This window comes from Centroberyx gerrardi, chromosome 4 (assembly GCF_048128805.1).
Source record: "Centroberyx gerrardi isolate f3 chromosome 4, fCenGer3.hap1.cur.20231027, whole genome shotgun sequence".
Taxonomy (NCBI): Eukaryota; Metazoa; Chordata; class Actinopteri; order Beryciformes; family Berycidae; genus Centroberyx; species Centroberyx gerrardi.
In genome coordinates, this window is record NC_136000.1 from 25,058,610 (window position 1) to 25,130,698 (window position 72,089).

Consider the following 72,089-nt stretch of genomic DNA (forward strand, 5'->3'; position numbering starts at 1 on the left):
AGAGAGGAGGAGAGGGGGAAAGAGAAAGAGAGATGGGGCCATAAATTCACTAAACCCTAGGTATGGCAAAGTCCCTGCATCTAATATCGTTTGCCACCAAAACTTCCAAACGACAAAATGGGTTTAATTTCTGGGTACAAAGTGGCACAATTGTACTAAATTTCTGGGAAGAATGTATTATTATTTAGTCAGTGTTATTAATTATCAGACGTATCTCACCAAAGCCTTACAGCCTGAGGGAACACTGGACCTGAATGCTCCCCTGATGAGATTTTTTAAAGGTATGACTACAAAATAGATTTATGGCATTTTTGCTTGACCCTTGCACTCCACTATTATATTGATAAAAGCTGCAAGGTGCAATTTGAAGTCACTCAAGGCTAAGGGGAGGCAAGTCCCTAACTGACGCCCATGCCATAGGGGAAAGAGGGAAGAAAGAGGGGGACAGTGTCGGGCAGGGTACCGTGTACAACGCGCCCTGGCCAGGCAAAGGGAGATACAAAGAGCCGATGGTCCCCGACCAGACCACCAGACAAGAGAGGAGGATAATGATGCATGCCACCACAAACATGTTTACCTCCGGCCGTTTCCTTGCAAAATACCCCGAGTAGAAACAACAACTCGCATAAATGAGAATGTTTTCAAAGGCTCACCTTGTTCTGGTAGCTGTATTTCGCAAGCTTCTGGGTGAAAATCCCGAAACACCGTTGGTTTCAACAGCCGGTCTTATCAGTGTAGGCTGCTGCTGCTAATTTCAGGCATCTAGCGGTTCTCGTCGTTCATGCACTCACGTTGTCGGAATCTAAATGTATTTTTTTCACTCTCTCTGAATGCAAGAGATGGGAAAGACGGACTAGCGACAGAACGTAGGCGCGGGATTCAGTTAGCTAAAACCCGATACGTTACGTTTTCAATCTATGCAAAGCCGACGGATTCCAGATGTTGGGAGGCTAAAGATACCCTACAATTTTCGCTTAATAAAAACGACCGATGAGGTTGTTTTCAGTAAGACATAAAGACCGTAGCCTATCCTCCAGGACGGCCCCCAAACGACGGGTCAGGAGGCGGTGTTGGTTGGTGTCTTCCTGGGAGGACAATCCTCGTAGCCCCCGACGGCCACCAGTGTCAAGCTAAGCAGAATAAAACTGGAACTTCCGGCCGTTCCTTTCAAAATAAAACGCGTTTTGGCGACCATGTGTTGCAATGTTTTTATATTTTTTGTTTTATATTTAAGAAAGGAATCTGCACTAAACGGAAAATACCGTAATTTTATTCATCCATTGTCTTTACCCGCTTATTCCTACTCAGGGTCACCGGAGGCTGAACCCTCTGCCAGCACGCATACCTTTTGCGCTTTTATTTTGAAGGCAAAATCACCTAACTCCCGGTACTATTCAAGTTATTTCTGGCGAGCTTGATGGGAAGAGCGAATCCCTCGTAGAGGATACACGGCCAAGACTGTCCACGAGAACTGCCAGGCTCGGAGACGTTTGTAGTTCCAATTTGCAGATCGGAAGTGCACGACTGCGCATGTCATGGACCATGATTTGCAAACGTATCATTGAATATTGGTAATTTTCCCATCCACTTGATGCATAATTGTAGCATGTTTTGCTCCGACGACTGAGTTTGTTGAAAAAACAAACACAACCCACGTTGCCTAGATTAATTTAAACAACTAATCATTAATCATTTATGGTATATACATATATATACACACACACACACACACACACACACACACACACACACACACACACACACACACACACACATACATACATACTAGCAAACTAATTGAACTTAGGCTATAGGACAACAGGGTCTATCATGAAAAAAAGCAGTAAGCATAAATCAATGGTAAATAATGACTGTTTTATATTTATATTGATGGATGTTTGCCTTATGATGTTCCAGTTTACCCATCTTCTTATTTACAACTACATTACTGAATATGTATGAGAACACTGGGCCAGGGAGACTTATTATAATAATGTGCAGACCTAGCAGATGTCCCTGTCCTGAAGTCAGAAATGTTGGCCCCCACTGCATTCCTGATGCATGCAAAGCACTGTGAAATTTGTAGTCTTTACACATTATGCATCATCAGGGATTTGTTCAGAGGATTGCAACCTTTCAAAATGTGATAGAAAGACATCCTCACTCACAGCACGTCGCAACTGAAAAGGGTGGTTTGTATTAAACTTTAATGCTTTTTATTCAAACACCGCATAAAACAGAAATCAGAGCTTTTTTCATTACGTGTGACTGATAACAGGAGTATGAGAGTGACTTATGCAAGCAATTTTTGTATTTTCTCATTATATTTAGTGGCCTACTGACCTTTTATATTCAAATTCTAAAGATTTGGAACCTGAAAAAGACAGTCTCTATGTCCTTTTCCATCAAAGAGCCATTACAATCAGAAAAACTCAAAGTAACAATACAGGCAGAAGAAATTGAGCATGAGCAAAACATGTCAAAAAAGATTTCAAAGACAGTAAAAAACGATTTAAATTGTTTCAAATTCATTAGACATCACATACCAATCAAAGCAGCCCAGTTATAGATTTGTCTTGTTGTGTTACAGTGTGGAGCCAAGCCTCCCTGTTTACAATTAAGACTACATCCCCCTATAACCAAGCTTTATCTAGTTTTATTCAATTTTCATACCTCAGGCTGGTTTTTAAATGTTTACAAAATTTAGCACCAGATATTTTATGCAAATAGCAGTAGGAGCACCAGGGGCTCAGCAAGAGGCAATTGTAAAATTGCACACTGCAAGACTTCCTTTGGGCAGTCAGCTTTTTCTATAAAGGCTTCTCAAATGTGGAATACACTACCAATTGAAATAAAATGAATCCAAGACATTAAGGTTTTTAATACAAATGTTAAATGCTGGCTGGCTGAAGCAAAATCTGAGCTGTATGCATTTTTAATTATCTCTTATTTATTAATGACTTGCTGGTTTTATTTTGTTGGTCTTTCCATTTCTCCTTCTTTAAATTATGCTTCATAATTGTAACATAACCCTGATATTTTCTTCCTTTTTTCTTTTTCTTCTCTTTTTAGGAAAAGCCTGACTAGGGACAGGAGTTGGACACTAGCAATAGCTATGATCTCTGTATGCAGAACATCAGTTGCATCAACTTGTTTGTAACCAATTGAAGTGGCACTATGTTAATTTGCATTGTCCCTATCAAATAAATAAATATTCAGCTGCAGCCTTGGAGCCTAGTCTGTCACCAAAGCTCACCCCTGAGTAAAGCATAGTCTCTCCATAAAACCTTACCAACTGTGCAACCAAGCTCAACATGGAAGTGCAGCAACATGATTTCTGAGTCAGATACTAAATAAGTTAGATAGATTTATTGACCCATCCTACCTTGTATTGTTGCTCCTAATTGAATACAGTTTTCCATACGAATTTGAAGTACTCAAGAACGTATAGTGAGTAGGTTATCCAATTTGATATTTTCCAGGGAAAATAATAGGTTATTCAATAGCATTATTTCAGTAGTATATCAGGATGTTCATGTGAAATAAAGAGTAAAATCTCATTGGTCCCCTGCTCCCCTGCAGTTTGAATATAAAACAGGACTCTTTACAATGCGTGGCGGCTGTTCGATGGGAGGAAAACAGCTCCAGGACAGAGGAAGCAACATTCACTTTACTGAATAAACATGACATTGCCCTCACTGAGCTTACAATCAAATGTCCCACTGTGCAGAAACAGCGAATAAATAAATTCCCGGCTCTGAAGGCTGACCCTCCACCTCATCAAAACATCAAAGAGCCAGGAAGATGGTTCAGGATACAGACAGTATCTGTCAATTGGTAAGTAAACAAAAAGAGTAACTTTTATGGAAGATACAGCAGGAAGAGCCCACTCTTAACACATTCATATGTTTCATATTCACATGTAGGTGCACTGGAAGGGCTGACAAAAAACGTTCACTAACCCTCCTTTAGCATGAAATGGTCAGCATGGGAGGGAAACACTTACATACATACATACATACATACATACAGCAGCTTTTCAGTGAAAATAGGTTTTTAATCTGTATTCTGTTACGGAATGGAATTGCAAAGGTTTAGAAGCTCAGGAAAATATCACTGGAGTTTCAAAAGGAAACTGAAAAGCAACACTTCAAACTGCTCTGTGACAGAAAGGTATACTATATTTTCCGGGGTCACCATATACATTAGAACAGGGATTAGAGAATGTATTAATCCTGTGCTTTTATTTTGGAAAGACAACAACAGTGTGTAGTCCAAGCCAGTAGAGAAGTCAGTGTTCCCTAAAGTCAATACTACAGAAGGCTGGTATCATGATGATGTCTTAGCACTGTTTCTTGAAGCATGATGGAAGCAAAATAAAACAGTGACCGCAATGACTATGACTGCAAGTGGAGTTCAGCAGTCAGTATAACAGCAGAAAGGTTCAGTGCAGCAGTGTGCTGATCAGCTCAAAATGAATGACAATCCTTGCAGATGTGAGCCCAAGTGTCTACTGATAGGACACAACGCCATCTACAGGCTGATCCAGGAGCACACACAGGAGATAGGAACAGAATGACAACAGTGAACAGTGTGGTTGTCTAGTCCATTTCTTATTCTTATGGTCTACTTCCCTATAGAAGCTAAAACTAACCTGGCATCATGTAAGACATAGAACAAGTGAGAGATGTATGTATAAAAAAAACAGAAGGAAGCCAAAAAAGGCAAACTGACATAAAGGACTGATATTTATGAACATGACAAGGTGCAAAAGTGACAGAGTGCAACAACTGAAAAATGCACGACCGAAAACGTTTCAGTCAGTAGAAACGATTAGAAAAAGACATACTTATACTATATATGTCCAATTATTATGTCACATTATTATGGCCCTCTTCTTGGGCAATATATTTGTTTTCCATCCTCCCTTCTTCTAGCACTACGGTGTTCGATGATATATGTTTTAACTGGTCTGCAGGTTTTTCCTATGTTTTGGAGATTGCAAGGGCAAGAGATGAGACATACCTCATTTGGTGGAATTGTCTGTGGGATTTGTTCACTTAGATTTTGTCCCAACAAGCAGAGCATGAACGGCATGGAAACAAGCCAGTCGCCCCATCTAGATGTTTTCTAGTAGGAGAATATGCAGTCGTACACAAGAAAACTGTTTATGTCTTTTCTACTTAAATGGAGATCAGTCACACGTACTTTTTCAAGGCCTCATCTAGCCATTCTTTAGGAGAAGTGCTTTTAAAGAGGGGTGGGATGTGAGCTTGAAGCATGTAGAGTACTGCTTTTGTCTTAGGCTTTCTGTAATGTAGTAGACAGAGAGCCAGATGGCAGGCGCACACTAGTGTCCAAAAATGCAACGACACTCTGACTAATCTCAGCATTGAATTTGATAGATGGGACCATTTTATTTAAAGAATTAATTCCTTCAGATGAGTGTGCTATGTGAGAATTTTATTTGATCTATGTTCGGCCTTAGCTAAGACTAAGATACAAGATTCATACCCTCCTACCCTCTAGGTATGTTGTGCCCAAGAAATAGTGGCTACTCTCCAGTGTAGGAACCTATGTTGATGCTGGCTTTATGTCACCCAGATGAAATGTCTTTGTTGAGCGAGTACTGCACTGCGATGAAGCCTGTGGTGAAAGCTTTAAACCTCTTCAGCAGGAGACAAACACACGTGGGATGGCTGCTGTCGCTGATCTTCCAGCTCTAAGCAAAAGTCAGCAGACTGGAAGCATCCTGGGAGGAGTGTGCAGCCTCATCAGAGTACCCAAAGCACTTTGGTGGAAGGATGCAAAAGGCTGAAGTGATGCAGCAGCAGCAATCCTTCTGCCAGAGCTCCACAATACTTGGACCGATAAAGCCACTGTCATGGAATTTCATGACTTTAATATTAAAGCCAAATCAATCATTTATTAAGTATCCCAATGCTATTTGCTCTATTCCAACTCAACACATAATTATGGCAACAATAGTATGAATCTGTCTACACAGATGAAAAGTTGTAGTTGCTGTAATGTCAACCTATAATGAACTATGTTGCCACATAAAGCAGATGGAAATCCTCTATATGTGTGTTGTGTGTGTTTGCCACTCTATAGGCAGAGGACAAGATAAAGCAAATGGAACAACACTGATGGGATGAAGAGGATTTTGCCCCTCCATGACGTCCAGAAGGTCACGAGCTACAGAGGAGCTGGATTGTCTACCTTCTCAAAGTGAACACTGGCCTATTTGCATGCGCTATCTGTGAGCGTCTCTCTCCTCTGCTGTGCTGGACTGCTGCTGACTGCAAAGCCAGCTGGGATAGACTCCAATCAGTTTGAAAACCAACTGCTGCTCAAACTACACAGCAAGTTGACGGAAAAATAGTCCAAAGATGGAGAAAAACTCAGGACAGCACAGCTAAACTCTATATATAAATACAGCGCAGCACTCGATACATTACAGTATATCGTTGAGTAGTGTAACATCTACAGCACTTTGTATTGCTTGGGGTCCTGAGGGGTTTGTTTCCTCCTTCTACTTGCTGAGTTGTAATTTTCTCAAGTAGATTCCCTTCACATTTCACAGTGAAGGGAATCCTGCTCCGGTTTAAAAAACAGTCTTTTACAATGCAGTGTTTATATAGAGAACTAGCAGACAGTTTGTCCGTTTTCTTGTATAGACTAGCCTAAAGACAGTTTTTTCCCCTCTATTTAGAATTGTTTACTGTCTTGGCAGAAAAAGTGGTTGATGTTTGTCCTAAAACATAGTGTAAATCTAAATCTAAATCCATTTGATGTCTACTTGTCTTTTGAGGTCTTTGTTGACATCTGCTGGAGAATCTGTGCTACAGCATGTCTCAGATTTACGTCAGGCACATTGCGGGCCACCTCATATGACGACGTTGCACTGACGAAAGACCCACAAACGGCGGCTCCTCGTTTGGTTTCCGGAGTAGCATGGAAGTTATTTTGTAAATGAGTCTTTATCCATTTGAAATCAGAATCATCGTATTTCGTACACCGGTAAATATTTCCATTAAGCATCTACACACTGTGAGCAATCAAACAGTCGTTATATGCTTGTAAAATTTGCACGATATTCAACAATGTAGCAAGAAAAGTTACAGGATGCGTTGGTTAGAAGTGGCGCGTTGTATGAATGGGTCCCGGTCGGCTAGCCTTTGTATATTAGCTAACTGATGTACATTACATTCTTCTATACATTATTTGTATATTAGCTAACTAATATACAAGGTCTAGCTAACTATGTACAGAGTTTTCCCAACTAGTATTATCATCTTAAAAAATAATTCTGCCTTCTTGGCTTTCTTGTCTTGCAGCAAGAGAGCTAAGTTAGCTACAAACTAACCGACAATGTTCCGGGGCAGTCTCGCCAAGTGTAACGTCCGCTCATTTATGAAGCTAACGTTTAGTACACAACGTTAGCGGTGGTCAGCAGGCACAGCACGTAAACAATAAGTTACACTGTCTGTACCGTTTACCTGGCCAACAGGTCCCTAACCACTTTACTAGCTACTTATGTTTATATTGCAAAGATGTTTACATTTTAAGTCTGGTACCTATCTAAGGTTACAATAATGCTAGCCTACTGTCTTACTAGTGCAGCTCGACCCATCTGAATATCCCTATTAGAGAGTCACCTCATTGTTGTCTAGAATGGAATTGGCTGAAAAAGTCATGGGAGAGAACTTGTGCATGGTATTTACAGAATTATTTGTTTACCGCTCTCTTGGTGCCTTAATCTCTGTATTCATAGTATTCTGTTACATCACCACACAGCCATCTTGGCAGGAAAATAACAGCTGATTGTAATAAATTAAGATGATTATAATCCAATGACAGCCACAGCCAATGAGCTGTGTATATGGTAAAGCGCCATATTGGTAGGAAATGCATGTGACATCGTGGGTATATTATGAATAACCTATCAATTTCTGTCTCCCTCTGTTTTCCCTTCTGTCTGTCCAGTTTTGAGCTGGGCTAACGGCTCTGTTAGCAGCCCCTGAAGGACCTAGTGGACCCCATTGACAGGCAGCTATGTTTCTCTACAACATCACCCTGCAGCGTGCCACTGGCATCACCCACGCCATCCATGGAAACTTCTCTGGTGAGATCGCTGTGCACATTGCTGTCTGTCCTTCATGCCCTCTGTGCTATTTGATTTGTTCATCTGTTTTTCTTAATTGCCATCTTTCCACTTTGCTATCTTTTTGGCAATCTGTCTATTCAGATATGTGATCGTCTGTTTTTTTGTTGGCCGATCTATTTACCAGTCTGTATTTGCATTCATTGTTTTGTCTCTTTGTTGATTCATCTGTCTCCATTTATTTGTCAGTCGGTGTAATTGTCTGTCTGGCTAGCATTCTATTAATCTATTTTCTGTCTGCCTTTTACTTCTGTCTATTTGTGGGTTTGTCTGTTCTGTTTATTTTTATGTGTATTAAATACACAGGCCTACGCTATTGAAGTGATGAGTTTGTCATGTCTCTTCTCTGACTGTAAATCACTGGAGAGAACTAAAACACCTCTGATCTCAGTACCAAACAGATGTTGCATACACAAACCCCTATCTGAAACAAATGCCGCACAGCATTCCTTTCAGTTACATTAAGTAGCATCAAGTGGCTGGTTGATATCTGATTGTGCTCAATGGGATGTTTGTGTTCTCTGGTAGGAACCAAGATGCAGGAGATTGTTGTTTCCCGGGGAAAGATCTTGGAATTATTGCGACCGGATGCCAACACGGGGAAGGTTCACACTCTGCTCACCATGGAGGTTTTTGGCATCATAAGGTCCCTGATGGCCTTCAGACTCACGGGAGGAACCAAAGGTGTGTTTGCGTGTGTTTACGTGTTTGTGTATACAGAAGTGGCTTACACAGTAGCTGTGGTTCCACTGACCCTGATCGACAAAAAGAAGGTTGCACAAAAAAACACATTGCAACATGTCTATTTGTCATGCACATTTTATGTGTAATGACTTTATGTATATTGCCTATAGATTTATAAATCAGTAATACAAGTGATCTCTCTCTCTCTCTCCATGCACAGTGCCTCAACATGTTTACGTTGCTGCTAGTTTAACACCTTTGTGTGCCTGTGTGTTTCGCAGACTACATTGTGGTGGGCAGTGACAGCGGTCGTATTGTTATCCTGGAATACCACCCCTCAAAGAACATGTTTGAGAAGATCCACCAGGAGACGTTCGGGAAGAGCGGCTGCCGGCGCATCGTCCCCGGACAGTTCCTGGCTGTCGACCCGAAAGGCAGAGCTGTCATGATTGGTACGAAGTAATATCAAGGAGTTAGTAATAATATGTGTTTTAACATTATTTATACAAACCATATTCCACTGGAGCAGTTGGGGGTCTAATGACTTTGCTAGTGTTAGTAGAGTGGCAGGGTGGCTTTTGGAATATGGCTAGTGGTTAATTGAAATATAAGAGTCACATTCCCATGGTTAACTCTTTCAAGGTAATGAAAGAGGTATTTTACGAGGTGTTGTTACACACATCAAAGTGCTGTTGAAAGGATGAGTTCTTCATGTCTCTTCTCTGACTATCACTGGAGAAAGATTTAACATCTCTGATCTCAGCACTTATTTACACAATGAGTTACTCTAATCTTCTCTTGTAAATTTAAAACAACCCAAATCTTTCAAGAATTTCAATTACAGAAAAACTGCATGTTGTGAATACACTCTGGATAGAAACTGTTAAAGAATGCAGTGTCCATTTATTGCGCACTGCTTTCATGTGTTAATATTATGTTTAATCTATGTATATACAGTATGTATATTTATTGTCGATAATTTTATCATTAATATTAAAATTTCGCCACTGCAATGTTCAACTTTATGTACAGTATAATTATATTAAGTGAATGAAATAAAGCATTTCAAAAGTCTTTTTCTACTCCCTCCCCCTGTCTAGGAGCGATAGAGAAACAGAAGTTGGTGTATATTCTAAACAGAGATGCAGCTGCCAGACTCACCATCTCCTCCCCTCTGGAGGCCCATAAAGCCAACACACTGGTCTACCATGTTGTGGGAGTAGACGTAGGCTTCGAAAACCCCATGTTCGCCTGCCTCGAAATGGACTATGAGGTAAGGTCATAAACACTCAAGGATATATGCATACAGGGTGGATTAAGACACACACTGGCTAGATTATGAGGTGTTGTTACACATTAAAGTGCTGCAGAAAGGATGAGTTCTTCATGTCTCTTCTCTGACTGTCTCTGGAGAAAGATTTAACATCTCTGATCTCAGCACTTACTCTTCATTCTCACACAGACACTTCACTCATGCAAAAGTTTCTTTTGCAAGCATCAATAGTCTGCGATAAAACAAATAGGGTCCAATATCTTGATATTATAAGCAGATATTTGCCTTTTTATATTCAGTATTGGATGCAGATATCCTCCATCAGTCAGACCTAATGACAGTTTAGTCTGATTGCGCAGCATTGCCAACCTCTGATCCTGTATGTTGGTGTTTGCTCTTTCCAGGAAGCTGACAATGACCCGACGGGGGAGGCGGCAGCCAACACGCAGCAGACGCTCACCTTTTACGAGCTGGACCTTGGCTTGAACCACGTGGTCCGCAAGTACAGCGAGGCTTTGGAAGAGCATGGAAATTTCCTCATCACTGGTAAGCATTTGCACACATGTGGGTGTGCATACTAGGTCTGCAACAATAACTGCATCACCACTCTGGGCTATTTCTCCCAGATTCTAGATATTACATATTTTTAGTTTTTACACACAAATCCTGTAATCCCAGTATTGTTGTCTTAGTCATATCTATGCTTACAATAAGCACTTGCATGCTTATTGTAGGAGGCACATGCAACACTTGCATACTATACCCGACTAACAACTAGATGGAAATGGTCCCCTAAAGAAGCAGTTCAGTAGTCTTGGAGTGCTTCTCAGATTGATGGTATAAGGGGACATTTTGGTAGGCTATTGCCATTAAACTATGAAAACCTTTAGAAGTTTGTCATGGTTGGTAGAACTCGTTTGGAGTTTTACTGTGTAAGTGTCCCTTCATTAATTGTAAATCGTTTAAGAAAATCAATTTAAAGCTATGAGAGTCCATCAGAGAAAGTAGGCTAACCAGTGCCTCCAGGAACTTGCGATTTTGCAATTGCAATAATTAACGCAAATTCAAGAAATCTCCGCAATATTTGCGAGAGCTTGCAGTTTTGCAAAATTGCCGCAACTTTTCCTCATGAAATGCCCAAATCAACAGACCGCTTGTGATTTGGACCAATTGTCGCATTCGGTGTCGTGGTAACTTACGTCATCGCAGCGCGCATTCAGGTAGAAGATTAACAAAGCTCACCTGCAAAAATTACTGCCATAGACCGTGCAAAACAAAACAAAAGCAGCAAGAATCGAGGTGAGTGCAGAATTCTAGCTCTTGGAAGAGTTAATAGCTTAAACGGAGAGTGGGAGAGAATAGGGGGAGGCTGTGTGTGTGTGTGTGTGTGTGTGTGTGTGCGTGTGCGTGTGTGTCTGAGTGAGTGAGAGAGAGAGAGAGAATGAGAGAAAAAAAATGTTTTTCCTTTGCTTGCAATTTTTCCCAATTCCCGCAATTTTGCCGCAAAAAGAGCACATAAAACCTCGCAAATTGTATCGCAATTTTTGAGTAAAGCCGCAGCAAAATCAAGCATTTTTGGCCGCAATAATCACAAAAAAACTCTGCGAAATCCTGGTGGGACTGGCTAACTGGAGATTCATTAATAAAACATAGCTTCAAATCATTAAAATGTTTGGCAAGCTGCTTGTTTTGGATTTGTTCATTCTTTTGGTTCATTTAGGCTAATCATAACCTGCATGCTAGACAGTAGCGATTGAATGTCAATATAATTTAATAGATTCAACTTTAAAATACAACATTTTGGTCTTCCTTTTCCTCACTCCTTGGAGGAAGATTGAAGTTCAAGTTTTTCATCACAGTGATTTTCATTTTAGAAACAAAGCGGGAGTACCATAATCAGTCGGTGTAACGAAAAGAGAATGAAACCATGAAATTTGAACTTTAGTGTCTCTACTGTTGGCTCGCCAGTGATAACACCGAATCCTCCCCTCCCCACGCACACATATCTCTCCTCTCTGTCTAGTTCCTGGTGGATCTGATGGGCCCAGTGGAGTTCTGATCTGCTCTGAAAATTACATCACCTACAAGAACTTTGGAGACCAGCCTGACATCCGCTGTCCGATCCCACGACGCAGGGTGAGGCTTGGACGCAAAACACGCAGTGGAAAATGACAAATTTTTTTGGGAACATCACTTTGAGTGAAGTTAATTGTTACAAATTAATTTAGGTATTTAGGTTAGTCAGCTACTTAACCTTGACACATTTCCTGCACGAAACAGTGCTAGCGGTTAATAGAAATATAAGAGTCATGTTCCCATGGTTAGCTATTTCAAGGTAACGAAATGGGTATTTTGCGAGGTTTTATTACACACATCAAAGTGCTGTTGAAAGGATGAGTTCTTCATGTCTCTTCTCTGACCATCACTGGAGAAAGATTTAACATCTCTGATCACAGCACTTAGTCTCAGTTCTCACCCAATGATTTACTCTAATATTGTCTTGCAAATGTAAAACAACACATCAACCCAAATCTTTCAAGAAAGAATTACAGAAAAACTGCATGTTGTGAATCAACTCTGAATAGAAACTGTTTAGAATGCATTGTCCATTTATTGCGCCCTGCTTTCATGTGTTAATATTATGTTTAATGTATGTATATATGTATATTTATTATGAGTAGTCTTATCATTCATATTCAAATTTTGCCACTGCAATGTTCAAATTTTATGTACAGTATAACTACATTAAGTGGAATGAAAAAAAGCATTTCAAATGTCTTTTTCTACTCCCTCTCCCCATCTAGCAGCGATAGAGAAACAGAAGTTGGTGTATATTCTAAAATTGTTCATTTTCATCCTCCTTTCCTATTCCCCTCGTTTCCTTCATCTCTCCCATCCTACAGAACGACCTGGACGACCCGGAGCGCGGGATGATATTTGTCTGCTCGGCCACCCACAAGACAAAGTCCATGTTCTTCTTCTTGGCCCAGACCGAGCAGGGAGACATATTTAAGGTTACCCTGGAAACAGACGAAGAGATGGTGAGGAAAGATGAAAGGGGCAGGGCGGGGAGGATGTGCCCTAGAAATGAACATGAGATGAACAAAATGTTACCTGATGAGAAAATGTTATGGCCAGGAATGATCCTCAACATTCATCTCATCAGCATGGAGGAATTCTTGACGTCCTCATCACCAACATTGCAGGCCTCAAATTTTAACTCTTTGTTTTTAGCAACTGTTTTTTAACCAATTGATTCCCTTTTCTGACCCAAATATAACTACATAATCACAAACATTAAAATCAGACCAGTGGTAGCGTGCCTGTACATGACTTCACTACCCGATTCTTTTGCACTGTGTTCTTCTTGAAGTACAGTAAGACTGTACAGTAAGACAGTAACACCATTTATTTGTTTGACTGTTTTTTGTTACTTGTCTGGTTTATTTGAAGACAGCTGTAAACCATATCAACTGTTTGGGATTTCCTTGGTCTTCCCTGCACACTTGTATACTGTTGGTGCTTATTTATTTATTTATTTTTTAAATCTGTGAATGATGAAGTACATTTTAAAAGGTACAGTCCACTGAGCGACGGCTCCTCTTCAGTTATTACTGTCCCACACTATAATCAACCTTAAGGAGACTGCATCATTCGTGGGGAGACGACCTGTTTACTGTTGCCTTGTCGGCTTCAGTTAGATATTCTGACAACTGTTTTTAGTGTAGCTGAAGGACAATTAAAGAATAATTATTTTATCATGAAAAATAAACCTAGCCTAACCAAAAATGCCTGGCGAAGAAAATGAACAGATATTATGGCATGTTCTCAACTAATCTCAACTGTGTTGTTTCCTAGGTAACAGAAATCAGGATGAAGTACTTCGACACTATCCCTGTGGCAACAGCCATGTGTGTTCTCAAGACTGGCTTCCTGTTTGTGTCATCGGAGTTTGGAAACCAGTAAGTCTCTGTTTATACAGTAAATCTATTTGTCTATCGATTTCTCTTCTCTCTTTTCCCACGGTGCAGCGGAGGGCATCAGGAGGCGAATTCAGGTCAGGCGGTCAGACATCTGTCGCTTCTTGAGATGATGCGCTTCGTCACATGGCCTCTAGAGGGCGTCTTTGACTGCGAGATGCAGTGTTTCTCATACAGAGGCACAAAGTCAATAGAAGTCTATAGAAATTGATCTAAATCGATCTCTGATGCGCCTGATGTGCACATCACATCATGTGGAGAAGCATAGACAGCAGACCAGCAGCATTGAACTCAATCCACAGAGTCTCCGGTTTGAAAACAAAAGTGAAAGTCATTATCTTGTGGTATTTAAGTAACTTTAGTGGAATTAGGTAATTTAACCATGCTGCAGTGTTTCAGTTGAACACACGTGCTGTGGGCCTGTGCAGCATCTGTGCTTGTTGTCTTCTGTAATGCCATTGAAGGGATATAACTCTTTCTACCTTTTTGGCGTTTTGCCTTTCTCTTGTTGCCATAGTTATTACAGTTGGACATTGATAAGATTTTATCAGTGTCGACTACTTAATTTCTTCTGAACAATCCGATTCCTTTAGCCTGTCCGTTTTTAAATATTTCACCATTACAGACCTTAATAGCACCTCATTGATTCAAATTCTGCTACCAATCCAATATTAGAATGACTAAAATAGTAAACAATTCATACCATACTGTTTTATTACTTTAGCAGTTATCTGATCTGAACAATTTATTTTATCATCTATACCAGATAGCCCAGCTGGGATATAAGACTGAGTTCTTGCCTAGTCATCTCTCACCTTTTGTTCCCTCTCTCCCTCTCCCTTTCTCTCCCTCTCTCCTCTCTCATATGTTCCTCTATCTCTGTTTCCTTAGTTACCTGTACCAGATAGCCCACTTGGGTGATGATGACGATGAGCCTGAGTTCTCGTCTGCCATGCCATTGGAGGAGGGGGACACCTTCTTCTTCCAGCCCCGCCCCCTGAAGAACCTGGTGCTGGTGGATGAGCAGGAGAACCTGTCGCCCATCATGTCCTGTCAGGTAGGGTAGGGCGGGGTGGGGGTGCGTGTGTATGTGTGCGTGTTATTGTGTGCATATCACCTGTATATTTTGTCCTCTACTCTCACCATGGCTCCAGATTGTTTATGTCCCACCCCCTTGCTTCCTGTGTGATTTTGTTTTTTGCGAGAAAAATCCGTTTTTAAGAAGGTTCAAACCTGCCCAGATTATCTGTCCTGACGTGATTTGGATGATAATTAATTGAAAAGACAAATGTAACCGCAGCATGTTCTTTTGTGATGCGGTGGTTACACTCTTAATCTCTGCCAAGAGTGCTGACTAGTGGCTCAGTTGTAATTGATCAACTGGTTGGCTTCCCCAGCTGGGAGCCAGGTGGTACACAATGACGCATAGTGCCTATAAATGAATGTCTGTGCCTAAAAATGAATGTAGAGCCTAAAGTAACCTTCTTATTGTTCCAGGAGTTCAGTTTCCTGATTGGAGTCACAGACTTAAATGAGAAAATGTGATGTGACCACCATGCGTTCTCAATTTGTTCTCAATCGCAAATTACATACTTCTTTGTTTTTTTTTTTTGGCTGTATTTGTTGACTGTCCTTGGGCTGCAGGACAAGAGCAGAATATCTCACAGTTATTGCTTTTTTTTCTCCTTCCCTTTTATTGCGTATTATGTAAACTTGGCGAGGCTTCATTGTTTTGTTTTGACATGGGAAACCATGGGGACAAAGTCTGCTAATCTTGCTGTATTACTTTGCCTGATTGTATTAAAGAATGCCCCCAATAATGCTCATTTCTGTACTGGCTTATCATCTGGTCCTGGTGCATGAAGTCTCTTTCTGTTGTGTTTGACAGATAGCTGATCTGGCCAATGAGGACACTCCTCAGCTGTATGTGGCCTGTGGAAGAGGACCCAAGTCTACTCTAAGAGTCCTTAGACATGGACTGGAGGTACACACACTTTGTAACATACATGCATGCACACAGAGTGTCTCTCATACGACACATATACACTGTTGGCTAGAAAAGTGATGAGTTTTCATGTCTCTTCTCTGACTAAAAACTGAAGAGTTCATCAATTGCTCTGATCTCAGCAGTACATATTAGAAGCAAGCAGTATCATGTAATATAGCTGATGAAGCTTGATAAAATGTGCAGTAAAGCTGATGAAGCTTAAACATTTGTCTACCTTCTCCTCATCTTCTCATTCCTTTCCTTTTTTGTCTTTTCTTCTTTTTCTCTGCTTCTTCTCCCTCCCTTCTTTTCCCTCCCTCTCTCTATCAGGTGTCAGAGATGGCTGTGTCCGAGTTGCCCGGTAACCCCAACGCTGTGTGGACTGTACGCAGACATGTGGAAGGTAACAACGTTTTACACCCATGCATTTTTTTTCCAGCCTCACCTAAACCATTTTACAGTGTCAACTTTTTGGTGTGGAGCATTAACAAGTCCTACTGACTTTCTGATATAGAGAAGATTGGTAGCAGTTCACATATTACCCTTGTAACACACAACCCAAGAATATGACAGTATGCTGACCCGGGTGCATCCCATGTAAGAGGCTATTCACACTAAGCTGAGAAGAACCAATTGTCTGTCAGCTTATAATGTCATCAGAAGCAGAAGGACTCTGTTCAACATGGCACGTGACATGGCGCTCAAATCACCAACACCGGTTAAACACAAAGACAAAGTGGAGGTCAACCTGACAATAAACTCTGATCTCGACCTGGGTTGTTTTGTGGGGTTGACCCTTTTACAGTGGCGGTCCATCCGCAGACTAATATGAAAGCACTCGATGACACTAGCTGTGACATTAGTTAACACAAACTAAATGCAGGGGACACAGGTGAAAGTGCGCGCTGTCATCTCATTGCATGTATGTTGATCAAATCCAGTCCATTGAGATTGCGATTTGACTTGTGATATTCAGTAAATAGTGTACTAGTCTAATGTCCTTCTCGTAAGGAGGAGTGTTACATTCCAAAAATGAGTAAACTATGTAAGAGGTTAAATTATTTTGAATATTCTTTAATTGATTGCACATTTTTCTTAAACGGAGTAAAAATCATCCCATACCCACTAACCACACTAATTTATTTCAGTGGACACTTAACCAATGGCTAAATGTATGTAATGTCTGTGGGCAAAATAGTGGAGTCTAAACCAGCCATTGAGTTCTGTGGCCTTCATAATGTTGGTCCCATTGTCTGTGGTAATGCAGACTTGCTGCTCCTCACGCAGACTCCAGCTCTTAAACCAACTGCTTTTCTCTGCTTTCCTTAGAAGTACAAACTAGAAGTTTGTAAATGGCTTCTAATCTTCATTGATGAAGTGCACAGAGAGGCTTATATACAGCTCTGTTCCACCAGATCACAGGTCTGTCGTGCTGGCAAAATACTCCACTTGCCAAAGTTCAAACTTGACTGACCTGTTGCATTTCTCATATAACTTAACTCTGGAATAGCAACTTATGAGAAATGCATGCATGATGGAAGATGGTATCTCTTGTCCAACTTGTGTGTGAGGTTCTTGAAGCCTTCTGTACTAAATCGTGTAAAACTCTGGACAGTGGATGGCCGCTTCATTGCTGTTGGAGACGTAGTTTGAATGGCTGCTGAGTTAGACCTAATGTTTTCTTCGGTTTGTTTGGGACTTTTTTTGCTGCGTGTTGTTCCTACAACTCCCCGTGGTTGCTTTTAAGGTGGTGGTACAAGTTAGTTGTGTTGCCCCTTCTTGTCGACACTACCGCTCGACACGTTTTGCACAGCACCTGAGTTTGTGGGACGTCATCTCTTCGTTATCCAAAGTACTACCACACGACTGACTTGCCATTGCTTTTCGGTACTAAGGTCCATCTCATTGGTCAGAATCTGTTTGCAACTTGTTTGCATGCAGAGATTGGGTTGCATGACTAAAATGCCCATAACGTTATTTTTAAAAAAGCCAATATCGCAGTCCAAAAAAATCGATATATTGTGCAGCCCTACTGTCAAGTGCTGGTCAAGAGCAATTCACTCACATTCTTTTGGTCGGTTTTCCCTAAATAGGACCAAAAGTCTTTCCCTGTCAATAAAGTAGCCAATTCTCTGATTTTGCAGTTCTTTTGCACAGAGAACAAGTTCCCTCTTGAAGAAGTTGAGATGCAGGTCAAGTTTTAATACCAGCATTGGTGTTTGGTACATAAATGAAGATGTGCGTGTGTACACTGTTGGATGTTCGTGTGTTTTTGTCTACAGTTGAATTTCAGTTTGGTGTGACAGAGTATTTCCCAGAAGTCATGCGGTTTAACATTCGTGACGTGGCTCTCTTCCACCACAGCTGGTAGAGACCTGCTCCTAGAACCTTGTGTGTGTGAGTGAGAGAGAAAGGGGATGAGACAGGAGCGGGGGAGAAAGAGAGAGGGCAAGTTCAAGAAAGACATTTGTGACAGCATGTCTGTAGGTCCTTAAAATGTTTTTTAATCGAACTATATAAATCCAAGGCCTTAAAATGCCTTACATATGTCTAACTGCTGCCTTTGAGTCTTATGTGCAGTTTCAGGTCTTAAAAGTGTCACTGTTTTCCCAGTGCACTACTTTCCCAACGAGAAATCTCTGTGATTTCTCACATACCGCTAACTGTTTTTTTTTTTTTGTTGTTGTTTTTTACTCTCAAGGCTTATTTCTGGGGTGAAATTGGTCATAAATATGATTTAAACTGGCATTAAAAACATTTAAAAATGTCTTAGATTTAACTTGAAGAAACCTTTAGTCACCTTATATAAGGGGAATTTATTATTCCTTAAGTTTCATTCTGACTACGCACTTTGTGCATAGCTCTCATAAATCCCCTCTTACCAGTGAAAATCAGTGCCTCAATATGAGGAAAAACTGCTTTGCTGCCAATGCAGATTCCTCAGATCTGCAGTCTAGAAAACAGGAGAGATTCGAGCACACAGGTTTTCTTGCTTGGTATTGCTGCACAATGATGGTACACTATCAACACTATTCTGCATCAATAAGAGTTAAATAACCGTTTTAATTTACTTCTAAAATGAATGGGAAATAAATGAGGTTTTAGGGTCCAAGCCCAAATTATGCGAGTAGTCTTGCACTCTGGGCCAGTGGCCTTTCAAAATCACATAGCAACGACCATGGCAATAAACCAATTTGGAGACAGTCAGATTCAGCACTGGTTTCAGTGGCATCCATGCACTTTTTAAGGATGAACCTAAACTAATGAAGAAAGGTAAACTGGCTCACCACATGGCTCATTTTAATGCTTCCACTTTCTATGATACCAAGAGTTTTATATTTTGAAATGTAGATGATCCTACAAGTGATTAAAACTTGCAATAGGCTGTTAGTAAACGGCTTCTCATCTGGAAATCTTCATTGATGAAGTGCACAAGAGAAGCTTATGTACAGCTCTGTTCTACTAGATCTGTACTAGGTCTGTTGTGCTGGCAACAGGCATGCAAACTTGTCACCTTTCGGCGAAATTCGCCGTTTTGAATCCAAAATAGGCCACTTACGTGATTCGTGCAGATCCGATGAGAAATAATTCTTTTTTGGGGGGGTCGAGAGCCTGCCTACTCAAAGCGACTTCCATAGAAAGACAATGGAGCGCGAACATCTGATGCTGTGGATGCGCGTTTGGATGCGCGTGCATCGACTGTCAATAAAAGGCAGCAAGCGCCTATAGAAATGGAGCCAGTCAATTCGCTAGTCACAGTGAGTGTTGCCAACTGAGGACTTTGTCACTAGATTTACCGACTTTTCAGAACCCCCTGGCGACTTTATTTCTGAAAAGCGACTAGCGACAAATTTGGCGACTTTTTCTGACCATGGGGAACAATGTTGAAGTGTTGAATCCCAAAGCATTTGCCAATAAATTGGTACGGCTGATGCCGGTTTGCTCTACTTGCTTGTCATCCAGAGAGGTCTAATGATCACAGCGCTTCCCACACACAGCGTAGCCCCCCTCCCTCCGCTGCGAGCGGAGACTGTAGGTTATATATTGATATGCAAATTAGCATATGACGTCATCCAGCGACTTCTAGCGACTTTCTGAGCAGCCAGTAGCTACTTTCCTTGGAAACAAGTTGGCAACACTGGTATAATTGTAATTAGTTGTGTACCTGGTGGGGCTGCCCTTTGTTAATTTTCTTTGTAAATGTGAGCATAGCATATGTAAAGGTACATTTGCACTTAATAAATTAATACTACTTTATTTTGCTCAATCTTGTAATTCTGTTAGCTTGTGACCAGCACCAGAGTAATCCTAAAAGTCATCAGAAATTAGCATTTAGTAGCTTATTTTTCCAAAAAAAATCTTCGGGGGAGCATACCCCCGGACCCCGCTAGCGGGTCTTGTGTTTTTCTGTGCTCACGCATCCTTCTCACCTTTTTCACCCCTGCCTGTGGCAAAATACTCCACTAAGTGCCGAATAACCCCCATGTTAAAACTAAGTGGAATATTGCTTTAAAAGTTTAATCTACTGGCCCAGAGGTCTGGAAATATGCCTCCAGGCCAGGCCTCACCCTGATTTAAGGTATGAGTATATACTATGTATCCTTACCTCTCTCCTCAATGTAAAGTATTCAATGTCATGGAGGGATAGAATTTTTCTTTCCACCATTTTCTTCTGTTAGGGTGTTTTACTAGATCACACCCCAGTCATATTCTGATCATTCACCATCAGCTGTCATGTTAATGAAATGTTAACAAAGATTTGGCGCCACTTGTCATTGCTTGAAACATCCCCAATATGCTGTTAGCATCTTTGTAACTGGATTATTTAGAACTGATACAAATTTAAGCTTTTAGATCTTTGAGAAATGCTTGTATGAAATTGAAATATATCAGAATATTTAGTTCGCACACCATTTGGTAAGGTTTTCTCAATTTGTTGTCACACCATTTAGATATATTCATTCAAATATTAACACATGTATGCTGCTAATACACAGTGTGAATTACCAGATATTGACTAAATTAATATGGTCGTCTATGAATTATTGTCGCTAGTGATTTAACTTTGAAAAAGGACTTCCTTTGAAAAATATTTTCCAGCTGTTCGTAACAATGTCAAAAGAGCTTAGTGAAGCAGTTCGGGGCCATTATTCTCCTGAGAGCTGAAAAACTTGCTTTCCATGCAAAGCAAGACCAGGCAGACCTAAAGTGACCGCACCATCTGAAGACCAGTATATCAAGCTAACATCTTTATGAGAACAGCATCTGCATCCAAGATACAAAGCCAACTGAACAAAGAACGCCCCACATAGTTGGTAACAGCACAGTCAAAAGATGACTGGCAAACTGCGGCCTTAATGGGAGAGTAGCAGGTTCCAAACCACTTCTTCGATCACAAAACAAGTCTAAATGTTTAGCAGGGGCCAAACAATATCCAAATTTCACTGTTTTGACTGGAAGAAAGTCTTGTTTACAGATTAATCAAAGTTTTAACTTTATGGTTGCTTATGTGAGGAGACAGCCGCACAAGAGGTTAATGCAGCAGTGTAGACTCGATGCCAGACACAGTACAAGCTGTGATTAAGGCAAATGGTGGACAAACTAAATAGAGAAATTTAGACTTTCAGTAAATACTAACTAAACTTTTTAGCCTCGCGACAGCAGGTGTCTATGGATCGCATTGTTGGTCGGACGATCTGTTCACCTGTTTTGGTCACATGGGTGAAAGTGTGCAGCAGGGAGTTAGACTGCTGTGGAAGAGGATTAGGGCCACATATGAAAATTTTGTTCTGACTTTAATTCTGACATTAACTACCCCTAACCCTGCCAACAGTGGGTGCCCCACTCTTCACTTAGCCAAACACAACCTAGGTGGCACTGTGCCTTGTTCGTTTCCTCAACCATAGATCGAGTTCTGTTATTGCACGCCTGATCCAATTAAGGGAAACACATTTTCATGGCACCTTAATTGGATCAGGTGTGCAAGAGTAGAGCTGGAGCAAAAACTTGCGGGTGGGCCTTGAGGATTGGGTTGAGAAACACTGAACTATGGTCAAATGTGCACGTTTTTCGACGAGTTAGTGCAAGGCAGCTAAGTGTTTGAAAAAGGTGATTTCATGAATATTTAGCTGCTTAGTTAGCTATTAGCCACTATCTAGCCAACAGCTATGTTCACATTTTTGGACGAGTCAGTTTTAGTTTGATTTGTCAAGTTGATATGTTCCAAACACAATTCACTTTACATATTCTCTTTCCTCTCTTTGCCTCGTGTCTGTCTCTCTTGCTCTCTCACCCTCTCTCTCTATGTCCACCCAGATTATTTTGATGATGATTTAGTGATTCATCACTTCTAGCCGCAGCACAACATAGAAGACGTCAGCATTATTCAGTCAGCATTTTTTTGATCAGCACTGATTTTTGTCTCTTTGTCTTGCCCTCTGTCCTTTTCTCACTAGATGAGTTTGATGCCTATATCATTGTGTCCTTCGTCAACGCTACCCTGGTTTTGTCCATTGGGGAGACTGTAGAGGAAGTGACAGATTCTGGTTTCCTAGGAACCACACCCACTCTGTCCTGCTCGCTGCTCGGCGACGACGCCCTGGTGCAGGTGAGTGAAATGTACCTTGAACATGCCTTTCAGTCATACTTGTGTGCAGATTTAATAACTGGAGGACATTCAACAGCAAAGTAACACTTAGCAAATTTAACAGATTAAGGATTAACTGGCTTCTAGTATGAGAGGATGACACACTGGATGACTACATTTGATGAGCTTCTTCTTAAATCAGATACAGAGGGTTATTGGTTGGAGCCCGAGTACACCGCAGAAAAGCTGAGGGAAAGACGGGAAGCTGCAGCTCTAGCCACTGGGGAACAAGCAGACTTCCAGCACTGCTGCTGGACCGCCACGAGTAAACAGTGACTGGTGTGTTTGTGTGGCAGCTGCTCTGCAATGCAAACAGAGAGTACGAAAGCGCTTGCTACACACTCACGCATTTTTGAGCTGTTCTGTAGCGGTGTCTGACGGGGTGTTTGCTGTTCCCGATCGCTGTCAGCCATTGTTTTTGAAGTTTGATGTTTCCAAGGGAACAATGAAAAAGATATCCCCCTGTCACCTAAATTGGACTCTTGCAGTCTGGTACACAACATTGTTTTGTCATTTTGATTCTTTTTTGAGTGAAATATAATAAACAAATCAAGTTTACGAAATTGGGTTACAAATCCTAGATTTCACCCTCACTCCCTCTCTCCCCAGCCAACTACAGACACAAGCCTTGTACCGCTCTTCGTGGGGGTGGCTGGTGTGTTTGGACCTGTGTTTGGTGGAATGTTCCTTTAATGACTACTAAACTTATTGCTGGGTCACCAATCCAAATTAAAATGTAAAATTAATTTATATTTATTAAACCTGGAGGGGAGAAAATAATGACATTGTATATTGGCCTGGTTGTTCACGGTCATATTAACCATGATCCAATACCTAAGAAATTCTTGGCAAGGTTACTCTTGGTGAGGTGAACCAGTTCAAACTAGAAGGGGGTACCGGGTGTAGACCTACTTTACTTCTTTGTTTCTGTCTGGGTTAGTTTACACATATATGATTTTCCAAATCGTAACCACAAGCAGTGACAAAAGATGAGCAGTGGTAGTAAATAAATGATGGAGCATGACTTTAGTTTCAACATCTGTTTCCGCTTTTGCAGTTACTTTGAATTTACAGTCTGGTTTTTAGGTCAAACCTTTGACCCAGTAGAGGATATCTAAATCTGTCAAAGACACTGCGGCACCCTGGCGGTTCATTGAGCTACTATTCATAGTTTGTGCTCTTAACATATTGGTCTAACTCAAGCTAAAGACCCTGGCCTCTAGACAACCCCTATTCACTGTCTAGCAAAGCAGAAATGTGGTGGTATTTCCATGACAAAAGTTGCCAGAATAAGTGAAAACTTATTGTGGCAACGAACAAGAGGACTGCCCACGCAACTAAATGGTCCCGCCGCATGTGCGAGTACTTCAAGCAAGCGCAGTGACAGCTCTCGCGAGAGGAAGCTTTGTCTTGGTGAGCAATATTGCAGCTTGCAAGCAGAAATCCATATTTGGTCCCGTCTCATTAATGCAAGTTTCATTCTCCATTTGGTTTTGTTTTCAGATAAACATTTTCCGCGCTCAAAAACATGGCTTAAACCTTCATCGGCACTCTTTTTACGGACTGGAAATAAGTTAAAAGTGAGGAGAGAGGGCTTCACTCACTGCCTCTTGGATCAGTGTGTGTGAGCTGTAGGGCTCTGTGTGTGTTTCATAGTGTTCTCAATGCCTCTTATTCAGTGACATTGCTGTTCTGGCTAATGGCTACAGTGCAAAAGCAAAATGTTATTTTCAAAATATTTGGGGGGGGGGGGGGGGGAGAGTCAACATTGGCACTTGGAAAAGTCACATTGACACTGACACAGCTCATCGTCAATGTCCGACATCATACTGAGCCCCCCCCCCCGAATGTCAAAACTAAATGAAACTTTAAGCACAAAAAAGAAGCTTGGCGAGCACACAGAATAATTGTGGAATGAACTTTGCTTGCCCCTTCACACACATACACACACACACCACCTTCTTGTCCTGTTTGATGCTGGAGAACTATGATTTACTGAAGATGTGCTTAAACCTGTTCATCTGTGGCCCACCAGAACTTGTGTTGGTAACCCTGTAGAGGGCGATTCTGCTTTCAAAATAAATACGTCAAAAACATCGAAATGTGCTCGTTAATTAGTTTTATCTTGAAGTTTGTGACCAGGTGTCATATTTGTGATTTTGCCTAGTTTGACCCTGGTCCTTTCCTAGCTGTAGTTGAGAGTGCGATCGTGTTTTGGATTTTAACTATTTTAGGGATTGTAAGCACATCTGGTCGAGTATCTGATGAGGTCAGCACTTGAATGGTAGGCATGTTGTCTTTTTCTGTTTCTTCAATAGATAGATGTAGCCACGGGTCAAAAATAGCTTTGTCTGGTTAGATTTGCAAAATTGTAAACTAATGATGTAACATTTCTATTATATTCCCTTTGTTGTCTGAAAAGGTTTAGCTAATATATTAGTTGTGTTATTTGTATCCATGACTCATAGAAAACACTTAAAATTATTGGATTGCCCACAAGATGCCCACAACTGACAAGCATGTAACTAGCACTGAGCTAGTTTCACATGTTTGAAAGTGATGTACGGTCATCCCCGCCACTCACCATCCCGCAGGGAATTAGGCTAGAGTCGCACAGTTGTGTCTGTTTAAATTGGCAAGAATCTGTTTTCACTCATATTTGGCCTGTTGAGCCACAGATTAACTTCTAAAGCCTGTTTTAAAGCATTTCATTGTTTGTAAGACTGGAGGGGGCCTTTCAGGCCTGCTCTCCAAATGGCACTTAAGCCTGTTTAGAATTGCTCTTTTCTTCCCTGTTTTGTCTCGCTCGCAATGATTCTCTCTGCCAAAATAGCCATTAAAATATACAGAATTGCAACACACTTTTTGTATTAAGGATGACTGTAACATCCTGATCCCACTGAACATTCTGGCTTTTGTTTACTTGCTCTATCTGGAAGTTGGAAAAATACGTTCCATAGAGAAAACCACATAATATTTTCAAAAATAAACCCACCACTCTCTTCTCCTTCTCCACCATCTCCCGTTCTCTGTCCTCTCTCTGCTTCTCTGTGCAGGTGTACCCAGACGGTATCCGCCACATCCGTGCGGACAAGCGTGTGAATGAGTGGAAGACTCCTGGCAAAAAGACCATCGTCCGGTGTGCTGTGAACCAGCGGCAAGTGGTTATTGCCCTCACTGGAGGGGAGCTGGTCTACTTTGAGATGGACCCGGTAAGAAAGAAAGTAGACGTTCACGTGTGTGTGTGTGTGTGTCTATTTGGAGATCAACCTGGTCAGAATGGCTACGAGTATTTTTACTAATTTAGTTTGAACAAAACCTACCAGGAGAACTGACTTTAATTTACTTAGGAAGATGGATAACACAGAGAGGCAGAAAAGAAAATCTTGGTTTGAAGCTCTCCACACTGTAATCAGAAGCTCAAAGCCTGATAGAAGCCAGAGCCATTATAAATCACATAGTCAGGAAATGTCGTGGTATCCCTGTATGATCTATGGAAAGATGCTGGTGAAGTGTTCAAGGTAAACTTTATTATACCCTAAGGAAAAATGTAATATTGTCTGTATGAACCCTGGAGAGAATAGAGACGACAGAAAACCTGCATAGTAATATTGTTGCTCTCTTCTCTCTCGCTCTGCCTTCTCTGTCCCTCCCTCTAGTCCGGCCAGCTGAACGAGTACACAGAGCGGAAGGAGATGTCTGCAGATGTGGTGTGTATGAGCCTGGCCAACGTCCCGCCCGGTGAGCAACGCTCGCGCTTCCTGGCCGTGGGACTGGTCGACAACACTGTCCGCATCATCTCCCTGGACCCCTCGGTATGGAACATGCAAGTGTCTGCTCATGCACTAGGCCCTTTGCAGAAGCATTCTAAATATCATAGCAACCGTGTCCGATGCCCTGCTGGAAGACCGCTGACAAGTTGAGTCAGAATAAGTCAAACTAAGTGATTTTATGACACCAAATTCAGTTTGCCTATTCCACTTAAAGGTGTTATCTGATTAGTCTTAAGAACAAAATAACAGTTGTCGTCAAAGTTTAAGGAAGTAACAGTATAATCATGCTAATGCCTTTGACTTGGTTACTAATCTTGCTAGCTAGGCTATGCAATGTAAATGCAATGGTAAAGACAAGATCAGGAGTAGAAACCGAGGCCTCTATGGTGTCTAATTCAGTTGCCTCAGTCACAAGCGGAAAAAAGTTTGAGTGGCAACGTGTCACAGCAGCAGTTAATGCTGCCAGCTCTGAGAACCAGACCCTTTATAAAAATAAAAAAGTAATGGTCTGATTATAACGCCAAGAAGCACACTGCTGTGCAAAAACAGAGTGTCAGTGCCACTGGCGGGGAAGAGGGGACACCAGAGCTCTGTGCTCGATAATGGGGGAAAACCCTAGTTGGCATGGTGTTAGAAAAAGAGGGAGACACCGACATGGCATTAGAGTAAGATCTGATTGCTGCAACTGACCCATGTATCCTAAATGTGCCTTTTGTTTTTGGAAAGAGTGAACCATTAAACACTTCACATTGACTTGATTTGACAAAAGAAAATGCATAACACATTTAAGTATCAGACAAAGAGGTAGCTGAAGAGGGAGGCTGTTTGCCCTGCCACAGTGTCTGGTCCGAGGATCTCAGGCTGCGCGTTGGATCATGGGGATTAAAAAAACAGAGATGTACGCAGGGGCCATACTCATAAGGACTCAAACCTTTGGTGTGGGTTTACATGTGTACGTGATAATGTTCATTTATCTGTATGATTTAAAGTAGGCCAGTCTTGTTTGTTTCTGTGTGCGCATTGGTGGGAGGCCAACTAAGGATTTCTGGAGGCTGATACATATTTTGAGGAGAGAAAAAGGCAGATTATTAATAATCAGCTCATTTTTTAAATTCTACCTAGGTTTACGACACTGGCCTAAGGACAAACTATACTCATTTCTAATTTATTACTAAAAAATCTAGCTGCAGTCCTCGGCTGTCAGCCACATCCACATCCACCCTGGATCCCTCATATTTAATAACAAATAGTACAAATTAAATCAAATGGAATAAGAGATTGCCTCACAATCTCCCTGCATGAGGGAGGAACAAAGTGTGGGTATCAAATGGCTAGTGAGCGGTACCAGAGGGGATGGGGGGAAAGTAATACCGATAAAGACTGAATAGCTAGAAATACTAAAAGATTTACCAGAATCATGATAGGATTTCGTTTGATTTCTTAATGGATTGCAGGAATGTCATGTCACCAAAACTCACAGAAGGATTCAGTCATTGCTTGTAAGGTTGCTGCCTGTGGTGCAGACACTGCAAAATTACTGTACACAAATATTGAGTGGCAACTCCTGCAAACAGCTTCAGTGTACACCACTTTTTATTTTCCACACCATCGAGTTAAATCGGGTGGAATGACTGCTCACATCCACTGATTCCTGGTTGTTTACAAAAGCTCTAATCAGCCCTTATTAATCAGCCAAAGAAAGAATTTGGTTGATCTCTAGTGTGCATATCTCCTAACCCTCTGCATGAGTCTCTCATTTAAGGACCATATCCAGCATGCTAATTCAGTGGTTTCCAGTCAGTCTCTGCACTGTGTCTGTGTGTGTTTCTGTGCGATTGTGGGTCCTCTGTCAACTCTTTGTTCTAGCTCTTTGTATTCTGGGTTCCTACACAGATCTGGAAAGAATGGAAAAGAGTTGGAAATTACTGTGATAATTTCCATGTTTTTAACGGGGTAGAAAAACACAGAACATTGTGAGAAAGTTGGGGAAATGTCTGGAAAGTAACCACCGTACTAAGAGGACAGAGAGAGAGAGAACTGCATTTAACTACAAGAGTGTGTGTAGGCTGTGCCATGAGTGTTTCTGTATGTGTTTACTGTATGTTGACATTGTTCTAACGCTTTGAATCTTAATCCATATTCAGGACTGCCTTCAGCCGCTGAGTATGCAGGCCCTGCCAGCCCAGCCAGAGTCTCTGTGTATCGTAGAGATGGGGGGAGTCGAGAAACAGGACGAGCTGGGAGAGAAGGGAACCATCGGCTTCCTCTACCTCAACATAGGGCTGCAGGTATATATACTTCTCATTCAACTGTCCCATTCCATCCATAATTGTCCTTGAAGAGGAAATTTGGTTTAATTTGAAACAATAGATGATTTTTGGTGGTTTGAAACTATAGCAGTGAACACATCAAGCACACATCATAAACCAAGAATAAAAGCACACATAACACAGGCCCATGTCCATATGTTAGTGTTGGCTGGTATTGATCTTTACTTATACATAGTGATAAGTCCAGGAAGAAATGTATGAATAATAGCATAACTTGGGCACACCTCATAAAACAATAACAGAAGCACACATAACATTGGCTCATATTCACGTTAGTACTGGCTCACATCCACCTTTACTTGTAGATTGTGAAGTCCAGGAAGAGAACTATGAAGAATAATATAATGTGTGTGTGTGTGTGTGTGATCCCCTTCCTCAGAATGGTGTGCTGCTGAGGACAGTTCTGGACCCAGTGACCGGTGACCTGTCAGACACCAGGACACGCTACCTGGGGTCGCGACCCGTCAAACTCTTCAGAGTCAGGATGCAGGGGCAGGAAGCGGTATGTCGCTCAAAGTATCTCTAACTCATAACAATTTTAACTCATAAGTTCGCACTCACCTGCACCTTTTCAGATTCCAGACTACTTACTGTCAGTTCTTCGTAAGATATAGAGGATCTTGACTGTGAAATTACATTCAGTTACATTGAAATTACATACAATTAATTCCATTGCCAATAAATCAACATCTCTCAACAGCTTCAAATATAGATGTAGGACCTGTCTGGTGATTTCTTTCTCTCTCAGTAACAAAACCCATTCTCTTCTCAATATTCTTTCTCTCTTTGAACACATGCCCCCTCAGTAACACAGCATACATTCTCTCCCTCTTTCTCTTAAAGGCTGGTGTTTTTTAATGCATTTCTTACCGTCAACAAATCCTATGAAAATAACAAAATCAGCAATGATTTTGTTTTGCCAACATGTCTCGTCCATGTAGCCGGTGCCTAATGCAGCCTCATGTCCCAGCAGCCATAGAACTCCATTGTATTAAAAAAACTATTAAAAACACGTCACAGAGCCATGCCGTTGCTCTGGCAGCATATTTCATCATCACGATGCACCGGGCCAGCCGACTTTTTCCTCAAACAACTTAATAAGCCGACCGTAAACACGTTTTCCATCTCAGGAAAGTAGTTCCGTAGCACCGAAAAATAGTCCCCGGTGTAATGAAGAATTTGTTCCCATTTGAATTTAATTTGGTAATAACTACAATAACCTGACTTTTCATGGTAACAGTTAGCGATTTATAAAATTGAAACTATGTCTTTGTGAGCTGTATTTAAAGGTTTTTAGCTTACAATTGGAGCCAATGACTTCCGGTTTGAAGGTTAAAAATGGAACGTGGGAAGTCAAAAAGTAACGGGAGTAGAGCAAACGCATTGTTGATTTTGTTATTTTCATAGGATTTGTTGATGGTAAGAAATGTATTTAAAAACACCAGCGTTATCCTTTAACACACATAGACACAGACACACATGCATACACCCTCACACATGACTACACTCATTTATTTTATCTACCATAATTGTTTTCTATGCATTTTGATGATTTTGTGATGATTTTGTACCACTCCTCTCCTTGTTGAGTGTTGGTGTCAGGTGGATCATTAATTAAGTAATTTATTTTCCTTTCCCTCTATAAGTCCCTTGGGGATTTTATCTCACTTGCAATTTGTATTTCTGTGTTATTTCAGGTGTGAAAATAAACTAAACTAAAATGAACGAAAACTAAACAAATGAAACCTATATTTGGACAGATGTATCCCATTTCTCCCTTTTGAATTCCTCTAGCAGGAGGGAGGCCGGACAAACAGCCAAATTCCTGGCATTACCCTAATCCCCGGCATTACCCTAATCCCCTTTCCCTCTCCTCCTCCTCCTCCTCTTCTCTTCTCTTCTATTCTTCCCAGTGCTCCCCATACATTTTTGCCATCATTGGCTTACCATGTTCAATGAGGCACTTGCCATGTTCAATTTCCTCATTCTTGTTTTTCCTAATAGAGTATTGTCTCTGTCTCTCTCACTGTCAGGTGCTGGCAATGTCCAGTCGCTCCTGGCTCAGCTACTCGTACCAGTCTCGTTTCCATCTGACCCCTCTATCGTATGAGACTCTGGAGTACGCATCTGGCTTCGCCTCCGAGCAATGCCCAGAAGGCATAGTGGCCATCTCTACAAACACACTGAGGTACGGACGCACACTGGTCCGGTTGGACATCTATACGTATACCTGATGGCAAGGTTCTTACACGGGCCTGGAAAGTCTGGAATAGTTTGGCATATTAAGTTGATAATTTTGAGTTCTTGAAAAGTTTGGCAAGTGCACAAAAGTCTGGTTAAATATGGAAATACATTGCTGTTCAGTCCTGACACACATTTAATGTAGTTGTAGACTGACTGCCATCTCACGTATTGGGATATTTGTTATTGTAATCTGTAGATTTAGATTGCAGTGGCCTAAATCGCATTGCCCAGCCACTATCAACAAACATCTTATTGGAAAACAATAAAAGTCTAAAATTTTAGTTAAGAAATAAAATAAATTGTGTCTGGAAAAAGTGTAGAATTTTAAATAGGAAAGTAAGAGCCTGCAATGGAATCCAATTAGATTGGGTTGAATTTCTCATTTGACTTGGGTTGGGTTTGGGCACAGCACTTTTGTGTTTTGGTAAGGCTTGGGCTCACAAAAACATGTGGTTTGTGCCATCGAGCCCCACAGGTAGGTACATTTTCATTCCAACCAATCACTACTAATTGTAAGTAATTAGTAGTAGTAATTTCACTGATTTCTTCCAGCCTCTCTGGTCAAAGGTGTAAAAAAATCAGTGTTTGGTTGGAATGAGAAACTGCTCAATCTTGGGCCACAAGGGCACATGGTTGTGGACCACTTGTTCTAGTGTGACTGGTAATGAAGGGGAGGTACGGTGTAGTATGGGTCTAGGTCCCCTCAATCTGAAAGTGATTTCCTGCCATCCTTTCCTTACTCCTTTCTTCCTCCATCTCTTCTTCTCCCTCCTTCGTCTCTGTCTTGCAGGATCTTAGCGTTGGAGAAGTTAGGTGCAGTCTTCAACCAGGTGGCCTTCCCTCTACAATACACCCCCAGGAAGTTTGTAATCCACCCGGAGACCAACAACCTCATCTTGATAGAGACCGACCACAACGCCTACACCGAGGCAACTAAAGCTCAGAGAAAGCAGCAAATGGCCGAGGTATGAATAGCAGCGCGCATGAATTGAAGGTATAATGGAAATAATAATTGCATTCTGACCCTGTTAGCAAAGCTAAAATCTCTTTGGAGGGTACCAGGAAGTCTAAGGGCAATATCATGGATTTTGGGGCAGCAGGATGGCTAGTGGTTAATGAGATCACCCCTCAACCACAAGGCCATTGTTTGATCCCCTGTGGGGCAATACCCACAGGGGGGAAAGTATCCTTGAGCAATATGCAGTACTTAATCCTACATCCTCCAGGGGAATTGCACTAGCTGGCTGACCTGGGTCATGACCAGAGGGCTAAAAGAGAAATTCCGCTTTGGGAGCTGAATATTTTAACGGGGGTCATGTCTTTGAAAATAAAATGTCAAATAGCTTTTTCATTAACATTTAAATAGCCAGCACACATGTAACAGAACCAGACAGCACAAAACACAATGATACTTTATTGTGCCAGGGATGGTGCATGAATGCAGTGGGGATGTGATTGTATGATGTAGGTCAGAGCATTTATCATGCATAGACCACAGAGTTTGAGCATCAACACCAGCTGGCTCGCAGAGGTGGTCTGCAGTTAACGGGCCACATTTTTTATGTTGCCAGAAGTTCCGCATACAAGCCTCTCTTGTTCATTTGTTTGTGGAGTGGGTGGTTGGTGTCCCATGTGGCCAGCCTGCTGAGCTGATGGGAGGGGAGCTGGCCGGGGCTCTCTGTGTCACACCTGTTGGAAAACGGATTTAACTTGCCCTGTTGTTTGGCCTAGCCAGTGATCTTCCTCATCCCACACCACACCTCCCTCACACTAATATGTTATGTATTGCTCTTAATTCTCTCCCAGTAGGTCTTTTTCCCCTCCTAATTCTCCTCTTCAGCTCAGTTTAGACTTATCCTCCTCTCTGTCCCCAAGGCCTCTCATTTTGTGGAGGGATTTAATGTCCTTAGTTATGGACAGTTTGTTTTTGGGAAAATAATCTGTGATGTAGGGGGTGAGCCCCTCGATGTTCTCACCATGTACCCCAAAGAGCAGGTTCCAGTCCATGCACTCAAAACAGTTCTGCATAGCCTCCATAGTCTCTTGAGACCACATTCTATCTTGGTGGCAATAGGCTTGGCTTAATATTTCCCATTCAATAATGTGTCAAACACCTGGACAAAAGTCTAGTCGGAATACCAAGGTGCCCCTTTAACTGATATGTCTCTGGTCTGTGTTGCTGTTACCCTTGTAGGAGATGGTGGAGGCTGCAGGAGAAGATGAAAGGGAACTGGCTGCTGAGATGGCCGCTGCCTTCCTCAACGAGAATCTGCCCGAAGCCATTTTTGGAGCGCCCAAAGCCGGAGCTGGGCAGTGGGCCTCGCTGGTACGACTGGTCAACCCCATACAGGGTTCGACACTGGACCAAGTGCAGCTGGAACAGAACGAAGCTGCATTCAGGTGAGGGCATGGGTAAAGGGAGGAAAGGTACAGCAGGACGTATGGTCAACTTGCCAACCCTGCATAGACTGCATTTCTAGACTTAGTACAACTGGAAAAATATAGAATTACCTTCAGGTTAGGGTTGGATGAAGGGATAGATGGATAGCTGGAAGGAAAGGAAGGGGTGTGAATCAAACCCAAAGCAAGGCTGAATGCTGAAATGGACATAGGAGTCAACTCTAAACCTGGCACATCTGAAGTAGAGAACAGAACTGTCATTTATGAGTATAAAGGATGGGAAGGAGAAAGCGAGGAATTGGGATGTTGTAAACCCTGGATCTGACTAAACTGAGTCTGAGTAAGGCTTCTTGTTTTATGGATGGAGGGTTTTATGGATGGATGGAGGTATGGTGGCATAGAGTAAAACCGTAGGTCAATGAAATGGTTAATGAACTGGAAGGAAGGGAATTGAAAAGAGTGGAGAAATGAGGAGAACTCAGGCAGGGTTGTTATTTAAAAGTTTTTAGTTAAATTACTTAGAGTGTTATCTTTAGTGTCAGAATAAACAATGCTGTCCCTTCACCTGCTGCTTACAATAGGGACATTTCAAACACAGAATGCCAATTTCAAAATGTTTTAATTTTAGAAAAGATGGGAGGTACATATTGAGGTTGGTATGTATTCAGGTGAAATTCTGGACAATTCAAAATATGGAAAATGTGCACACACGCAAGCAATTTGATTCCTTGTGTAGGTCAATTAGAGCTTGGCGGTAACATCAGGGTCTCATTTCTAAAAGATTCTACACTAAAGATTACATGCATACAAAAGAGGAAAAATGTGCACAGCAAAACAATCTGATTTATAAAACTGCGTATGCTTTCCGTTCCGTCATGCGTTTCCCCTTGTAGATCGCAATCAATGTGTAATTTTGCGCATGTAAATGAGCCACATGTCCCACCACGTTAACTCCCACAATTTGCTGTAAATGGTTAATGAAACACCCTTCATAAATATTGATATGCATATACATGTGCTTGTTATTCAATTCTCTGTGTTAGAAAAAGAGTCACAGTGCAAGACCAAAAAGAGAAATTTCACAATGTGAAATTTATGTAGTAGTTGGACGGTCAAACCAAAGCCAGATGTATTGTTTGTGGCCTTAGTTTTTCAATTTGTTGAGTGGCAACATGTCACAGCAGCACTTAATGCTGCAAGCTCTGAGAGCCGGACCAGTAAAAAAAAAAAAAATATGAAGAAAAGGTTAGTTATAAAGGTTGAGCTCTCTTCCCTTGACGGACATGTCACCTCGAAAATGGGTGAAATCCTAATTAGTGGCATTGTGCCAGAGAAAGAGGATGACACAACACGGCATTAGAGGAAGATGAGACTGATGCAGGTGACCCAGGTATCCTAAATGTGCCTTTTGCTCTATGAAAGAGTGAACCTAATCATGCATTCAACATTCAACAGCACTCATTTGGTTTGACTCAAAAAAAAAACAACCCAAAAAACCATAACAGGCTTAGGGGGCGATGACACCGAGAAGCATCGCTACAGGCACGGCCGCTTCAAAAACGCCTAGGCAGACCACGTCGGGCAAAACAGCTTGGTGCGTCTGTGGAGCAGGGCTGCGTGTGCAACCGGGTTAAAGACCGCTAATATCAGCTTTTCCTCTGTGTTTGCCAGTGCTTCACTGTTCCCACCACATCAAACGGCATCAAAACTGGAAGTAAAGCCTGCCTTTTGCTTAATTTGATTGGCTGCCAGGCCCAAGGGTGACATTGACGAGCGGTGCGACTCTGCGCCCGGCCCCATTGTTTCCAATGCATCCCATGCACCACATAAGTCTCCATAACGCATCAATTATTGCAAGCCCTTTTATAAACTTGAAAATCAGTCTAGTTGCTTAACGAATTGGTTGCAGTTAATTGGGACACACAACTTGTGAGCCCATAATGAAAGCTCACTGGAAATATGGAAATGCTTTTTGTATTATATAGATGGCTTTTAGACTAAAGCAACAAAAAAATCATTAAGGCCTGGATGTTTCTCAGGGATATGATTAGAATTTAATATGGAGTATAAAGAATTGATTAAAAGTGTCAGAACATTTTATTTCATTGCTTTGCATTGGAGTTATCATTTCTCAGTGTGTCCAAAATGTAGTCAAAGTTTCCGTAAAGTCAAAGTTTTTTTATAAATCCCAACTTTTGCATGGAAAATGGCGTATGCATCTTTCAAGCAATGCTTGTAAATGTACGCAACACTTATAAATGAGGCCCCACTTTTCCGACTAAATTTTGAGATGTATATTGCAGACAGAGAAAGTCAGGGAATTTGATGTGTTTCTCTGGGGAAATCAGAGAAATTTAAAGGAACTTTAAAGGAATACATCAGTATGCATTTTGTAAGTTGTTTCACACATTCAATTGCATTAGATGTTTGTTTTCTGAGCTGAAAAACATTAACACTTTTCAGACCTGGGAATCGCTCTGACTTAGTTATGAGAAGTCATGAAATTTAACCTCAGGGCCATGGTGGGAACCCTGTAACACTGCCACGGTTAGGGGTGTACTTAATGGCTAAAGCACAGCACTAACATTACCAGGGTTTGGGGAGTGATTTTAACTAGGGTCACCCATACTAAAAATGTATGTGCTCGCAGTACTTCTAAGTTACTCTGGATGACAGCGTAGACCAGATGACTCTTTTTGGTCTGGTTGAGATGAATGAGCTGCTATGGACGTAATGCTGTAGAAGTGAGTTTCTCATGTCTCTGATGGAAAACCAATGGAAATAAATAAAGCCTAGAGACATGATGTAGACAGAGACGTTGCACCTTGGTTTCATAAACTGATTTTTATTTTTTTCCCGTGTATCTCATTTTGGGCTTGAGCATGGTGTGTGAACTATCTGGGAGTAGCAATACTTGCCCCCAGTAGGCTATTGCTATCCCCTGACCACCCCAGGTTAGTCCCAGCGTGTCCCTACCGTAGCTACACAGTTGTATTCCTCCAGCTAACGACCATGGCTACTGCTAAAGCCCCTAACAAGGTGGAGGAGAAAACTCAGGCGCGAGCCTGTTCCTGCAGCAATAAAATATCAAGTTGGGACACTCACTCCATCTGTTTGGTGTGCCTCGGGCTCAAGCATGCCCAAGCCGCCCTTGCCTCACTGGACCCACACCACCACGGCTATTGCAAAGTGAGTGTGTCAGTAGAATGCACAGCATCACTGCCTCACTGGAGGAACGCAGACTTCCTGACACAAGGGGTGTCTGTGGGCATCGTCTTGGCCAGGAAGGTGGTCGCGACGGACGCGTCCTTGGCAAGCTGGGGGGCACTTTCGAGGGGAGAGCAGTGCATGGGGTCTGGAGCCCTCACTGTTGTTGGTTGTTCATCTGACATTGAAACACTTCCTCCCTTTTCTGAAGGGACACCATGTGTTGGTCCCAACAGACAATACCACAGCGGTGGCATACATCAACAGACAAGGGGGTTGGGGTCCCTTCGGTTACATACACTGGAACACAGACTCATTGTCTGGGGCACCAAGCCCTTACAGCCACTGAAGGCTACTCTACTATGTGCCGGGAATAATGAATTGCAGGGCAGATCTTCTGTCCAGGAGGAATCCGCTTTATGCAGAGTGGAAACTCCACCCGGGGGTGGTGAGTCAAGTTTGGGAGTGCTACGGTCAGCCGACCGTGGACCTTTATGCAACTTCAAAGAACACTCAGTGTCCGTGGCCTTGTGTCCTCCTGTATGCATTTCCCCCAGTTGCTCCGAGTTCCCCGACCCTGGCCAGAGTACGGGAGAAGGGCCTGTCAATGATTCTCATAGCTCCCCACTGGTAGACAAAACACTGGTTGGTGTTTTTTCGGCCCAGCTGCTGTACAGCGAGCCGTGGCCCCTGCTGTTACGCAGGGATCTGCTGTCCCAGGCTAGTGGGCAGATTCATCCTCACCCGGAGAGGCTGCCTCTCTGGGCTTGGCCCGTGAGTGGTTCACTTTGAAGACGGCGGGACTTCCCCGGAATGTTATTGATACCATTCAGAGTGCTAGGGCCCCGACGACGAGCTCTCTTTATGAGCATAAGTGGAATGTCTTGGAATGTCAACAAAAATGGATGGTTTGTGTCATGGGCAAAACCTCACATAGGGAAGCCTGTCTCCAAGTAGCATCTTTCCCATTGGATTGTAGGGGCTATTGCCCTGGCCTGCAGCCGCCTGAGGGCTTGCATGCACATTCTACTAGAAGTCTCTCCACGCTCTATTCAGAGGGGCCCTAATTCAGGGCAGCGGGTTGGGCCTCGCCACATACTTTTGCAAGGTTCTATAAACTTGATGTTACAGCCCCTTCTATGGCTCATTCTGTGCAAAGTGTGGGTTAGGGTGTGCTAAGGGTGTCTCAGTGGTTCAGGGTTTCCCCGTATAATATCACATGGGACAGGTGGTCTTCAGAATAGGCCTGCCTTGCAATCCGAGAGTCTGTATTTTCCCAATGTGAGACACGAAACGAATGCTATGAAAGAGAACTTTGGGTTATTTGCATAACCGCAGTTTTCTGATTAGCATGAGTGAGTGTCTCACCAGACCACCCTTCTTGCTCAAGCGTAGCGAGGAAGTGTTGAGTTTGCTTTTGAGTAACAAGTGACGCAGTGTCAGCCCAATTTATAGGAGGGTCCAGTTCCTCCCTGACACACACATCTTTTGTAATTAGAACTTCTGATGAGGTCACGCAGGAGGCGTTCCCAATATGAGATACTCATGTTAATCAGAGAACAAATAATGCAAATAACCAAAGTTTTTTACCTTCGTAAATCATCACACAGTCACGTTATGTAAAGAGGTTGGGTATTGGGCCCTACAAAAGATTAGCATCCTGTCCTGTACATCAGGATGTACCTCACATGACAGAAACAAGACATTGTGAACCATTCTGACACAAACTGTCAGTTCAATACCTTGTGTCGTCAAAAAAAATTTCAGGAACAACTTTTCAGGATTTGAAAAAGAGCCTTATTTTCAGATTGAGAACCAAGATTTTGTTTAGTTTTTGTGACCTTATAAACTTAAGTTTAAACTTGCTGCGCACTGCTGTTCAACAATACACATGGTGTGTTGTACAATTTTCTAATATTGCGGAATTTTATTGGTATTAAACTTCTGAGCTGCGAAGTGCCTACTAAAAAGGATGCCTACTTTGCAAAATGAGCTTTCAGACACATCCTGTGTTTCCATGGTTTTCCCTTGGTATTGTTTCCATCTGCAGTTATTTTGTGGCCCATTTTGTCTTCCTCACTCCCCAGTTTGCATTTGGTTTAATTCAGTGGTTCTCAATCCTGGTCCACGAGTACCACAGCCCTGTGGTTTTCTATTTTGTCTAGTAGTTAATTACATTCACCTGGTGTAATCAGGGGCTGAATGAGACCTGTGACACCAGGTGAATGTAATCAACTACCAGGTAAAATAGAAAACTAGCATTGAAAACCACTAGTTAAATTTATTTTGGGATACAAAACGGCACAAGTGAAGCTCATGGCCACATTCAAAAAACATTCTGCATCTTCATTTGCTACCTACAAATGCCTGTCACACGGATACGCAATTGACTCTGAGAATTCTTCTAGGAGGACGCACAGAATCGCCTTCTCAGCCAGTAACAACCCATAACAAACGCTTTTCAACAGGACGTTCAATGCACTACCATTTCATTTTAAACTTCCTGTTTGCTACGTGTTGAACTCCATGTCTTATGCCTCTGCATTTTTTCCTTTCTCTTTTTCTGTCTCATCTTCCTCCTCATAGTGTGGCAGTGTGTCGTTTCACCAGCGCAGGAGATGATTGGTTTGTTCTTGTGGGCGTGGCCAGAGACATGATTCTCAATCCCAGATCGGTGGGCGGCGGCTTCATTTACACCTATCGGCTAACAGGAGGTGGGGACAAGCTGGAGTTCATGCACAAGGTGAGTTGTGATTGACACCTGACTGATGAGAAGGTGCCACTTATTGCAGTGTGACTGCAGGCATGATTTCAGTTTTGTTTTTTTCTTTGGGTATTTCGGTCCATAGATTGTTTCACACAGAACAAGGCAAGGAAGGCTGAAATAGACAAATGCAGTTCTTTGTTAATAAAGCATGACCAATCAAAAAATGTACAGTGCAAAAACGTGAAAGTGACCAGCAGACCTTTTGAATTGTGTCATACTTTTTTGTTGGGAATATGCCACATGAACAATTAATTTTGGGCAAAGGGTGTTATTTATCCAGTATAACTGCAATCCTGTATTGAAATGTGTTACCAGGTCATGGTTTGGTAGAGACAAGATGGACTCTAAGATAAGGAGTGGACTCTAGGGAGAAGCGATCTTGGAAGGGCACCATGCAGGGCAGCCATAAATAAATAAATAAAGTTTAGTATGACAGAAAACACTTGCGCCCCCAGCGCCAAGCGCTGCTCCCTGGGCAATTCCCCAGAAATTGACCTCAAGCAGGGCGGAGGCCATGGGGTGAATCAGCCCACATGCATCTGTTACCTGATGTGAATTAACATGGGAAATGAGTCATGAGTGTCATAGTCCACCATGGTTGTCAACCACCACTCTTCACATTAGAGGAATTTCCCAACCACTCAACCAGATCTGCCATTTTAGATGAGTCTATCTGGTCTGTATGGTCTACGCACACATGATGTACACACATACGCAAGTTGATAGACTCTGGTGCACACTCACACAGTATGATGCAGTGACACATTGATGAGCACAGACTTGCTCAGACCAATATCAGCCCACAAACACTTTGTCTCAGGGGCACACAGACAATCACACACACAAGTGAACACACCACAGCCCACACTGCCAGCAGGAACAAAGGTAACTTAGTCTAGAGATTGTGGTCAAAGGATTTTTCCCACTTGGTGGAATCATGGCTTACCAAAATCCAGTGTAGGTACAGCTATGTTGAAACTGTACAATAGCCATCACTACTGGAAATGAATTGGCTGTTAAAAGTTAGTCAGGAGTAACAGTGGATATTTTCCCGTGATATTTACCCTTAAAACAACTGATAACATTTCTTTCACTTCTGGTCAATTCTGACCAGAATCTAAAAAATCTAAAATCTAAAATTACTATATAATGCCACTTGTTCCTCCAAAATTGCCCTAGTTTTTTATTTCTTTATTTGATTAAAAACGTTGTTAAATTTAGCTCTTGGTAGGACAGAAAGTATGTGTGCCTGCCAGTCAACTATTAAAAAAAATACTTTTAACATATGTGTTGATTGTCAACTTTGGAAAACCGATCTATATTTTGCACCACAGTGAGATCTGAAAGACGCGGTATATATTTTTTGAGCATGTCCTACTGTAAAAATGAAGTGTGATTGAGGATTTGAGAATTCATGTATAAGATCATTGTAGGAGAAATAAACAAGACAAAGTGACATTGTGAACTCCTGCTGTAAAACTGTAGACATAGTTACAGAGCTGTAGCAGTTGTCAAAGCCTTTGAGCTAGAAGGAACACTGTGATGGAGAACCAGATGTAGATGCCAGTAGTGGTTATCAATTGAATTTCCAATCCCTGTGCGTTTTTGAGCAATTCTAAAGCTTTTTCTAGGTTTTTTATTTTTATTTTTTATTAGTGTTATTGAATGCTAATCTGTGCTATTTTTAATTTTGTCAGAGACATTCAAAACACATTTGAACTTGCTGATGTTTCTAGTCATTCTGTAGTCATGAGGTTCAGGTCTCATGACTCACAAAAGATCTAAATCTTCACTGAAGTCTCAGGTCAAAAGTCAGAAGAGGTTCTTGAACACGTCCCAAGACGAAAGACTCTGCTCCTGACCTGAAAGAATTTGCATTTAGTTTAATTTGTTTAATTGTTTAATTTTTATTTAGTTTTTTAAGCTCTGTTGTCACCAATTCTGCTACTTCAGATCCATTGCTCAGCCAAAAAAAAAGAGAAAAGAGGCTTTAATATGTTCCGTCATTATAGGAATTACATTTACTAACATGGCATCCTATCACAGGATTTGCCAGATCTTTGAGATCCTTGATAGATGCCATTTGATGGAAACAGAGTGGCTTTTATTGGCCAAGTACATTACATGTACAAGGACTTTGACTAAGTGTATCCATGATTTTCACATTACATACACTTCCCACATTACGTAAGATACATAATTGGACAGGACCTCACACACATTGCAAGAAGGGCAAGTGCACGGTTACTAGTGTAACTGTATAAGAATATAGTTCACTCAGATATACATACAGGGAGTGGACAAAAGAACAAACGCCTATTAATATATTAACATCAACTACTTCAAAAGGAGTAGGGCAACCACTAGCCTTCAGAACAGCTTCAGACTTCCTTGAATTGCTGTCATACATGTCTTCAGTTCTTTAGGGACAAAGAGGGTGCAAATCTTTGCACTCTGTGGTCCAAACTTGCAATAAAGGTTCAATGATGTTCAAAGACTTCTTCCTGGTGTTTATAAAACCACTCTTAGCAGTGTGTATAAGGGCATTTTCAATGGCAGCGCTGCTATAAATACTAGCTTTGTGAAGCTCATTCTGTGGTAATTTTTGAGGCCTTAGTTTTGTGGTGTTTAGCAGCTATTCTGTTAAAGGAAAAATCCACCCTCCGATACTCTTACACTCTTATACTGTATATCATCAATATAAGATCAGTGCATTCCAGGAATTATTTTGTGATGAATTTGTGTAATTTACTTTTTTGCTGTATCCATTTTCCCTCAACCTGCCTCACCAACTTCCACTAAAGTTGGTGATTTCCCACATTTCCCAGAATGACTTTCAACAACCCCCACAGGGTGAACTTATTATATTCAGCTGTGAGTTATACGTGTGGCTGGATATTGAAATGGCGATAGCAATAGCAGAGCAAGAGTTTTCCAGTCAAGAAAAGCAAGGGTCACGCCCCTTATTCAAAATGCAATCCTGTGGCTGTATTGCTTCATGGTGTATTGAGGCTACTGTACAGACTTTTTCATGTCTCTTCTCTGACTGAACATTAAAGGAAAGAGGTACAACACACACATAAATTAGCCTGATATTTTTGAGCTTTGTGATCTACAGATTGAGATATTTTGATTTCCTCAATTGATTCTAATGTTTTGGCCAGATTTGTCCTAAACTGTCATTTATCTGTTCAACTCAAGCTTACTCGTAATTTAAGATGCAGTAATAATTCCACAGAATTTCCACAAACCTTCACATCTTTTAAGATTACTTATAGTTTTTGGCATTTCTACTTTATTGGGTAGTTTACAGTGTAGAGAGACAGGAAAGATGGGAGAGAGAGTGAAACAAGACAAAGGTCCTTGGCTGGATTCACGGTTCATGGCATTGCACCTTAGCCAACTGAGCCACTCCCATTCCAGATGTACGCACTTCATCAGAGTGGTCAGAGTGCAGTGTCGCCTGCATTGCAGCAGGTCTGAGCAGTTAGCAGTTCAGTACACTGGCATCTGCCCTTCAGCAGTGATGATGGGCACCGTATATGTATGTATATGATATACTTTATCCTCTTGGGGCCGAGGACTGAACATACAACCTTTCCGTTATGAGTCAGCTCTCTCTAGCTCAAGGCCAACCTGCCGCCCCGCTACAAGTATCAACATGGTTTTCCACAGGAGCTTTCTTGTGACACACTGTCCAAACTTTTGCTGTGGTTGCCACTTCAATGGAAGAAGACTTCTCATCCTGAATTCTCCGTAAGGCTGCCCGAGATATTCTGATAAGCTGTTGTTAATTGATTCTTTGTGTTTTGATTGGCAGACGCCAGTGGAGGACGTGCCCTTGGCCATTGCTCCATTCCAGGGACGTATCCTCGTGGGCATCGGTAAACTACTAAGAATCTACGACCTGGGCAAAAAGAAACTGCTCCGCAAGTGTGAGAACAAGGTAAGAGGACACAAATACACACACATGTACACACTTACTCAGGTCTTTGTGTTTGTCCCGGGAACTTTCGATGTGAACCTGTTTGAAAGTCACATTGTGCACATTTTGTTTTAAGCAAAGGTGGTAGAAAGCTTGAAGTAACTGATCACTATGTATGGTCACTATAATAATGATAATTCAGACAATAGATTTTAATATCACTTTGAATTCATTATGTGTTCATTTTTTCATAAAGTTATGGATTGGTCCCTTTTTTATAATCAAATTAAATTAGAATTCTTTTCAAAAGTATTGCTAATTGGCATTAAACTTAATGTGACTCGCCTGTGTAGCTGTGGTTGTAATTGAATTAGTTGTAATTGATTTAGTTACTTGAGTTAGTTTTTTTTTTTTTCATGTGGTGTATTTTGTCCACCCCCTGTATTTTTGTTTTCAGACATATTATTTGTTTGAAAATTTTGCCCAATCCTCACGATGACAGTCAGTTCCCCGCTGACATTATCAGATCTGAGAGTGTCTGGGAAGTCAAAATCATAAATCCTGCTAAACAATCATACATGAATTTATGAAATACAGGATGAAGACCTGGAGCACCAAGGCTCTTCCTTCCTGTGAATACAAATAATCTGTTTTATTGTCTGACAATTAAATACATGGCATTGCTGGTTTAAATAAATTGAATTAATGAATTCAATAAAGATATTGTCTTGTGCCCTTCCATTTCTTCCTCTGTAGATCATGGGAACAGAAACAACAAGTACATGATATCTCATATCAAAAGTGCCTAGATTGCATGGAGAATTAGGCAATTGTTTTTCCTATGCATAGAGCCAGAATTTCTGATTTCTTGAAATCAGTAAAAACTGTACATCAGTGGCTGTGAAGTTGTGACTTGATGTAGTGAGGCTCGGGTCGCAGAGCGCTCAGTTCAGTTCTCTGCGGTACAGAAGCAGTTTCCTTCCAGTTGAAGTGCCTAGCAGCAGAGCGATAAAGAGGACTCTTTCAATCTGTTGTTTCTAACATTTGCCATGCTCACTGTGTTGCTACGCACTTAGGCTACAATGAAACTGATTGCATGCTGCGGAGAATTGAACTGAACACAGTGCTGTCTGAGCCTCAGAACGCCTCAGTCACTCACACAGCAGATGAGAGAAGAATGAAGTGAGGCTTGACGTGCAAATAAGGGAGATTTTCCAGCAGAATAAGACGTGTAACGTAACGTGTGCACATGTATCAGCGTGTCTTTGAACTTAATTTAATTACTCTCTCTGCTTCCCTCTAGCACGTTCCCAACCTGGTGACCGGCATCTACACCATCGGCCAGCGTGTGATCGTGTCTGATGTTCAGGAGAGCCTGTTCTGGGTTCGTTACCGGCGTAACGAGAACCAGCTGATCATCTTCGCCGACGACACATACCCCCGCTGGGTGACCACGGCTTGCCTGCTGGACTACGACACCATGGCCTCCGCCGACAAGTTTGGGAACATCAGCATCGTAAGTGAGGGAGGGGAGAGCGCTGGGTGTTGTGTGTGTGTCCGGATAGTGGATAGCGAAAGAGAGAGAACATACTGAAGGGAATGGAGAAACATGTTTGTCTCAACGTATGTGTTTTGTTTTTTCAATTTATTTCTCCAGGTGCGTCTTCCCCCCAACACCAGCGACGATGTGGATGAGGACCCGACAGGGAACAAAGCATTATGGGACAGAGGCCTGCTCAACGGAGCTTCACAGAAGGTAAAACCTCTCTCTTTCTGATTTATCAACCCGTCCTTCGCTCCCGCAGGCTCTTCATCTCTCTCTGCATTCATCTGTCTCTATCCTGGCTAGGAGCCGGGCTGCAACAATACACTCATTACTGCAGCCAGCTTGCTGCTGGATTGTTATTTCCACCATAAAATCTGTCTAATTTATTTGTTTTGTTTTATTGTTTGTTGTCTTCTGTGTGAGTTAATGTCATCTCTAGCACATAGCCTGTTGTGTGTATCCTGAATTAAACGCATCCTAAAAACATTAGGTACTTTTCTTGTGTTCTCTTTCTCCGTTGCTTGCCACAATCCACACGTGGCAGCACATCTCTGTTGCTCTTACCTTTTCTTTGTCCCTCCTCGTCTCCTCTTCTCTGCTGAACTCTTCCTGGTGCACTAATCTGCCTCCTCCACTACCCCAACCTCCAACCACCAACACACACACAGTACATTTCAAATTTTGGCCACACAAAACTCACACACATGCACACATAAACTACATACACAGTCAACCACAAACTGTACCTACTCGCAAGTGCATACACACACACACACATACGGAGGAGAAACGCATACTATAAACACACAGAAACACACACACATCCCAAATTTAAATCCTGGTCAAAAACTGTTTAGGTAGCAGATAGACTGGGAAAGTCCCTCCAATTTAGACGTTATCCCTCATTTCCAAATTTCTTTGAAAGAGTATTTGTCAGCCATTTCTTTGTGTGCGTGTGTGTGTGTGTGTGTGTGTGCGCGCATGCACGCATCAGCCGTTTCTGTTGTTCTTTGTCTCTGGGCAGATTGATTGAGAATTTCCTACCATCTATTTTTAGATGTGGATGTCTGGATTTGTGCTTACCCAAAGCATGTCTGTTCCCTCTCCGTCTGTATGTGTGTGTGTGTGTGTGTGGCTGGGTGAACTTAATTATCCATACATGGTTTGGCTAAATGCTGTCTTACATTAAATTAGATGCATTCCACTTTTATTTCATTAATTTGCCTCAGAAGATCAAGGTCAAGGAAACAGCCGTCTGACCAGCTAAATGAAAGGATTGACTGTCTAAGCCCAAAATGTCAACCAAAATATATATTCTGTGTGTGTGTACGGGCTTGTTTCCTGTCATGTTGTATAAGAGTTCCTTGTCAAATGGATTTTCTCAACCTTGTTACTGTGTGTGCTGAGGACTGACGAGGTCCAGTAAAAAACGGGGGCGATTGTTGAACTTGAGGCACATTTGACTGAACTGTCAAAGCAAGTCAGTCTTATTTCATCTCTCTCGCAGTGAAGAAAGAAGTGAGATGCTGTTTCTATCTGTCCATCTTTCTGTAAATTGGATTTCACTGATTTTCATTTTCACTTCGCTCAAGAATTGACAACCACAAACCTTAACCATCACCTTTCACTGTGACTTAGCTCAAGTTTCTTAGAGGTGGCAGCAAGTGTTAATGAACGGTAAACATCTCTAAACTTCACTTTCTCTCTCTCTTAGGCTGAAGTGATCATGAATATCACACAGGGGAAAGAGTTCTGTCCTTCCAGAAAGCAAATGCAAAAACACAAATTGACGTTCCCTCTTCCCCCCTCCCTCTCTCTCTCCCCCCAGGCTGAGGTGATAGTGAACTACCATGTAGGAGAGACAGTGTTGTCCCTCCAGAAAACCACCCTCATCCCCGGAGGTTCGGAGTCCCTGGTCTACACTACACTCTCTGGAGGCATCGGCATTCTTGTCCCATTCACTTCACACGAGGTAACTCACGCATACATGCTCTGTGTCTCTCACATGTGCACACGCACCATGCAGGGCCAAGGCACAGTGGCGGCCTTGACACAAGATTAAAAACACAAAGTATCCACCTTCCCCACTTTTTCTCTTTCCTTGGGTTTGTTTCTCCTTATTTCCCTGACTGTCTTTCACCTCTCCTTTCTCCCGCCCCTCTCCTTCTCTAGGACCATGATTTCTTCCAGCATTTAGAGATGCATATGCGATCAGAGTTCCCTCCCCTGTGCGGCAGAGACCATCTCAGCTTTAGATCCTACTACTTCCCTGTCAAGGTTGGTATGATGCTGTTTTTTTTAAGAAAAAAATGTGTTTACTCATCTGATCTAGTAGGCTCTGTCTCTCTCCAAAATGTGACAGATGGGGAAAAGGTCACTATACTATAAGCAGAAGAATGGTCAACACATCTCTCTTCTTTCTAGAGTGGGATAGATAGAGACTTGTGCGAACAGTTCAACTGTATGGACTCTTCCAAACCAACATGTACTAAGCCTCTCCTCTCTCTCCTCTCTATCCTCTCCAGAATGTGATTGACGGAGATCTGTGTGAGCAGTTTAACAGTATGGACCCTCACAAGCAGAAGAGTGTGGCAGAGGAGCTGGACAGAACGCCGCCCGAGGTCTCCAAGAAACTGGAGGACATCCGCACTCGCTACGCCTTCTAAACACACACACACACACACAGCTTCACCTTCACACAGCAGGGACGGATGGACACACACTCGTCAAGGCCGTTATACACATAAAATCTGCAGTGCTACGCCTTCTGAGGAGGTAGATTGATGGAAACATCCATGGATTCTCACACACTTAAAACACATACATCCCCCCTAAATTATACACACGTGAAGTCTTCCTCATCTCAAATAGCTGAATTCACAAACGTGACTGTGTGAACATCATTCACACCTCCTTTGGCCAAACTGTCAACCCCTCTCACACTCTGACACTCATTTACTGACAGTTCTGTGTGAACGTTAGTCACACCTCCTTCATGCTAATAACACTTGGACAAACACACACACTCACACACACATCTACCTACCTACCTTGAGAATCCAAAACTGATATGTTCTCTAGTATAGAGCATGGTTTCCTGTCTAGGTTTTCCGCTGACGCAAACCGTGGTTTTGGCTCACAGGAAGTCCTGTCTATTTTGGATTGCTGTTGTCTAGAACCTGTTGTGTGCTCTTCTGATCTGGGCTCAAGTTGATCACTTGAATTAAAATTTAATCCAGTTTGCAGGCAAACCATACAGCGGTTGTGCAGTACAGTAATTCAAAATTGCTCGGTGCCATAGCGTCACTGTGGGGAAATGACCTGTATCCTATTTGAAGAAATGTCGGCTTGATACCTCAATCGAAGGCTATTTCCTTGTTCAGAGTACTCTGCACGCATTCCCCTCATAATCTCCAGCTACTGAGGCGAAACGACTATTTACCACCTCGATTGATGCTGCCTGGACAGAAGAGACACATGAAGAAGAAGCCTGTAAGCCTGAAAAGCTGAGGACGTTTCCAGTCTGTGACAGTTATTTGGCAAAAATGATTTTTTCGTTTTGTGTGATTTTGATCCCACCAAAATGAAATTGACTTATGTTTTGCTTTGAATGGTTGTGATTATTTTAAAATAACTGTTTTTATCCGTTGTGATGTCTGATATACAGTAGTCCCACATGGTATTCTTTAAACCTGCTTAGCCCCAGGCCCCAACTGAGTACATTTAGTTTTGTCTTGGCACCCAGGCTCCTTCAGACATGTTGCAACTGTTGTCACTTGTGGAATCAGCAGAAATGGACCTACAACCCAGTCCAGGTCCCACAGTTTAAAAAGCGTTGCCATACACTGGCATTAGAGGATCGGTATTCTGAGACTAAATAAGTGGGTGGAAGAATACTGAAGGTTTGCAGTCACTGGGTGTTGTTCTCAGTCCTGTAAATTCCCAACCTCAGCCACAGACATAGCATTCCACAGTAGTCATTGGATTTAGGGGTTTGTGGGATGGGGGCAGTGGTCTGTTTTGTAAATAAAGTTGTTTTTTTACCTTACACCCATGTGTATTTCATTCTGTTACTGTGTGTGCAGGGCTGTCACCCAGCTGAAGTAGCCATGACCACATTTGTCTTGATCATGAACACATTAAAGGTCCCTTATTGTGCAATTTTTGTCATTTTGTTTTCAAATATACAATGGCCTAGGAGAAGAATAACGTTCTTCATGATGTTTTGCAAGTAAATGTAGTTCAAAGTTGAATTTATTGAAGTCGACACAGGTAGAACAGTCACAATACTGGACCCTGATTGGCCGACAGCATCAGCTCCTCCAAGTTAAGTGAGTTAAACCTGCTGAGTGGAGGCTTTCCAGATAAACTGCTGCAGACTTGACTGATTGGAAGGATTTCAGTACTTCTTCAGTGAGGAGAGCCAATCAGGACCAAGTCCACTTCAGTTAGTCTTGAGCTGTGTGAAAAATGTAACTAATAAAATCAATCAACAAGATCTTCATTAAACATCTTTGGTCATATATGTATATAAATGGAGGAAAATGTGAATACCTGTAGTATGGCCCCTTTAACAGGCTCAGCCAGGTGAAATAATTCCGTAGCAGCAATCTTCTCTTTCTCTCACTCACTTCAAGAGCGTGAAGTAGGATTACCAAAGTTAATGTCAGTGACTTGACCTATTTGACTTTCCCCTCAGGGCCTTTAAAGGTAGACGGTTGGGATTATTGGATCATGTTTTGAATATTAATCTGGTATGTGCCCAAAATGCACAATGTGCTGTATGTGTGAGCAAGACGGCAGTAAAGCCTGGCCATGCAGTCGCTCATGCAGTACCAACTGATTTTATAAAAGCCAGTCTTGGCAATAAAAGAGACACGATACCTTCACCTCAGGGCTGCTTTGTGGAGCCAGATTGACAGATCTATTGGCTTAATGGTGTGCTGCCCACACAGAAATAACAGGAACAAATTAGCTACACTTGCTGAACAAGTAAAGACAACTTTGCTTGTCCCTTTTAGCTTTAATGGGGGCTGTGAAACTTGTTGAAGTTTATTTGGACACCAAATATCACTGAACTTTAACACAGTTCTAAGCTGTGTCTTTAAACACATGAAACATCTTCGAACTGCCCGAATGTGTCAGTTATTGCATTTCCTTGAATCCAAAATGCATCTTTACACCAAGATCATCTTTATCCATCAAGTTTCAATAGAGCAATTACATCAGCACCAATAACTTTCTGGTAAAGATAGTCCATACTGATAGCTGTTGGGTGATTATCTGTAGGTTCTAATAAATCAAGACATGGGACGCTGGCCCATGTTGACTCCAAACCTACAGCACCCTTGTGTCAAGCTGGCTGATAGCCAAGCCTTGCTCCAAATATCTCGGTCTCATCCTACAGATGCTCAATTGGATTAAGATCTGGTGACTGCAGTAAGTTGAATTCACCATTTTGTTTTCTTGAAAGTATTTCCCCGACAATCCTCGCCTCATGGCACGGTGCATTGTCCCGCTGGAAAAATCTATCCTCGGATGAATCCACTGCTGCGGTGAGGCAGTGTACTGACGGCCAATGATCTTCATTCGATTATTGCAGAACTTTTAACGAGAGGCACAGTGTGCGCACTTATAGTAAAACACATCCCGCAGCATCATACCAGCCGCAGTGTTGATCCAGTGGCACGATGGATGTCCTGCCCCAAGAATGACACAGCGGGAACCAGGATCCATCAAGCCAGGCGATGCTTCTCCAATCCTCCAGTTTATAATGTTCTTCTGCCCTAGTCAAATAGCTTTCATACCCCAATTCTGTCAAGGTAGAACAAGATGTGCAGTCTTTTACCTTTCTTTTATGTTGTCTTTCTTACGTAATTGTAGCCCTGACTTGCCTTGCAGAGTTCAAGTCACCGGCCTCTTTCATCATTGAATTTGCCTTTAACCTCTGACTTGCCATTGGCTAGACGCTGTTTGGGTGGCAGACCACCCAACTTTATACTGCTTAGAAAGAAAGACTCAGCAGCATTGCAGCCTTTGGTACACTAAAACCGCCTCACCTATTATCATACCTGTTCAAAGACTATTGAATCTCATCTCGCCTGTTCATGATCATGATCATCATGGTCATCTCAAGGATTTAACATCCTCCTTTGTCTGGTGTTGTAGTGTTGTCTTTGTTGTAGTGTGTGAAAAATGAATACAGATCATCACTGCACAATCTCTGAAAGGTGTTTCATGATGATGGCTTGTGTCAACATGATGCATGTCAGGGTAACCTCCACAGCCAGATAGAGTATTTCATATCAGCCTGACAGCTCTCTGATAGCTCTTTCTCTTACATCTGTAGTTTCTTACATGGGTTTCTTAGCCCATGCCAGCTGGAACTCTGTTGACAGCAGTCTGCTTACTTGGGTAAAGACCGAGTACAAAGGTTTGTCACAGAAGAATAACAAGCACTCAGCTACAACAAAGTCCACACATCTGTTCCAGTGCCTCTGGACATGTGATGTGCGATGGGTTTGCCTCTGTGGCAGAAAAGCTGAGTACTTGAGCAGATCCTAAATTTGTCTACTTAGAACAATGGCATTGTAGACTTTTATAGACCTGTAACCACAGGTCAGTTTGTTGAAATACATCAAGGACGACGGAGCAGGGCCCTGCAGTGACTTTTTCCCAAGGAGGACATGTGCTCCTGATTAAAAAAATATACTCCTTTTCCATTTATTTTTGTTTATTTTCAAAATGACTTTTTTCTAGAGGGCATAATTCTCCTTAAAATGGTAGTAAATGTCAAACCTTGGGAGGTGGGGATGTAGGAGGAGAGTAAATCCTTATCTTAATTTTACCCAAAATAAGAGGAATGCGTGATAACAAGAACGACCCCTTTCATCGCCCCTCAAGTTTTCCTCTAGATTAACTAATGTCATAAATGATCTAACTCAATTCACCTCCTGCCAACTGCTGTGTGTGTGTGTGTGTGTGTGTGTGTGTGTGTGTGTGTGTGTGTGTGTGTGTGTGTGTGTGTGCTGCAGAACACTTTAACACTTAAAACAACAGCTATGGGAGATGTACCTTGCATTCCCGAATAGGCCAGAATGCAATGCAGCCACAAGACATGCTGCACTTCTCGCTCTCTTGCTACCTTGCTCTTGCTAATATTGCTTTATCGCTATCACTAATGCTCTCACCAAATACACGTAAAACCCAGCTGGATGCAACAGGTCCAGGGTTCACCGAGGGCATTCTGGACAGGCATTCTGGGAAATGTACTTGCATTGAACATCACATATTGGTGATAAATAACAGTGTAAGAGGGTGGATTGTTGTTGAGGTGTGGTCAGAAACAAGGTAGACACTTTGAACTGCTAAGCTATGAATCAAATGAATTCCTTTACTGTTGTCTTGTAGCCACCCCTTCTAGGCATACGGAGCAAGGGTTTTCCCCTTTGAAATAGCATGAACTCATCCAAAAATGATCCTACTCAATCATGACTTATGGCCCTTTGGTAGTGTGTGACAGTGTGTGTGTCTGCAGAGAGCCTGCTTTCTGCCTGGACTCGTTTGGCAGTGGGAGTGTACGCTACAACCAAAAGCACCACCGAATCGTTTTATATCTAAAAGCCACGCTGCCTACGGTAGCGGTCCGAACTCCAATACAGAGTAACTGGAGTTCTGGTCAGAGTTTGTGTGTCGTGAGCTGGCAGCTAGCTACCGTTGAAAAAGATAATACCTAGCACCTACCGGCACCTACCTGCCCAAATCTGCATCGCTCTTCATCCCCATCCTCTCCTTCAATACTCGGCAACAGTTGAAAGCCAACTCCAGATTCACTTTGGTTTTGGAGCGAGCCTTGTCTGCGTGGCATTTCGCCTCGCTGTACTTGCTTTTTGTAGGCTACTGTTCTGGCAACCAGGGGCATATCTAGGATTTGAAGACATTTGGGGCTTAGCCCAGGCCTTTGTAGGGGGGTCCAGGGGCGGAAATCACGGGGGGGACAGGGGGGTCCGGACCCCCCCTTCCTGGGACTAACAGAGAGTTGTCCCCCTCAATATATCATTGTAAACATAACTATATAATTTTAAATAATATAATAATATGCATTGAAAGCACTTGTGATAATTATAGACGCAAAACAATGCGTTTTTAAGTTTCGAAAGATTGAGTCCCCCCCCCTCATACGCCTCACAGTGGTTTGGTCCACTGCCTACCTGCCTCCCCGAACCCCCACACACACACATTAGCCCTCGGTACGAGTGTGTGTGGAGGATCTCTGGAAGTGTGTCAGTGGTGGCTGACCTCCAGTAAGTAGCTGAGGTTAACTTAAAACAAAGGATGTGTCAGACATTTTTCTTTACTTCTACCACTCAATAGAATAAAACACATTCACAATTGTAATCAGACTACATTTTGTTCCGTTACCTCGCGGTTGAATCTCGTGCGTCAGCGTGTTGGTACGGAGCCGCGTCTCCTAATGCATGTGTGTGTATGGAGGCAGGAGGTCTGTCCACAATTAAAATCCTCAGAACTCGCTGAATTTTCGACCGATTTTCAAGCGGTTTGGTTTGTTACAAATGCCAGACATGTATTTATGATACAGGATACTTGGTTAAATTAAAATGCGGGTTTTCATACCAAAATACTTTATCTTTTGTAGATGGTAACAGTAATATTTCTATAATATAATATTTAAGATTAACTTACCCTATGTAATTAGGTTCTAAGTATATTATTTTTTTCTTACTGCATGTAAAATGGCTGCCACTATGTTATTTTGTTCATAATTTTGGAAATAAATGAAGACTTAATTAATAAAAAAGACATAATTACAACAAACATTATGTTAAAATATAAGTAAGTTTCTGGCAGGCTTCATAGCGTTCTGGACTTTTACACATTGACAGCAAAACATTAGAGATCTGCTTTTTCGGGAAAACTAAATCTAATTAGGCATATATTAGCTTTAGTTCAGTTAATGGGTGTTGCATCTCACCTACTACTGTAAATAACCTGCATGCTGTGTGTGTGTGTGTGTGTGTGTGTGTGTGTGTGTGTGTGTGTGTGTGTGTGTCTATTTGTCAGCCAGCCAGGTCAGTTAAAATGGCAGAGAAAAGAAAAACAGACATCCGATCATTTTTCAGTGCACCGAAACGCCAAGTAGAAAGACCCCAGTAATATCAAAGGCAATTTGATAAAATCTTCATAAGAAAGGAATGAAGTGCTTATGGAAATGTTTCATAATGGACCTCTATATACATTTAATACAACAGTACTTTTGGCGGCACCTTTGGTGTCCCCTTCAGGAATTGCTCTTGAGAAATTTTTCTGTTTATTGTCCCCCCCAACAGTGAAATGAAATATCCGCCCTTGGGGGGGTCCGGGGGTATCCTCCCCTGGGAGATTTTTTTTTTAATTTCAACAGGTAAATACACAATTTTCGAGCAATTTGAGATGAATACTGAGAGCCTAGATCAACTAAATCTTTTGTATAAACAAACAACAAAACAACATCTGTGGGTGGTCTTAACATGCTAGTTGGTTACTGCTTTTACCCAAAACGCCTTACAGTACCATCATGACTGCATATATTTTATGTGGCTCATATGTCCCTGTGTCTTGCCTGTCTCTACCTCTGTATGTTCCTTTCTCTCTGGTCAACTCTCCTTTCTTCTTGTTGTCTCTGTTTTCTGTCCTCTCCTCAAATGTCCTGCTGGCTCCTCAGTCTGTAGCTCATCTGCTGTGTCTTTGCTACCCTCTGAAAAACCATTAAATCATCTTACATGAAGCTCAAAATAACATACCCTGCCTAATGCAAAATGTATATTTTAAACATTGATTCCCTTTAAATATACATATGTTCTGGGTTTCATTTAATCGCAATACCATTAATTTAGCCTCTTAAAAGATCAAGTAACTTTTGTTGTCAATGTCAAACAACTCATTACATTATGTTCTAATGACTTAGCATCACAGCATCAAAACAATTCATGCAACAGACTTGGACTAATGAAACCCAATCTTTATAGTTCTTTGTTTCATCATAGCCATGTTTTTATCATGCTTTTATCATGCTTCATATACATTCATGTTGCACTTTTATATTCATCCAAACTATGCATGCAGTGACCTCCTGAGTCTAAAAATAGTTTCTGAATAATTAAGGTTTGTTTTGTGTCACCTATTTGCAAACTCAAAGTCATGGGGCTACAGCAGGAAGACAAGCTCAATAAAATAAGCCAATATTTTTTGCAATATTTTTTTATAGTGGCACAGATAGGGAAATAATGCAAAGTTCAGGGGTGGTTTGTGTGTGTGTGTGTGTGTGTGTGCGTGTGCGTCTGAATGTATATGTGTGTCTGAATGAATGAGTGAGTGAGAAGCTACCGCAACAAACGGGGGGGGGGGTTGTATCCTTCGTGTACGTGAACAACCAGCTAGCTAGTTCTACTACCACACCCACGTTACTTTAGCTGTCATGGGGAAATCAGGAATCACATTCTGCATCACTGTTGCTGCTGACATTGATATTTGAACAGGCTGGTTTAACAAATGTATGTATATATGCTGTATAGGCCTATTTCTCTTACCTTGTGTCCTTCGGAAAAATTCGAGAAGATTTAATTGTTTTGTTTTGCTCTCTCGACCTGAAAATGCCATTTTGTCTGACAAGTGAAGTACCGCTGCACTTTGAGTGACTCAGCGCTGACCAATGAACACCAAGCTCTACATGCATGACACTGATTGGCTCCTACACACAGTCACCCCACCCTCTGTCTCTCTCACACACACTGGCCAAACACACAAGCACACACGGAGTTTCTATGGAGCGACAGTCGAGCGGTGTCAAGCCCTGGCAAACTTTTTTTTTTTTCCTCAAACAATATTCGGGGCTAGGCTCAGAAGTTTCGTGGCTTAAGCCCCGAAAGAATGACCCTAACGACGCCAATGCTGGCAACCGTGTTCAGGGGGCGTGCGCTTCACGTCTTTTTGAGCTAGGGAGGAGGGGTCAGCTTTGAAAGTTGTGTTTAGCCACAGCCGTCAAAATCCTACTCAGTATGCCTTTAATCTACATGGACATTGAATTAATAAATTACGCAGATACAGAGGGGAATGTCACAACCATTTTCTAAGCTGTCATGCCATTGAGTTGACCTTGACTCTAATTGCATTTTCACGGTTTGAAAATGCAAGTATAACAGATATGAGCACTATTAGATTATTTATACTGTATACCGCATCATAAGAATGGTATTGCACTGAGGTAAAAACAGGTGTGTTATGGTGTTTTGGTGGGTTTGTGTTAGGTGTGGAATGACGACGTGTGTGTGAGTGTGAGAGTTGTAATTTAAAATGAATATGCCTTTGATGCCAACGCTCCCATTTAGACTGTGTTGGGATAAGTGACCAGTCAAGCGACTGTGACTCATGCGGGTCGTGTATCATGCTGCATTCCCCTGCCTAGTTTACAGATGTGAAAAGCATTAAAAAATGCGCTGTGACTAGAAGGTACTCAAGGTTAAGAAATAATGTGTGTGCTTCAGTAGTTCCTCTACTTTCTAACAGTGGTGATTGGGAGGCAATTTTGGTTCTGGTCCTACTTCAGTCCCTGTTTTAGTGCCAGTGCCCTGTTCTTGTTTGGGTCACTTCATTATGAGAAACGCCTTCATTCTAATCTTTGGCCATAAGCTTGTTTGTGTTTTGTGAGGAACTATGGCTAAATGAATATGGTTTTTGCCATTTTTGATGTTTATTGCAGCGGTGGCCCCCGACTACTGAGTGAAAACAAGAGTGCGTGTGTACAGTCTAAGGTTTCACATAAGATATAAGACCAAAACAGCAACAGAATGTAGCAGCTGGTGTTGCTGCAGAAAAAAATGTCACAAACTAGGCTGCCACCACCCGCAGGTTAAACTGATGGGAATGATAATGTGTACGAATTTCTGATATAGAGGCGTCCAAAAGTCTAAGTTCACTAACGAATTACATTTTTTTGTCAAATGGTATTTCTCAAATCAGACTACATCATTTTTCACTAAAAAGTTTGTTAGTATTTACTGAAAGTCAGAATTTCTCAATATTTGGCCTTAATCACAGCTTGCACTCTGCCTGCCAGTGATTCTACACGTTTTCTCAGAATTCGAGAATCCAAGCTCTTCCTTGGACTTCAAAAAAAGACTTTGATTCATCTTTGATTCATCTGTAAACAAACTTTCTGCCAGTCAAAACAGTGAAATTTGGGAATTGTTTGTTGAAGAAGTGGTTTGGAACCTGCTACTCTCCCATTAAGGCCGCAGTTTGCCAATCATCTTTTGACTGTGCTGTTACCAACTGTGTGGGGCGTTCTTTGTTCAGTTGGCTTTGTATCTTGGATGCAGATGCTGTTCTCATAAAGATGTTAGCTTGATCTTCAGATGGTGCGGTCACTTTAGGTCTGCCTGGTCTTGCTTTGCTTGGAAATCACTTGGTTTGTGAAAATCTCTTTTTTCTCTTTCAATTTAGCTGCAATTTGGCGCTGTTCTCCTGAGTGTAATTGAGCGTAATAACTGCTTCACTAAATTATTTTGACATTGTTACAAACAGCTGGAAAATATTTGTCAACTGAAGTCCCTTTTCAAAGTTATATCACTAGCAATAATAATGCATAGAGGACCATATTAATTTAGTCAATACCTGGTATTAGTTGTTAAAAGATCAAAACAATTCACACTGTCTATTAGGAGGCATAAATGTGTTAATATTTACTGAAATCTGATCAATTCTAAATAATGTATTCTTGAATAAGAAGTATCAACTGAGTAAAAAATAAGTGAAACAGGTGATTTTAAAAGGTGACTAAGCTGTCTAGACTGAAGTTCAGGCAGGATGCAGCAATATCAATCTCTGCAATAGGCATTGTCTTCGTATTAAAATCTATAGCTTAAGAAATAGATTTTTCAAGTTGTCTGCCATGATTACACTCTCAAAACATCTAACAATTCACCACATATTGTGATAGAGCGTTAAATATGAGAGAGCATTAATGTTTTTCTGTGGCATGGGAAAGCTCCTCAGCCTCCTGATTGAAGTGACTTCAGGTGCAATGGATGCCAAGAGAACATCTGAAATGTCCCACGGAGACAGCCTGCAATGTCCCGGACCTCTTTGCGCAGGTTGTGGTATCATATTAAGTGTTGTTTTTATTTAACCAAGGACGGCCTGGTGTGCTTTCAGGAGGTGACCTTTGACCTTATCTTTACCCCCAACCATTAGTGTGGTGTATCTCAGCGTGGGGAGGACGTGTCCGCCTGCCTCCTTAACTGTTTTCTGAAGTGCTGACTGTTTTAATACTTCAGATGGTATCTTTATGGGCCTCACATGGGATTTACGCAAAAAGTGTACCATAATTGGTGTGACACCCCCACTCCCTTCACAGACAGCGGTCCAGGATCCTCTCCTCACACACACACACACATCCCCCAGTGACCTTACAAGTGGTTCAAAACCTGTCAGACGCTGCCTCTTTACAAGAACATCATTAGATTTCAAGGTAAAATACAACAGCTGATATTGTTGCCGTTAGGTTCCATTATGTTTCAAAACCTCATTTATTTCACACCTGCCTAACCGCTGCAAAGCATCCAGACTTCAACATCTGCTCTCGTCGGATTGGGGAGCGAGGAGGAGATAGCGCCGGGTGCAGACTGTCCTGTGGAACGCACCAGGAGGGGTGAATGCTTTCACCCAGTTGGCCGTCAACAGGTTGATGTCTGTCGGGGGGAACGTTTTCGAATCAGTTAATTTCAGATGAGCCAAGAGTGCAATAATCTGCGTGTTGGTTGTTACCAGGTGTTAACCTTTAAAGCAAGAGGTTGGCAGAAACATGACATGGGGAGAATTTCTCATTTCCAAAGCATTTCAGTGATTGAGTTCATTGGGGCAATAACTGTGCTAGTGGTAGGATGGGAGATGACTTTGGGGGAACCAAAACCACGACAATTTGTTTTTCACCATGTGCAAAACAGAACAACAACAAAATGATCCATTCAAGGCTCTGTATGGTTCTTTATGGTGCTGGAAACAGTGTTCGTTAAAGGTCCAATACAAAAAAAGCATAAAAAATGATTAGTAAGTTCTATAAAACGCTAAGCTAAGTCATTTATTCAGAGTTTAATTGACAATTTACTGGTGACCAAACCTAATCCCCTGCATCTGGAAGCACTTGGTTTTATTTTAAGAAAAGTTTGTATTATCCTATCGTCTAGCTCGTCTCCAACTTAGCATTCCAACGTAAACTCTCCCACATGGGCGACTGGATGAGATCGGATTAAGGCGTCGTGCATTAAATGATTCCACGCTGCAATATTTAACCCGCCAGAGATCCCATATTGCTAAAGCCCAGTGGGTCTGGGATCGCCGTGAAACAACAAGCCCTCTGCCGGGTTGGCAAAGCTCGCAAACTGCTGGTTGTGTGTGGGGAAACGGCTGCATTTGTACCATTTTTTGGCACAAGGCATTCACGGGGTATTCTGTCTTCCTTTGCTCTTTGGACAGGAATGGAGGAAGAGAAGGAGAAGGAGCGCCTGGAGTAAAAGCTATGTAGGGTAAAAGTGTTCAGATTTTGTGTGTTTTCCCCATGCAAGTTTCCTCTTACTGTCCAAAGACATGCAGGTCAGGTGGATTGGAGACTCTAAGTTGCCGATAGGCGTGAATGTGAGTGTTTCCCTGTGGTGAACTGGCAACCTGTCCACGATGTTTCCTTACCCTCTGCCCTGTGCATGCTGGGAAAGGCCGCAGCCCCCGTGACCTTAAGAGGGAAGAGACGAATAGGCACAACATGGAGGAATCCTGTTTAGGCTCGACTTTCCCTCTATGTATTTGCCCATAGTGTGTGCAGAGAGACCTGGCATTCACACTCTTGAGCCTGCGAAGTATGAAGTATATATTTCATATAGAACTGTGTAACTTCATAAACCTCACAGTCATAACTGGAAAAACTGACATTTTCCATCCGATCCTATAGATGCAGTCAAAATATAGTTCCATTCCCATCTTAATAACATTCAAATGTCTTTTAAATATGATCAGGATACGATCGTGTTGCATGTCAGTTACACCATGGAGCTTCTGCATCGTCTGCCAGTTTAATGTCTGTTGTTATAATTGAACACGAGTTGGCCGAGTCTGAGACTGAGCAGCAGGCGCAGCCGGTGGTTAGCGGTGTTTTTAATCCACGGATACGGCACGCGTCTCACTGAACGGGCCAAGTTTTTTTTTCACTTTCTAGAACTCTCTCCTTTTTTTCAGTTTGTGATCTTTCTCTTCTCGACTGCCATGCGCCTGATCTCTATGACGAATCAGTTTTAGTCATTGTGTGATGTTTGGTTTTTTTTTTTTATTTCCACCCACATGACACAGCTCAGGGCGAGTGAGTATGAGATGATCTCAAGCTTTTTCATGTCATTGCCAGTAGAAAAACCTTTGCCTGATAGAGTATTAGGGCCATTGTAGGTGATTTTTTATTTCTACCGTAGAGGGGTAATATTTTGAGGAAAAGCTCAGAAATTCTGAGATAAAACTCTAATCTAAAAACTTCTGGGATTTTTTTCTCACAAATTTCTGATTTTAATCTCAGAAATTTTGAGTTTTTTTCTCACAAATTTCTGACTTTAGTCTAAAAGATTTTGAGTTTTTTTTTTTCACAATTTTCTTATTATTTATCAGAAATTTCTGATTTCGGATCATCTTTGAGTGATATTTAAAAGACATTCTAAGGTGTTTTCTTTTTTTTTTTCACTATATACTTACTATATATACTTCTATACTTATACATAGCAACTGGTTTGTCTTGTGTTGTGCAGATATCAGCTAGAAAAGGTGGGTGCCAGAAGAGAGAAAGATGAATGTGAAAGTAATGGCCAGAATGAGACAGACTGAAACTGTCTTCACAGAGCAGCAGCTGAAGTCTCTGGCAACACCCAATCATCTAAATTAAATCATAATCTTTCAACGAGCCATAATGCAGTTGGGATTTTTTCCTTTCAAAGCTGCTGCTGTCGCAAATTTCCGACTTTAATCTCAGAATTTCAGAGTTTTTTCTAAGAATATTACCCCCCTTCCTCCTGGCTGCGGTAAAAAAAAAATCCCCTAGAATGGACCCTAATACTCTTCCTTACAGAATAGGTCGTCATTTGTAAACGTGATATTGAACTGTCCCCCCATTTTTGCAGCGTGGGGTGTTTGGTAGGCAACCGCTGGACATAAGAACTCTGACCTGAGACCAGTTTGCTTCTGCGGCCATAATGTTCATTCATATGGTCATGCAATCTGACCAGTGACTGCATCTCACATTCTTGGAGGCTTAATGAACCAGAAAAGAATAATGAATCTTATGAGCAACAGACCTATATGCTCAAATATACCAAGCGCTTCAAAGTTAAAAGCGATGCACAGTGTCTGACTCTTCCCCCGCGATGAAAATTAGATTTAGGTGGTAAAATTGAATTTGAGCTCAGTGTTTAAATCTAGACGGAGGTTTCTAAAGACACTGTCGGCTGACCTCTGGCTTCTTGGCGTTTCTCTAGATGACAGTGAAACTTATTGTGGTCTGCACTCTCTCTCCGTCTGTCTATCTCTGTCTCTATCTCTGGCTCTATCAGTCTGTCTGAGTACAGTGCTGCTCTATCTCGGCTCATGTTCTAGTAGATTTACAACGGGGTCAGAGCTGGCTGAGCGGTCCAGACCTCCTACACTGATCCATAAATCTCACATTATAGTGCGGCAGGGTCATGCTCATTAATATCTGAAAATATGTTGTTCTTGACATAATTATTATTATTATAGGAGGAGGGGCAGGAATGCACCTCAGCTGACTGTCAGCCTGACAGAGAGGCTCCACATAGATCGCTGAACACCACACACTCAGCAGCAGCAGCTTTGAAAGGAAAAAGTCCCAACTGCATTATGGATCGTTGAAAGATTATGATTTAATTTAGATGATTGGGTGTTGCCAGAGACTTCAGCTGCTGCTCTGTGAAGACAGTTTCAGTCTGTCTCATTCTGGCCATTACTTTCACATTCATCTTTCTCTTCTGGCACCCACCTTTTCTAGCTGATATCTGCACAACACAAGACAATAAACCAGTTAAGCTAAGTATAAGTATATAAGTATACTGTATATAGTAAGTATATACTATGAAAACACCTTAGAATGTCTTTTAAGTATCACTCAAAGATGATCCGGATGCATTTGTTTTATTTCTTGTTTGTTTGCTTGAAATCACCACAGAATAAAAAAGAATCAAACACAGGCATTTCAAACCTGCACAGTTCAACAAGATATCAGATGTAGATGCTTGCCAGAAGGGCCACTGCTGCTAGCTCGGACTGAGGAAGAACTAGGTCACGCCACAATGTACTGGTTTTGGTCTCTGACAGACCGTGAGTTACAAGACCAGGCGCCGGCAATACAAATGTAATTTGTGACATTTAGCTATCAATGCTGACGTTTCAACCAGTCATCTGAACGTCTCAGCTGAAGCTTCTTAAAACGGGACGTTGGAGCGGAGGAGGGTTGACAGCACACTGTTGACTATTCACTACTGAGCACAGGAACAGTGAGCGAGTGAGGGTGATGCTTTCTGCCCTGCGTACACATCGCTGTCTGTTGATGACATGAATACTGTTATGCTTCTGTTTTATTGTTTGCTTGGCATTTTATGAGTTGTCATTTTTAGTTTAGAATTGCTGTTGTCATTGGCATAGAGGGTCATTCCTATGCTGGACAATTTTTGAAATTTCAATGTAATTTTAATGTAATGTAATCCATTTAATCCATTTACTGTTATTGTTTTAATCAATCTATTTTATGTGAAGCACTTTGAGTCGCATTCTGGTGCCATAACTAAGCTTATTATTATTATTATTGTTGCTGTGGTGGTAGAGGAGCAACAGATTACATGGATTTGCATTACTGTTTACAAAAATGGTAATGCAGGTGGAACTGAAAAAAGGATGCAGTAATTGGGTATTGAAGAAATCATCCCTCTAGAAGTAATGTCTGATAATGGTTTCAGATGATGATTCATCACAACAATACTCTTAATGTAGCTAAACTCAATCAGGAAGACTACTTCATTCACAAATGATCCTTCCACCCTTTCATCTGATGTTTATTATCCCATCAGTTTGATCTCTAGCAGGCAGCGCTCCTTCCACTTGCATCATCCCATCAGGTTAAGCATCATCCATTATGGGTTCCTCTCCCCATAATAGGGCAACAGCTTTAGATGGAGTCTACGCCAAAGTTTTGATCAATGTTTTGATTCATTAAAGTCTTTTGAATGCGTGTCTTGAACTGAGTCTCTCCTGATCAAAATAAAACTCCATCTAAACTGGAGCAGGTCTGTAACCGTTAAAACCCCATTACGCTGTTGCCCAGTGTTGTTTTTGTTTTGTTGTGTTGTTTTTCTTGCAGGGGAACAGAGTAACGACCACCGAAGTGAATAACAAAAACCGCAGGGGTCCAGAATTAAATCCATCCCTGTCACTCCAGCGTAACGAAGAATTTGTTCCCATTTGAATTTGATTTGGTAATAACTACAACAGCCTGACTTTTCATGGTAACAGTTAATGATTTTTAAAATGGAAACTATGTCTTTGTGAGCTGTATTTAAAGGTTTTTAGCTTACAATTAGAGCCAATGACTTCTGGTTTGAAGGCTAAAAAGGGAACGTGGGAAGTCAGAAAGTAACGGGAGTAGAGCATTGTTGATTTTGTTATTTTCATAGGATTTGTTGATGGTAAGAAATGTATTTAAACACACCAGCCGTATCCTTTAAGGTCAAAAGCTGCAGGATGGATCAGAGGCATCATGGTTTGACAAATCCCTACAAAATTAGCAGTACAATTGTTCCAGTGTTTTTGGACTTAATGTTTCACACGTGGAGCTGTGTGCTCAAGGCGGTGCGAACCAACAAACAAATGAGCCTAAATCGGCAGCATCACCCGAAAGAACTGCAGCTGAAAGGAATCTGATTCTTTTGAGTAAGCCGGTGCATGACAACAGCGACTACAGTTTGACGCCGGTCACAGATTAGACTTCCAGAGTAGTAATTTCACTTTGGCACAACATTTTCACTTTGTCCACTTTTTTTGTTTATGAGTGGTTCACCACCAGTATTTGCTGATCTACTGTTGGGATTCGTGGCCACAGCATTCTTTTTGTAAAACAATCAAACTTACACATACAAACACAGCGATGTAGACCCACGTGATGTTATTTCATTCTGCAGCCACAGTCATGTTTCCCAGAGTAAGTTTGCCTGTTCCAGGTAAAGGTTGTTACGGTAATCTCAGGATAAAACGAAGATGAAAACCAGGTGTTGAAGAACTATGTAATGGATAATTAAGACAGTGGATTTAGACAGAGTTTTGGCTTGTTTACTGAACGCTAACAGGCGACTTGTTGTCAGAAGAAGTGCCAGCTTTGCCAAAGCCAACGGCGTTTACACAATTCAGGTCGAAAATAGTTAGAAGAAAACCCCTGAGTCCCATCTGGGATTATTTTGACAGTCTGTGGGCCAAACTTTAAGTAAGTCTAGGATGAACAATACCTGTTCTGAACTTCTATTATATACTATTATACCTTTAAAAAAAATCCCACCCCTAACCAAAATACTTAATAAACTAAACATTTGTAAGAAAATAAGAACTCAACTAAAGCTACCAAACCCACATTGAAAACAAACTAAAACTAAATTGAAATTGAAATAAAAATGGAAAACTAATAAAAAATCCCAAATTATAATAGCCTTGGTTAATTAGAGGCTGCTGCTCTTGAACGTCTCCCAAGGTGTGCAAGTGAAAAAGTTAACATACTCCACCAAAGTGTAATGTTTGCAATGTCTGGCCACCGCTGGCATCTGTCCCGTGTCTCCATTGGTCCTCGCTCACAGCAAGACCCACTCAGAAAGCCATTTACTGTCAGAGTACACACACACACACACACACATACACACACATGACTGGTGGGGGGATGTGCTCCTTACCCTTTAACCTGCCGAAGGAATGACGTCAAAATGACGCTGCTGTTGATCCTGGGCAACAGCCACGTCTTTATAAATAAGGGCTATTCATTCTGATTCATCTGGTGTGTGCGTGTGTGTGTGTGTGTGTGGAGATTTCCACATGTGCGCATAAACTAGATATCTCACCTTTTCATATACCAGCTTCGGATACACTCTTTAGAGCCGATGCTATAAGAAAACACTACTGTTTCTGGGTAGACACATAGATACATAGAAAAATATCATATACTGGAGATGTGTGTGTGGACTCTATTTTGCACTTTACTGTGAGCAACCGAGTGAGTGTGCATGTGTCCAAAAGGAGTGTGTGTGTGTGTGTGTGTGCAGGGCGCTGGGAGTGCAGTATCAGAGGTTAGGGGTTAGGCATTAGGAATAGGGAGTGGGGAAACCAGGACAAAACAAACATAACAACATAATGGAATTAAAGGAAGAAGAGGATGGAAAAATACAATTTGTCACAATAACTGGCAGAGCGTCCGGCCGGCCTGCCGGGCTTCAGAGCCTCAGAGCGAGGGACTCAGGCCTCAGAGGGACTCGGGCCTCACTGTCACCGCAGCCTGACTCAGCCAGGCACTGGCCCGCTGCCTGGGCCGCGCTTTTATGTGGCTTACATGCTTTTCTCTTTATTTTCGTTCATTATTAAGACAAGAGCGAGGCTGTGAGGCAGCGAGGCGGTGAGGCATGCAGAGAGGACTGACTGGACGTGAAAAAAGTAAGAGAGGGAAAAAATGTCAGTGTGTGACAGCAGACCCTGTCATGTAGCAGAGTCATTCCAGCTTAAGGGATTTGCATGGATCGGTATTTGTCATTTTATTTATTTATGTAATTATTTGTTTGTTTGTTTATTTATTTTTTTGTCTGTTTATTTATTTAGATTAGATTAGACTTTATTTTTTCATTTAGCAGCAATCCGTAAATGCAGCTATTATATATATGTAATAACTAAGTAAAAAACATGGATGATAAAAAAAAGTGCTAAAGTATATAGTCAGTTCCAGCACTTTATTGTATTTATTTATTATGTATTTACTTATTATTATGTATTTATTTATCTATCTATTTATCTATTTGTTTGTTTATTTGTTTATTTAATCATTTTCAGTAAGTGAGCTGAGTACACGCTCTTTTTTGGCAATGCCCTCCTTCACCTCATGGCTGCACCCGTCCAGCCCCAGGACTGCATTCTTCTTCTCTTGTCCTCGGAGCCGCTCCTCCGGTGGTTAAAAGAGCAAAGAGCACCTCAGTGGTGTTTTTTTAAGGGGAGAGGGGAACAACGTTACTCATTCACTTCCTCTGGCCAGAATCTTTTTTTTCTTCCCCAGTTGTTGTAAGAATTTGAAACCGTGATAGAAAGGAGGCATCCATTACACCGGGTCAGACTCCAGGCTTCATCACCACCACAGTTTGACTCAGGCCGTGATCAGGAGGAGTCGGGGAATTGTGCGGTTTCCCATCTGTCAGGATTATTCAGCATCCTGTAAACAGAGATTATCGTCAAGGTCCTGCAGCCTCCTCGTCTCTCTACCGCTCGAGGTTTCACAATCTTAGAAGTGAGGAAAAACCACAGAAAACACATTACACATCAGAAATGTTTGGCCGTGAATGAATCACCCAGTATCCTTGATTTCCTGAAAAGCAGATCTTTTCAAGATACAAGCTTTCTGTTGTAACCCCCTGTGTGTTTGCCTTGGCAAATTGCCAGACTTGGATACACACTTTCCTTCCAACAAGGGTTCCAAAAGCAGGGACGTATTTTTTCCTCTTAATTTACTATTGTAAATATTAAAAAATCATGTCGCTGAAATGTCACAGGGAAGGGATTGGTGATTGGTGATTGATTAGTGGATTCTCTCTTTGGTTACTGGAATCTGAACAGAAGGTCACTGCTCTACGCCCTTGATAACTTGACAGCCATTGGTGTGTGTGTGTGTGTGTGTGTGTGTTCGGGGGGACATTTGGGGTCATGACCATGGAAGGTATATATTATGAGGGGTGGGGTTAGAAGATTTGCAGATGAGACGGAGGGGGCAGAGGCCAAACGCCTACGACAGTACAGGGGCTGACAGAAGGGGAACAAAAGCAGATGAGGGACTTTCGGGGGGGGGGGGGGGGGGGGGGGGGGGGGGGCGTCCTGTCCCGACCTTAAAGTCCCTGCGTCTAATGACGTTTGCTACCAAAACTCAACTAAATTCAATCAAGCGGAGCAATGGCTGATGACTGACAAGAAAGGTCAGTTTATATTCATAGTACCCCCGGGATGTCACATGCATTTCCTACCAATATGGTGCTTGCGAGGTAAGAGCAGACCCAGCTGGCGAGTGCTACACCTTGTCACACCCAACTGATGCCCATAAGACGTGACACTCCCCCACAGGACCCCTCTCCTCCCAGAAGGCCCGGGCAGAGGGAAACCTCGTCCTCATCACAGCTCGACTTGACCAAGAGCTTCAGGAATCGCGTGCCCTAACGCTCCGATCCATTTGGTGTCTCAGCGGGCGGCTCCATTTTGCAGTAATCTCACAGCTGAAACACACATGTAACTAATCAGACTGCTTGGTTGGAACTACCTGTCGTATAAATTATGCTGATTATGCCACAGTAAAATAGTAAGAGTATAGCGTTATTATTATTATTAGTGCTGTTTAATGCTAAATCCACTTCCTCGCAGCCTTTGTTCTCAGTGGTCCGCCTTTTATTGAAGATCCTGGTCCAAGAATGGTTTGGAACTTCCCAACCTGCATTTCATTATGCTGTTTGCTTTCCTCCAGTGGATCAGTGTTGTTTGAACAAATGGGGATTAGTCTGATGGGTTGTTATTCTCTCTCTCTCTCTCTTGCTCTCTCTCTCTCTTCAATATGCTACTCGATTAATCAAATTAAGTCATAAAATCCAGATATTTAGCAGTGAAACGGTAAAACCACAAAGGTCTTATTAAATATTGCACATTACGAGTGTAATTAATAAAACTTGTAAAGTTAAATGATACCTCATAATGACTGAATGGAATCACAAGTACAGTCCAGATTCTGTCCAGTCCCATGGCGCGATGACATATTGTTTTTTTTCTGAATATGAGGAGAGGATTGTGGGGGTTGTGTGAAAATATGTAGCTAAGGTGTGACGATTCGGAGTAAAGTTAAATTGCGGTAATAACACTGAACCTCAAAAATGGAGGGGTAAGAAACGAAGAATAACTAAAGAACTCTAGAACACAATCTAAATAAAATCCAAATAAAATAGTGTGTTTGAAAGAGAGGAGAGAGAAAGAGAGAGACTGAATGTGTTTGTCTGTGCGTCAGTTAGCCATATTGATGAACGCAAATCAAGTTGAGGACCAGATGTTTTTTTATACATTATATGTCTATATATTATTATTTAAATGAACGTGCAAACAAATGATCTGTAAGCATATTTTCCCAGATAACCTACAAACATACAGGATAATGAAATACATAAAGCTGTAAACATGACAAACCAGTAGCTGTTAGCCTGCATGGCATTTATCCATTCATCCATTTTCAGGGTTGAAATGGCAGCAGACCAGACCTCCTTTTCCTCAGCAACTCCCTCCAGCTCCTCCTGGGGATGCTGGGAGATGTAGTCCTTTCAGGTCTCCCCCACAGTCTCCTTCCAGTTGGCTGTTACCTGGAAGCCTCCCAGATCGCTGAACTCCTCACCCTGTCATGGAGAGAGAACCCAGCCACCCTGCGAAGAAACCTCATTTAGGTGCCAATGAATATAAAATAACTAAAATATCAGTCGGACAGGCAGACACTGAACCATGCCTATGTTTTTTGGCTATGTTTCATCATTGAAAGAATGAAAAAAGGAGGAGGACTGCGTAAACCTCCATTTCAAGTAAAAACATGAACAGGTCTGACCCTGGAGTGGAGGTTTTCCGAGGCTACTGAATGCTGAGGAGAACAGTTCAGTCCCTCCAGGCCAAAGTCTTGAAGCCTCGCCACATGAGGTCAATTTCATCAATAATTTTGGAAAACTGAATTGAATGACAATGTACCTATTGACCAACCCCTTTGTTTAATTTGAACAAATCTCCCAAAATGACATTACAGAGAACGAAATAAATGTAGCTCTGACAACAGCAGAAATCCTTGGAAAAGAGAAAATAATGGAGGATCTGGAACGGAGCCCTGAGTGACGCCAAAGTACACTTCAGGACAGGGAAACAATGAAGAGCCGTACCTCAAAGGTCAGGAAGGATGTCATGATCGACTGCGCTGACACTACGCTTAAATCATGGAGAAGAAGAGCTAATGCAGAGCCAGAGTGCTATGCTGTGGTCTAAAGTCATATTGGAAGCTATTGTATAAATTAAGCAAGTGGGTAAGCTGCTTTAATTTTCTAGTATTTTTGAGAGGTATGACAGATTAGAAATTGGCCTATAATTTTTCAGATGTTCAGAGTTGAGACTGGGCTTGTTTAATCATCATTTAATTAACAAGGAATCATTCTTTTACTAATTTTGTGGGGGCGGGGTCTAAAGAGCAGGTGGGGGATTTAGAAAAACATGATGTGCAAAAGGAATCTCTGCAAGAAGTCCGGTCTACATGAAGGAGACACGTGTGCCCAGTGTCTGCATTAACCCAAAAACATGATAAATATCAGGTCAGGAAAGTGACACTTTGACACACAAATACTGAGGGTGAAATGTATTATATGATGCCTTGAAACCTTAGACTTAAAATGTGCAGTAGGTGGCATTGAATGTGTCCTTAAGGGAAGTGTTTAACTGACTGTTTACATTGTAGAAAATAAAAAATGATGGACAAATGGTTTGACATATGGCATAGAATGGTACAAACAGATTAGGCTGGCATCTTAAATATGTTCCATTTCTACTTTCAAGTTGGCCATATCTTTCTAAGTTGCCATAAACAAAATTTCACACCCTATATAAATTAATGGGTTCATGTCACTTTTTAATGACCCGTTTTACGAGCTGCATGGTTGCAGTTGATGGAGTGTCAGTCATGCCGGGATCTGCAAAACTGGGCAAAGCATGCGCCTTTATAGTAACTGCTTAGTCATGCATGCAGGCTTCTTCCTTCAAAGCAGTAATTGCAGACATTCAAATTTATCTTTGCTACCGGACCCATCAGTAAGTACGTCGTTCAGCATCTCTCAATATCTCAATGGCTGAAAGAAAGGATCTTGAAGGCATGAAGAACATTTACCTCTGATCCATCCCTGACGCACTGTTTGAGAGGAATTTCCAGTTATGTTTAGACTCCTCACTGGGTTTTTCCCCTTAGCTTTTAAGGGTTTATGATGCAGTGATTCACTAACGTCTCTCTCATTCGGCCCCATGCAGCTCACTATGTCTGACTTAATTATGGGGTTCACATTGTCATTAACATTCAAACTGGCTGGATTAAGCCAGAAACTTTGGTCATCATTGCTTAAAATAAAAGTGATGTGTCGTCTTGTTTCGGTGTCCCGTTGTTTCTGGCAGTCTGCGTCCCTGTGTGACTCCTCTCTTCGCGGCTCATGCCATCTGACCAGTACCCAGTTCACTCCTTCAGGACCGGTGCTGCCATGACAGCTACTCCAGCGTCCAGTGGTGCTGCGTTGAGCATCATTAGGCTCAATGCAAAGACGTCGATGCTCAACGATAATGACGGTCTGAGCTTGAGTGTCCATTTCTGACCCTGACGCATCATGTGCATTATGATGAATCAGGATATCTGTGTGGACTTCCTGTCTTGCAGGAAACAACAGGTGTACTGTTGGATGCATAATTAATTGCGTCACTAGGTAAATAAGCCACTTGGCCAAGCTGGCCCAGGAACACACAGTAGGGCCTTACATTTACACTTAATCAGGCCTCACATGACAGTAGAACAACTTTAATCGGATCCTGCAGGATATCGGTTAGTCTCCCTGTATAGCAGGAATAGGCATGTGGCTGCTGCACACACAAATATGGGATACAGGTATGGCCAGTTTCTGATCCAGAGACGCCATGGTGACGTTTTGATGCTTGGCAGGGTTTATCCTGAGTGTCAGGAAACAGAAACCAATGCTGTACACATCATTTTTAATCCACATAATGTCAGAATGACCAGGATCTGATCCAGACATAAGCGCGTGTCAGGATATTGGTATGGTCGTCCTGAAATCAGGAGTTTGGTGGACACATAATGCAAGACTGACCAGTGTCTGACCCAGTACACATGTGGTCATGTCCATGATGAAGGAATATCGGATACATTATTATTATTCTTTATTGTATTCTTTTTTTTCTTCCCTTTCCCCCAATTTTCCCCAGAGAAATCAGTTTTAACCCTTTTGATGCACTTAACTAAAAAAGTTAGTTAGTTGTTTGCAGTCTTTGTGACTCAAATGCTTGATTATATCTGATGTGCTTGTTGAGCAAGACAACTTAATATTTTGAGAAATGACTAGGTTATAACTGTGTTATAACTGTTGTAGGGTAGTCATATTTTAAGGGGTTTGTAGCTTACCTTTGCCAGTAATCGAGAAGGGCATGTATCTGTTCTACTACAAGATAAGCAGTATTAAACATTGATTCCCATACATTGCCCTCCATAGTGTAAAGATGATCATACCAGGTAAAAGGTGGATAAGGTGGATTTGGGAATTGATCACAATGAGTTCTATCCTGCCTCTGAAATGACATATTGACCTGGGTCAGCTGTGCAAAGAGGGCACATGTTAACTAACCAGAGCAGCGACAAAATCTGTTTTTATTGTCATATTGAATCCACTCTAGTTTTATGAGCTATGGCTATTTATCACAGAGTTGCCTTAACATTAAGTAGCTCAGTGTGTTCAATACCGGATTTTACAGCTCTATGCTCCCTTGAATTCACTGAAATTCATGCAAATATCTTTGTAATGACACAATTTTTTTTTATTTTTTTTTTAAATCACCACAACGAAGGACAATAATCAAACTGCAGCTGGTCACTAGAGGGTGATAGTTTCTCCCATCACTTCCACGTTGACTTAAAAAACCAGGGCCGGTTTTGGCCCCTTGATCTCAACCCATTGGAGGATGTTACTGTGGTGCAAAGATTTTGTTTTTGCTTAAAAAGACATTTTTTAAAAATAAT

The 72,089-nt window shown here is 41.8% G+C and overlaps 1 protein-coding gene and 2 non-coding genes across 3 annotated transcripts; all 3 read left to right on the forward strand.

Annotated features, from left to right (window-relative positions):
* The first annotated feature begins 6,907 nt into the window (after positions 1-6,907).
* sf3b3 (splicing factor 3b, subunit 3) lies at positions 6,908-48,977 on the forward strand. The gene is made up of 27 exons (XM_071905798.2): positions 6,908-7,023; positions 7,990-8,128; positions 8,696-8,851; positions 9,133-9,303; positions 9,952-10,124; positions 10,529-10,670; positions 12,148-12,260; positions 13,028-13,165; positions 13,983-14,086; positions 14,996-15,161; positions 15,993-16,088; positions 16,422-16,494; positions 22,547-22,698; positions 25,794-25,949; positions 26,397-26,552; positions 28,655-28,798; positions 29,220-29,342; positions 30,874-31,028; positions 31,875-32,049; positions 33,279-33,484; positions 39,278-39,434; positions 43,279-43,404; positions 44,687-44,899; positions 45,041-45,139; positions 46,758-46,901; positions 47,102-47,206; positions 47,455-48,977. The coding sequence occupies exons 2-27, from the start codon at positions 8,059-8,061 to the stop codon at positions 47,593-47,595; spliced, it is 3,654 nt and encodes a 1,217-aa protein (XP_071761899.1). The 5' UTR covers positions 6,908-7,023; positions 7,990-8,058; the 3' UTR covers positions 47,596-48,977.
* On the forward strand, positions 10,213-10,292 carry LOC139916809 (small nucleolar RNA SNORD111). The gene has a single exon (XR_011784879.1). It is a non-coding gene; the product is annotated as a small nucleolar RNA SNORD111 (small nucleolar RNA).
* Positions 12,504-12,583, forward strand: LOC139916808 (small nucleolar RNA SNORD111). The gene has a single exon (XR_011784878.1). It is a non-coding gene; the product is annotated as a small nucleolar RNA SNORD111 (small nucleolar RNA).
* Positions 48,978-72,089: the final 23,112 nt, after the last annotated feature.

Bases quoted from the DNA above. Each gene is read 5' to 3' on its own strand.
- sf3b3 (XM_071905798.2), top strand. From the start codon at position 8,059: ATGTTTCTCTACAACATCACCCTGCAGCGTGCCACTGGCATCACCCAC. The intron at 13,166-13,982 runs GTGAGGAAAGAT...GTTGTTTCCTAG, and splicing joins TGGAAACAGACGAAGAGATG to GTAACAGAAATCAGGATGAA. The intron at 14,087-14,995 runs GTAAGTCTCTGT...CTGTTTCCTTAG, and splicing joins TCATCGGAGTTTGGAAACCA to TTACCTGTACCAGATAGCCC.